Source organism: Eschrichtius robustus, chromosome 9, assembly GCF_028021215.1.
Source record: "Eschrichtius robustus isolate mEscRob2 chromosome 9, mEscRob2.pri, whole genome shotgun sequence".
NCBI lineage: Eukaryota > Metazoa > Chordata > Mammalia > Artiodactyla > Eschrichtiidae > Eschrichtius > Eschrichtius robustus.
Genome location: NC_090832.1, coordinates 94,896,478 through 94,968,566, shown reverse-complemented (window position 1 = coordinate 94,968,566; position 72,089 = coordinate 94,896,478).

Genomic DNA, 72,089 nt, shown 5'->3' with positions numbered 1-72,089 from the left:
GTAACAGCCAATAATGAGAAAAGAAAGGAGCTGTGTTTAAAAGTAAAAATGGAGGTACCATTCAATCCAGAAGGCGCACCATTGGACCTCTCACCTGAGAAGACAAGAATCGAGAAGACACAGGCCGCAAAAGCTGCAGTGCAGCCTTATTCACAATAGCCAAGACAGTGAAGCAATCAAAATATCCAACAAGAGGTGAATGGATAAAGCAGAAGTGGTCCACGTACACAATGGAATATTAGCCATGGAAAACAATGAACCAATGCTCTTGGAGGCACCACAAATGGGTCTGGAGATAATCACGAATCATGAGGTAGCTCGGAAACCAAAGACCTGTATTCTATGATATCACTTATAGGCGTTATGTAATAACTGACACAAATGAATATATTTCCACAGAGAAAGACACTCACAGACTTAGAAAACAAACTATGCTCATCTAAAAGGAAAGGTGGGGGGAATGGATAAGTTAAGATTAGTGTTGCTCTATGTATACAAACACATAGTATATACATATCTCAAAAAGACCGACCATGGAGCAAGGGAGGTCTGTGGAACCCTCTGTAACATTTTACATGGGAAGAGGATCTGTACTTGAATAGACATATATAATGTACAAATGAACCAGATTGTGTACACCTAGGACAGACAATATTCGAAGCTTTACCACAATTAAAAAAAATTTTAAAACCAAGAAGAAATAATGAGACATAAATTTATGGGGGTTTCTCCAGGCACATTCCAATTTAATTTACAACCTAGGAACACGACTTCCAGAAAGGCTCTGCTGCCCTAGTACCCAGATTTGGGAGTGGAGAAATGCTGCCTGCTTGAGGCCACTTCCCACAACAGCAGCTTTAAACCCATTGCTAAGGGTCGCTAAATATTCACCAAACTTGCAGTTCGGGAAATGACACCTGCTCTCTAAAAAAATTCTGGGGTGGAAAATCGACCAAAAATTTCAAAATAGGGCAACCTTCCAAGAAGAAAATTTCAAGAGATATATTGTACTCCCAACTGTTTCCTTTTTTTTAACAGAAAAGAAAACGGTGGAGAAACATGATGAGTTTTACGAATTTTCAAAGACATGCAAACCCAAATTACAAAACCCTATCAGCACACAGCAGCCAGTAGGGCCATTAGCATAAAGGCAGCAAACTATAAATGCTAAATCGATTGTGGAGAAATGCATATCCTCGATTCTGAGGGGGACGTGGTAAGAGCCAATAATGAAACCCAAAGAATGTGCTTTGAAAAGGGAAACACGATGCTACCAGTCAATCAATCACACCCACTGCTGGGCCTATCACCTGAGAAAATGAGAATCAAAAAGTCACAGGCTGGCAATCCTGCACTCCAACAATATTTACCATAGCCAACACTTGGAAGCAATGAAAATGTCCATCAACCGAGAAATGCGCAAAGTAGAAGTGATCCACGTGCACACTGGGGAATTACTCCAATAAAAACTAAAAATTAAATTTAAAAATCCAACAAAAGTAAGGAGACATCAGCTTGTGTGGGTTTGTCCGGGCACACTCCACTCTAATTTATAACCGAGAAACACCACAGGCCGCAAGGGCTTTTCCCTAGTTACCATGGTGGGGACATACAAAGGCTGCCGCCCTCTGGCATTTACCTGCAAAAGCAGCTTTAAAGCCTGTGCTAATGGTCATTTCATAGGAACAAGTACTGCAGAACTGTAAATGAAACCTGCCCTCAAAATGTCTTGAGGGAGGTAATGGCCAAAATATTTCAAAATGAGACACATACTTTAAGAGAACACTTTGAAGAACTAAGGGGTAATCACAGGTTGAAAAATAAAAAGGACATGCCTTAAAGCTCAATTTCAACGGATTATGAGGCACAGGCGAATTCAACCACAAAGAGGTATCAGCTCACACTTGTCAGAATAACTATCAGCAAGGAAACTACAAACAATAAATGCTGAAGGTGTTGTGGAGAAATGCATACCCTCAACTTCAAGTGGGACGTAACTTGAAAAGGGCCACGAATGAGAACAGAGTGGAGGTGCCTTAAAAAGGTAAACATTGAGCTACCGTATGATCCAGCAGGCCCACTCCTCGACCTATAATCTAAGAAGAAAGAATTGGAAAGACACAGGCAGGCAAATCTGCATGGCACAGTATTACAATAGCCAAGATATGGAAGTAACCAAAAAGTCCACCAACAGATGGGTGGACAAAGAAGAACTCCTCCATGTACAGATGGAATATTCGCTAGTGAAAAAAAATGAAACAATGCCATTGACAGCACCATACATGAGTCTAGACGTAATCACGCCACCTGTAGTAAGTGAGAAAGCAAAAGACACATATCCTATCATATCACTTTTAGGAGTTACTTAAAAATTGATACCAATGAAGATATTTCCACAGAGAAAGGCAATCACAGATTCATTAAAAAATCTGATAGTTCACCAAATAGAAAGGGATGAGGATTGGATACATTACCATATTGGGGTTAACAGAGATATACATACCATGTGAAATATATAATCACCAAAGACGTACGGAAGACCAGGAGAAGAGTACTCAACATTGTGTCATAACCTGCATGGGAAAAGAATGCGAGGAAGAATAGATACACGTATATGTGTGAAAGAACCACATCTTGCACACCTAGAACAAACAAACCAATGTAATCAAATTTGCTGGGATAAAAAATAAAAAGTAAATTACAATTATGAACAAGAAGTAAAGAGACATAAACATAAAGTGCTTTTTTCCTGGCACATTCCATTCGAATTTACAACCTAGAACACCACTTCCATTAAGCCTCTGTTTCCCCAGTTACCAAATTTGGTAAAGGAGAAATGCTGCCACCTTCTGGCCGTTTCCTGCAAGAGCAGCTTTAAACTCACAGCTAATGGTCACTTAACATTCACAAGGACTCAGGGCTGTAAAGGACACGTGCCCTAAAAAATTGTGCTGAAGTAGGGAATGGACAAAAAAATTCAAAACAGGCAAATGTTTCAAGAAGAGAGTATGAGGAGTTAAGTTTTACTCACGCTCTTTTAAAAAAAAAAAAGGAAAATGGATAAAAGCTCAACCTCAGGGAGTGTTAGACCCATGCAATCTAATCTACAAAAAGTTTCAACTTAGACCAGTCGACTGACCATCAGCAAAATGTCTACAAACAATAAATGCTGACGGGGTTTTTAAGAACTGTGTGCCCTCCACCTGCTGGTGAGACGTAAAGGGGTAACAGCCAATAATGAGAAGAGAAAGGAGCTGTGTTTAAAAGTAAAAATGGAGGTACCATTCAATCCAGCAGGCGCACCATTGGACCTCTCACCTGAGAAGACAAGAATCGAGAAGACACAGGCCGCAAAACTGCAGTGCAGCCTAATTCACATTAGCCAAGACAGTGAAGCAATCAAAATATCCAACAAGAGGTGAATGGATAAAGAAGAAGTGGTCCATGTACACAATGGAATATTAGCCATGGAAAACAATGAACCATTGCTCTTTGAGGCACCACAAATGAGTCTGGAGATAATCACGAAACATGAGGTAACTCGGAAACCAAAGACCTGTATTCTATGATATCACTTATAGGCGTTATCTAATAACTGACACAAATGAATATATTTCCACAGAGAAAGACACTCACAGACTTAGAAAACAAACTATGCTCATGTAAAAGGAAAGGTGGGGGGAATGGATAAGTTAAGATTAGTGTTGTTATATGTATACAAACACATAGTATATACATATCTCAAAAAGACCGACCATCTAGCAAGGGAGGTCTGTGGAACCCTCTGTAACATTTTACATGGGAAGAGGATCTGTACTTGAATAGACATATATAATGTACAAATGAACCAGATTGTGTACACCTAGGACAGACAATATTCGAAGCTTTACCCCAATTAAAAAAAATTTTAAAACCAAGAAGAAATAATGAGACATAAACTTATAGGGGTTTCTCCAGGCACATTCCAATTTAATTTACAACCTAGGAACACGACTTCCAGAAAGGCTCTGCTGCCCTAGTACCCAGATTTGGGAGTGGAGAAATGCTGCCTGCTTGAGGCCACTTCCCACAACAGCAGCTTTAAACCCATTGCTAAGGGTCACTATATATTCACCAAACTTGCAGTTCGGGAAATGACACCTGCTCTCTAAAAAAATTCTGGGGTGGAAAATCGACCAAAAATTTCAAAATAGGGCAACCTTCCAAGAAGAAAATTTCAAGAGATATATTGTACTCCCAATTGTTTCCTTTTTTTTAACAGAAAAGAAAACGGTGGAGAAAAATGATGAGTTTTACGAATTTTCAAAGACATGCAAACCCAAATTACAAAACCCTATCAGCACACAGCAGCCAGTAGGGCCATTAGCATAAAGGCAGCAAACAATAAATGCTAAATCGATTGTGGAGAAATGCATACACTCGATTCTAAGGGGGACGTGGTAAGAGCCACTAATGAAAACACAAAGAAGGTGCTTTGAAAAGGGAAACACGGTGCTACCAGTCAATAAATCACACCCACTGCTGGGCCTATCACCTGAGAAAATGAGAATCAAAAAGTCACAGGCTGGCAATCCTGCACTCCAACAATATTTACCATAGCCAACACTTGGAAGCAATGAAAATGTCCATCAACCGAGGAATGTGCAAAGTAGAAGTGGTCCACGTGCACACTGGGGAATTACTCCAATAAAAACTAAAAATTAAATTTAAAAATCCAACAAAAGTAAGGAGACATCAGCTTGTGTGGGTTTGTCCGGGCACACTCCACTCTAATTTATAACCGAGAAACACCACAGGCCGCAAGGGCTTTTCCCTAGTTACCATGGTGGGGACATAGAAAGGCTGCCGCCCTCTGGCATTTACCTGCAAAAGCAGCTTTAAAGCCTGTGCTAATGGTCATTTCATAGGAACAAGTACTGGAGAACTGTAAATGAAACCTGCCCTCAAAATGTCTTGAGGGAGGTAATGGCCAAAACATTTCAAAATGTGACACATACTTTAAGAGAACACTTTGAAGAACTAAGGGGCAATCAGAGGTTGAAAAATAAAAAGGACATGCCTTAAAGCTCAATTTCAACGGATTATGAGGCACAGGCGAATTCAACCACAAAGAGGTATCAGCTCACACTTGTCAGAATAACCATCAGCAAGGAAACTACAAACAATAAATGCTGAAGGTGTTGTGGAGAAATGCATACCCTCAACTTCAAGTGGGACGTAACTTGAAAAGGGCCACGAATGAGAACAGAATGGAGGTGCCTTAAAAAGGTAAACATTGAGCTACCGTATGATCCAGCAGGCCCACTCCTCGACCTATAATCTAAGAAGAAAGAATTGGAAAGACACAGGCAGGCAAATCTGCATGGCACAGTATTACAATAGCCAAGATATGGAAGTAACCAAAAAGTCCACTAACAGATGGGTGGAAAAAGAAGAACTCCTCCATGTACAGATGGAATATTCGCTAGTGAAAAAAATGAAACAATGCCATTTACAGCACCATACATGAGTGTAGACGTAATCACGCCACCTGTAGTAAGTGAGAAAGCAAAAGACACATATCCTATCATATCACTTTTAGGAGTTACTTAAAAATTGATACCAATGAAGATATTTCCACAGAGAAAGGCAATCACAGATTCATTAAAAAAACTGATGGTTCACCAAATAGAAAGGGATGAGGATTGGATACATTACCATATTGGGGTTAACAGAGCTATACATACCATGTGAAATATATAATCACCAAAGACGTACGGAAGACCAGGAGAAGACTACTCAACATTGTGTCATAACCTACATGGGAAAAGGATGCGAGGAAGAATAGATACACGTATATGTGTGAAAGAACCACATCTTGCACACCTAGAACAAACAAACCATTGTAATCAAATTTGCTGTGATAAAAAATAAAAAGTAAATTACAATTATGAACAAGAAGTAATGAGACATAAACATAAAGTGCTTTTTTCCTGGCACATTCCATTCGAATTTACAACCTAGAACACCACTTCCATTAAGGCTCTGTTTCCCCAGTTACCAAATTTGGTAAAGGAGAAATGCTGCCAACTTCTGGCCGTTTCCTGCAAGAGCAGCTTTAAACTCACAGCTAATGGTCACTTAACATTCACAAGGACTCAGGGCTGTAAAGGACACCTGCCCTAAAAAATTGTGCTGAAGTAGGGAATGGACAAAAAAATTCACAACAGGCAAATGTTTCAAGAAAAGAGTATGAGGAGTAAAGTTTTACTCACGCTCTTTTAAAAAAAAAGGAAAATGGATAAAAGCTCAACCTCAGGGAGTGTTAGACCCATGCAATCTAATCTACAAAAAGTTTCAACTTAGACCAGTCGACTGACCATCAGCAAAATGTCTACAAACAATAAATGCTGACGGGGTTTTTAAGAACTGTGTCCCCTCTACCTGCTGGTGAGACGTAAAGGGGTAACAGCCAATAATGAGAAGAGAAAGGAGCTGTGTTTAAAAGTAAAAATGGAGGTACCATTCAATCCAGCAGGCGCACCATTGGACCTCTCACCTGAGAAGACAAGAATCGAGAAGACACAGGCCGCAAAAGCTGCAGTGCAGCCTTATTCACAATAGCCAAGACAGTGAAGCAATCAAAATATCCAACAAGAGGTGAATGGATAAAGAAGAAGTGGTCCATGTACACAATGGAATATTAGCCATGGAAAACAATGAACCATTGCTCTTTGAGGCACCACAAATGAGTCTGGAGATAATCACGAAACATGAGGTAACTCGGAAACCAAAGACCTGTATTCTATGATATCACTTATAGGCGTTATCTAATAACTGACACGAATGAATATATTTCCACAGAGAAAGACACTCACAGACTTAGAAAACAAACTATGCTCATGTAAAAGGAAAGGTGGGGGGAATGGATAAGTTAAGATTAGTGTTGCTATATGTATACAAACACATAGTATATACATATCTCAAAAAGACCGACCATCTAGCAAGGGAGGTCTGTGGAACCCTCTGTAACATTTTACATGGGAAGAGGATCTGTACTTGAATAGACATATATAGTGTACAAATGAACCAGATTGTGTACACCTAGGACAGACAATATTCGAAGCTTTACCACAATTAAAAAAAAATTTAAAACCAAGAAGAAATAATGAGACATAAACTTATGGGGGTTTCTCCAGGCACATTCCAATTTAATTTACAACCTAGGAACACGACTTCCAGAAAGGCTCTGCTGCCCTAGTACCCAGATTTGGGAGTGGAGAAATGCTGCCTGCTTGAGGCCACTTCCCACAACAGCAGCTTTAAACCCATTGCTAAGGGTCACTATATATTCACCAAATTTGCAGTTCGGGAAATGACACCTGCTCTCTAAAAAAATTCTGGGGTGGAAAATCGACCAAAAATTTCAAAATAGGGCAACCTTCCAAGAAGAAAATTTCAAGAGATATATTGTACTCCCAATTGTTTCCTTTTTTTTAACAGAAAAGAAAACGGTGGAGAAAAATGATGAGTTTTACGAATTTTCAAAGACATGCAAACCCAAATTACAAAACCCTATCAGCACACAGCAGCCAGTAGGGCCATTAGCATAAAGGCAGCAAACAATAAATGCTAAATCGATTGTGGAGAAATGCATACACTCGATTCTAAGGGGGACGTGGTAAGAGCCACTAATGAAAACACAAAGAAGGTGCTTTGAAAAGGGAAACACGGTGCTACCAGTCAATCAATCACACCCACTGCTGGGCCTATCACCTGAGAAAATGAGAATCAAAAAGTCACAGGCTGGCAATCCTGCACTCCAACAATATTTACCATAGCCAACACTTGGAAGCAATGAAAATGTCCATCAACCGAGGAATGTGCAAAGTAGAAGTGGTCCACGTGCACACTGGGGAATTACTCCAATAAAAACTAAAAATTAAATTTAAAAATCCAACAAAAGTAAGGAGACATCAGCTTGTGTGGGTTTGTCCGGGCACACTCCACTCTAATTTATAACCGAGAAACACCACAGGCCGCAAGGGCTTTTCCCAAGTTACCATGGTGGGGACATAGAATGGCTGCCGCCCTCTGGCATTTACCTGCAAAAGCAGCTTTAAAGCCTGTGCTAATGGTCATTTCATAGGAACAAGTACTGCAGAACTGTAAATGAAACCTGCCCTCAAAATGTCTTGAGGGAGGTAATGGCCAAAACATTTCAAAATGTGACACATACTTTAAAAGAACACTTTGAAGAACTAAGGGGCAATCAGAGGTTGAAAAATAAAAAGGACATGCCTTAAAGCTCAATTTCAACGGATTATGAGGCACAGGCGAATTCAACCACAAAGAGGTATCAGCTCACACTTGTCAGAATAACCATCAGCAAGGAAACTACAAACAATAAATGCTGAAGGTGTTGTGGAGAAATGCATACCCTCAACTTCAAGTGGGACGTAACTTGAAAAGGGCCACGAATGAGAACAGAATGGAGGTGCCTTAAAATGGTAAACATTGAGGTACCGTATGATCCAGCAGGCCCACTCCTCGACCTATAATCTAAGAAGAAAGAATTGGAAAGACACAGGCAGGCAAATCTGCATGGCACAGTATTACAATAGCCAAGATATGGAAGTAACCAAAAAGTCCACCAACAGATGGGTGGAAAAAGAAGAACTCCTCCATGTACAGATGGAATATTCGCTAGTGAAAAAAATGAAACAATGCCATTTACAGCACCATACATGAGTCTAGACGTAATCACGCCACCTGTAGTAAGTGAGAAAACAAAAGACACATATCCTATCATATCACTTTTAGGAGTTACTTAAAAATTGATACGAAGGAAGATATTTCCACAGAGAAAGGCAATCACAGATTCATTAAAAAAACTTATGGTTCACCAAATAGAAAGGGATGAAGATTGGATACATTACCATATTGGGGTTAACAGAGATATACATACCATGTGAAATATATAATCACCAAAGACGTACGGAAGACCAGGAGAAGACTACTCAACATCGTGTCATAACCTATATGGGAAAAGGATGCGAGGAAGAATAGATACACGTATATGTGTGAAAGAACCACATCTTGCACACCTAGAACAAACAAACCATTGTAATCAAATTTGCTGGGATAAAAAATAAAAAGTAAATTACAATTATGAACAAGAAGTAATGAGACATAAACATAAAGTGCTTTTTTCCTGGCACATTCCATTCGAATTTACAACCTAGAACACCACTTCCATTAAGGCTCTGTTTCCCCGTTACCTAATTTGGTAAAGGAGAATTGCTGCCACCTTGTGGCCGTTTCCTGCAAGAGCAGCTTTTAACTCACAGCTAATGGTCACTTAACATTCACAAGGACTCAGGGCTGTGAAGGACACCTGCCCTAAAAAATTGTGCTGAAGTAGGAAATGGACAAAAAAATTCAAAACAGGCAAATGTTTCAAGAAGAGAGTATGAGGAGTTAAGTTTTACTCACGCTCTTTTAAAAAAAAAGGAAAATGGATAAAAGCTCAACCTCAGGGAGTGTTAGACCCATGCAATCTAATCTACAAAAAGTTTCAACTTAGACCAGTCGACTGACCATCAGCAAAATGTCTACAAACAATAAATGCTGACGGGGTTTTTAAGAACTGTGTCCCCTCTACCTGCTGGTGAGACGTAAAGGGGTAACAGCCAATAATGAGAAGAGAAAGGAGCTGTGTTTAAAAGTAAAAATGGAGGTACCATTCAATCCAGCAGGCGCACCATTGGACCTCTCACCTGAGAAGACAAGAATCGAGAAGACACAGGCCGCAAAAGCTGCAGTGCAGCCTTATTCACAATAGCCAAGACAGTGAAGCAATCAAAATATCCAACAAGAGGTGAATGGATAAAGAAGAAGTGGTCCATGTACACAATGGAATATTAGCCATGGAAAACAATGAACCATTGCTCTTTGAGGCACCACAAATGAGTCTGGAGATAATCACGAAACATGAGGTAACTCGGAAACCAAAGACCTGTATTCTATGATATCACTTATAGGCGTTATCTAATAACTGACACGAATGAATATATTTCCACAGAGAAAGACACTCACAGACTTAGAAAACAAACTATGCTCATCTAAAAGGAAAGGTGGGGGGAATGGATAAGTTAAGATTAGTGTTGCTATATGTATACAAACACATAGTATATACATATCTCAAAAAGACCGACCATCTAGCAAGGGAGGTCTGTGGAACCCTCTGTAACATTTTACATGGGAAGAGGATCTGTACTTGAATAGACATATATAATGTACAAATGAACCAGATTGTGTACACCTAGGACAGACAATATTCGAAGCTTTACCCCAATTAAAAAAAATTTTAAAACCAAGAAGAATTAATGAGACATAAACTTATGGGGGTTTCTCCAGGCACATTCCAATTTAATTTACAACCTAGGAACACGACTTCCAGAAAGGCTCTGCTGCCCTAGTACCCAGATTTGGGAGTGGAGAAATGCTCCCTACTTGAGGCCACTTCCCACAACAGCAGCTTTAAACCCATTGCTAATGGTCACTAAATATTCACCAAACTTGCAGTTCGGGAAATGACACCTGCTCTCTAAAAAAATTCTGAGGTGGAAAATCGACCAAAAATTTCAAAATAGGGCAACCTTCCAAGAAGACATTTTCAAGAGATATATTGTACTCCCAACTGTTTCCTTTTTTTTAACAGAAAAGAAAACGGTGGAGAAACATGATGAGTTTTACGAATTTTCAAAGACATGCAAACCCAAATTACAAAACCCTATCAGCACACAGCAGCCAGTAGGGCCATTAGCATAAAGGCAGCAAACAATAAATGCTAAATCGATTGTGGAGAAATGCATACCCTCGATTCTAAGGGGGACGTGGTAAGAGCCACTAATGAAAACACAAAGAAGGTGCTTTGAAAAGGGAAACACGGTGCTACCAGTCAATCAGTCACACCCACTGCTGGGCCTATCAACTGAGAAAATGAGAATCAAAAAGTCACAGGCTGGCAATCCTGCACTCCAACAATATTTACCAGAGCCAACACTTGGAAGCAATGAAAATGTCCATCAACTGAGGAATGCGCAAAGTAGAAGTGGTCCACGTGCACACTGGGGAATTACTCCAATAAAAACTAAAAATTAAATTTAAAAATCCAACAAAAGTAAGGAGACATCAGCTTGTGTGGGTTTGTCCGGGCACACTCCACTCTAATTTATAACCGAGAAACACCACAGGCCGCAAGGCCTTTTCCCTAGTTACCATGGTGGGGACATAGAAAGGCTGCCGCCCTCTGGCATTTACCTGCAAAAGCAGCTTTAAAGCCTGTGCTAATGGTCATTTCATAGGAACAAGTACTGCAGAACTGTAAATGAAAGCTACCCTCAAAATGTCTTGAGGGAGGTAATGGCCAAAACATTTCAAAATGTGACACATACTTTAAGAGAACACTTTGAAGAACTAAGGGGTAATCACAGGTTGAAAAATAAAAAGGACATGCCTTAAAGCTCAATTTCAACGGATTATGAGGCACAGGCGAATTCAACCACAAAGAGGTATCAGCTCACACTTGTCAGAATAACCATCAGCAAGGAAACTACAAACAATAAATGCTGAAGGTGTTGTGGAGAAATGCATACCCTCAACTTCAAGTGGGACGTAACTTGAAAAGGGCCACGAATGAGAACAGAATGGAGGTGCCTTAAAAAGGTAAACATTGAGCTACCGTATGATCCAGCAGGCCCACTCCTCGACCTATAATCTAAGAAGAAAGAATTGGAAAGACACAGGCAGGCAAATCTGCATGGCACAGTATTACAATAGCCAAGATATGGAAGTAACCAAAAAGTCCACCAACAGATGGGTGGACAAAGAAGAACTCCTCCATGTACAGATGGAATATTCGCTAGTGAAAAAAATGAAACAATGCCATTGACAGCACCATACATGAGTCTAGACGTAATCACGCCACCTGTAGTAAGTGAGAAAGCAAAAGACACATATCCTATCATATCACTTTTAGGAGTTACTTAAAAATTGATACCAATGAAGATATTTCCACAGAGAAAGGCAATCACAGATTCATTAAAAAAACTGATGGTTCACCAAATAGAAAGGGATGAGGATTGGATACATTACCATATTGGGGTTAACAGAGCTATACATACCATGTGAAATATATAATCACCAAAGACGTACGGAAGACCAGGAGAAGACTACTCAACATTGTGTCATAACCTACATGGGAAAAGGATGCGAGGAAGAATAGATACACGTATATGTGTGAAAGAACCACATCTTGCACACCTAGAACAAACAAACCATTGTAATCAAATTTGCTGTGATAAAAAATAAAAAGTAAATTACAATTATGAACAAGAAGTAATGAGACATAAACATAAAGTGCTTTTTTCCTGGCACATTCCATTCGAATTTACAACCTAGAACACCACTTCCATTAAGGCTCTGTTTCCCCAGTTACCAAATTTGGTAAAGGAGAAATGCTGCCAACTTCTGGCCGTTTCCTGCAAGAGCAGCTTTAAACTCACAGCTAATGGTCACTTAACATTCACAAGGACTCAGGGCTGTAAAGGACACCTGCCCTAAAAAATTGTGCTGAAGTAGGGAATGGACAAAAAAATTCACAACAGGCAAATGTTTCAAGAAAAGAGTATGAGGAGTAAAGTTTTACTCACGCTCTTTTAAAAAAAAAGGAAAATGGATAAAAGCTCAACCTCAGGGAGTGTTAGACCCATGCAATCTAATCTACAAAAAGTTTCAACTTAGACCAGTCGACTGACCATCAGCAAAATGTCTACAAACAATAAATGCTGACGGGGTTTTTAAGAACTGTGTCCCCTCTACCTGCTGGTGAGACGTAAAGGGGTAACAGCCAATAATGAGAAGAGAAAGGAGCTGTGTTTAAAAGTAAAAATGGAGGTACCATTCAATCCAGCAGGCGCACCATTGGACCTCTCACCTGAGAAGACAAGAATCGAGAAGACACAGGCCGCAAAAGCTGCAGTGCAGCCTTATTCACAATAGCCAAGACAGTGAAGCAATCAAAATATCCAACAAGAGGTGAATGGATAAAGAAGAAGTGGTCCATGTACACAATGGAATATTAGCCATGGAAAACAATGAACCATTGCTCTTTGAGGCACCACAAATGAGTCTGGAGATAATCACGAAACATGAGGTAACTCGGAAACCAAAGACCTGTATTCTATGATATCACTTATAGGCGTTATCTAATAACTGACACGAATGAATATATTTCCACAGAGAAAGACACTCACAGACTTAGAAAACAAACTATGCTCATGTAAAAGGAAAGGTGGGGGGAATGGATAAGTTAAGATTAGTGTTGCTATATGTATACAAACACATAGTATATACATATCTCAAAAAGACCGACCATCTAGCAAGGGAGGTCTGTGGAACCCTCTGTAACATTTTACATGGGAAGAGGATCTGTACTTGAATAGACATATATAGTGTACAAATGAACCAGATTGTGTACACCTAGGACAGACAATATTCGAAGCTTTACCACAATTAAAAAAAAATTTAAAACCAAGAAGAAATAATGAGACATAAACTTATGGGGGTTTCTCCAGGCACATTCCAATTTAATTTACAACCTAGGAACACGACTTCCAGAAAGGCTCTGCTGCCCTAGTACCCAGATTTGGGAGTGGAGAAATGCTGCCTGCTTGAGGCCACTTCCCACAACAGCAGCTTTAAACCCATTGCTAAGGGTCACTATATATTCACCAAATTTGCAGTTCGGGAAATGACACCTGCTCTCTAAAAAAATTCTGGGGTGGAAAATCGACCAAAAATTTCAAAATAGGGCAACCTTCCAAGAAGAAAATTTCAAGAGATATATTGTACTCCCAATTGTTTCCTTTTTTTTAACAGAAAAGAAAACGGTGGAGAAAAATGATGAGTTTTACGAATTTTCAAAGACATGCAAACCCAAATTACAAAACCCTATCAGCACACAGCAGCCAGTAGGGCCATTAGCATAAAGGCAGCAAACAATAAATGCTAAATCGATTGTGGAGAAATGCATACACTCGATTCTAAGGGGGACGTGGTAAGAGCCACTAATGAAAACACAAAGAAGGTGCTTTGAAAAGGGAAACACGGTGCTACCAGTCAATCAATCACACCCACTGCTGGGCCTATCACCTGAGAAAATGAGAATCAAAAAGTCACAGGCTGGCAATCCTGCACTCCAACAATATTTACCATAGCCAACACTTGGAAGCAATGAAAATGTCCATCAACCGAGGAATGTGCAAAGTAGAAGTGGTCCACGTGCACACTGGGGAATTACTCCAATAAAAACTAAAAATTAAATTTAAAAATCCAACAAAAGTAAGGAGACATCAGCTTGTGTGGGTTTGTCCGGGCACACTCCACTCTAATTTATAACCGAGAAACACCACAGGCCGCAAGGGCTTTTCCCAAGTTACCATGGTGGGGACATAGAATGGCTGCCGCCCTCTGGCATTTACCTGCAAAAGCAGCTTTAAAGCCTGTGCTAATGGTCATTTCATAGGAACAAGTACTGCAGAACTGTAAATGAAACCTGCCCTCAAAATGTCTTGAGGGAGGTAATGGCCAAAACATTTCAAAATGTGACACATACTTTAAAAGAACACTTTGAAGAACTAAGGGGCAATCAGAGGTTGAAAAATAAAAAGGACATGCCTTAAAGCTCAATTTCAACGGATTATGAGGCACAGGCGAATTCAACCACAAAGAGGTATCAGCTCACACTTGTCAGAATAACCATCAGCAAGGAAACTACAAACAATAAATGCTGAAGGTGTTGTGGAGAAATGCATACCCTCAACTTCAAGTGGGACGTAACTTGAAAAGGGCCACGAATGAGAACAGAATGGAGGTGCCTTAAAATGGTAAACATTGAGGTACCGTATGATCCAGCAGGCCCACTCCTCGACCTATAATCTAAGAAGAAAGAATTGGAAAGACACAGGCAGGCAAATCTGCATGGCACAGTATTACAATAGCCAAGATATGGAAGTAACCAAAAAGTCCACCAACAGATGGGTGGAAAAAGAAGAACTCCTCCATGTACAGATGGAATATTCGCTAGTGAAAAAAATGAAACAATGCCATTTACAGCACCATACATGAGTCTAGACGTAATCACGCCACCTGTAGTAAGTGAGAAAACAAAAGACACATATCCTATCATATCACTTTTAGGAGTTACTTAAAAATTGATACGAAGGAAGATATTTCCACAGAGAAAGGCAATCACAGATTCATTAAAAAAACTTATGGTTCACCAAATAGAAAGGGATGAAGATTGGATACATTACCATATTGGGGTTAACAGAGATATACATACCATGTGAAATATATAATCACCAAAGACGTACGGAAGACCAGGAGAAGACTACTCAACATCGTGTCATAACCTATATGGGAAAAGGATGCGAGGAAGAATAGATACACGTATATGTGTGAAAGAACCACATCTTGCACACCTAGAACAAACAAACCATTGTAATCAAATTTGCTGGGATAAAAAATAAAAAGTAAATTACAATTATGAACAAGAAGTAATGAGACATAAACATAAAGTGCTTTTTTCCTGGCACATTCCATTCGAATTTACAACCTAGAACACCACTTCCATTAAGGCTCTGTTTCCCCGTTACCTAATTTGGTAAAGGAGAATTGCTGCCACCTTGTGGCCGTTTCCTGCAAGAGCAGCTTTTAACTCACAGCTAATGGTCACTTAACATTCACAAGGACTCAGGGCTGTGAAGGACACCTGCCCTAAAAAATTGTGCTGAAGTAGGAAATGGACAAAAAAATTCAAAACAGGCAAATGTTTCAAGAAGAGAGTATGAGGAGTTAAGTTTTACTCACGCTCTTTTAAAAAAAAAGGAAAATGGATAAAAGCTCAACCTCAGGGAGTGTTAGACCCATGCAATCTAATCTACAAAAAGTTTCAACTTAGACCAGTCGACTGACCATCAGCAAAATGTCTACAAACAATAAATGCTGACGGGGTTTTTAAGAACTGTGTCCCCTCTACCTGCTGGTGAGACGTAAAGGGGTAACAGCCAATAATGAGAAGAGAAAGGAGCTGTGTTTAAAAGTAAAAATGGAGGTACCATTCAATCCAGCAGGCGCACCATTGGACCTCTCACCTGAGAAGACAAGAATCGAGAAGACACAGGCCGCAAAAGCTGCAGTGCAGCCTTATTCACAATAGCCAAGACAGTGAAGCAATCAAAATATCCAACAAGAGGTGAATGGATAAAGAAGAAGTGGTCCATGTACACAATGGAATATTAGCCATGGAAAACAATGAACCATTGCTCTTTGAGGCACCACAAATGAGTCTGGAGATAATCACGAAACATGAGGTAACTCGGAAACCAAAGACCTGTATTCTATGATATCACTTATAGGCGTTATCTAATAACTGACACGAATGAATATATTTCCACAGAGAAAGACACTCACAGACTTAGAAAACAAACTATGCTCATCTAAAAGGAAAGGTGGGGGGAATGGATAAGTTAAGATTAGTGTTGCTATATGTATACAAACACATAGTATATACATATCTCAAAAAGACCGACCATCTAGCAAGGGAGGTCTGTGGAACCCTCTGTAACATTTTACATGGGAAGAGGATCTGTACTTGAATAGACATATATAATGTACAAATGAACCAGATTGTGTACACCTAGGACAGACAATATTCGAAGCTTTACCCCAATTAAAAAAAATTTTAAAACCAAGAAGAATTAATGAGACATAAACTTATGGGGGTTTCTCCAGGCACATTCCAATTTAATTTACAACCTAGGAACACGACTTCCAGAAAGGCTCTGCTGCCCTAGTACCCAGATTTGGGAGTGGAGAAATGCTCCCTACTTGAGGCCACTTCCCACAACAGCAGCTTTAAACCCATTGCTAATGGTCACTAAATATTCACCAAACTTGCAGTTCGGGAAATGACACCTGCTCTCTAAAAAAATTCTGAGGTGGAAAATCGACCAAAAATTTCAAAATAGGGCAACCTTCCAAGAAGACATTTTCAAGAGATATATTGTACTCCCAACTGTTTCCTTTTTTTTAACAGAAAAGAAAACGGTGGAGAAACATGATGAGTTTTACGAATTTTCAAAGACATGCAAACCCAAATTACAAAACCCTATCAGCACACAGCAGCCAGTAGGGCCATTAGCATAAAGGCAGCAAACAATAAATGCTAAATCGATTGTGGAGAAATGCATACCCTCGATTCTAAGGGGGACGTGGTAAGAGCCACTAATGAAAACACAAAGAAGGTGCTTTGAAAAGGGAAACACGGTGCTACCAGTCAATCAGTCACACCCACTGCTGGGCCTATCAACTGAGAAAATGAGAATCAAAAAGTCACAGGCTGGCAATCCTGCACTCCAACAATATTTACCAGAGCCAACACTTGGAAGCAATGAAAATGTCCATCAACTGAGGAATGCGCAAAGTAGAAGTGGTCCACGTGCACACTGGGGAATTACTCCAATAAAAACTAAAAATTAAATTTAAAAATCCAACAAAAGTAAGGAGACATCAGCTTGTGTGGGTTTGTCCGGGCACACTCCACTCTAATTTATAACCGAGAAACACCACAGGCCGCAAGGCCTTTTCCCTAGTTACCATGGTGGGGACATAGAAAGGCTGCCGCCCTCTGGCATTTACCTGCAAAAGCAGCTTTAAAGCCTGTGCTAATGGTCATTTCATAGGAACAAGTACTGCAGAACTGTAAATGAAAGCTACCCTCAAAATGTCTTGAGGGAGGTAATGGCCAAAACATTTCAAAATGTGACACATACTTTAAGAGAACACTTTGAAGAACTAAGGGGTAATCACAGGTTGAAAAATAAAAAGGACATGCCTTAAAGCTCAATTTCAACGGATTATGAGGCACAGGCGAATTCAACCACAAAGAGGTATCAGCTCACACTTGTCAGAATAACCATCAGCAAGGAAACTACAAACAATAAATGCTGAAGGTGTTGTGGAGAAATGCATACCCTCAACTTCAAGTGGGACGTAACTTGAAAAGGGCCACGAATGAGAACAGAATGGAGGTGCCTTAAAAAGGTAAACATTGAGCTACCGTATGATCCAGCAGGCCCACTCCTCGACCTATAATCTAAGAAGAAAGAATTGGAAAGACACAGGCAGGCAAATCTGCATGGCACAGTATTACAATAGCCAAGATATGGAAGTAACCAAAAAGTCCACCAACAGATGGGTGGACAAAGAAGAACTCCTCCATGTACAGATGGAATATTCGCTAGTGAAAAAAATGAAACAATGCCATTGACAGCACCATACATGAGTCTAGACGTAATCACGCCACCTGTAGTAAGTGAGAAAGCAAAAGACACATATCCTATCATATCACTTTTAGGAGTTACTTAAAAATTGATACCAATGAAGATATTTCCACAGAGAAAGGCAATCACAGATTCATTAAAAAAACTGATGGTTCACCAAATAGAAAGGGATGAGGATTGGATACATTACCATATTGGGGTTAACAGAGCTATACATACCATGTGAAATATATAATCACCAAAGACGTACGGAAGACCAGGAGAAGACTACTCAACATTGTGTCATAACCTACATGGGAAAAGGATGCGAGGAAGAATAGATACACGTATATGTGTGAAAGAACCACATCTTGCACACCTAGAACAAACAAACCATTGTAATCAAATTTGCTGTGATAAAAAATAAAAAGTAAATTACAATTATGAACAAGAAGTAATGAGACATAAACATAAATTGCTTTTTTCCTGGCACATTCCATTCGAATTTACAACCTAGAACACCACTTCCATTAAGGCTCTGTTTCCCCAGTTACCAAATTTGGTAAAGGAGAAATGCTGCCAACTTCTGGCCGTTTCCTGCAAGAGCAGCTTTAAACTCACAGCTAATGGTCACTTAACATTCACAAGGACTCAGGGCTGTAAAGGACACCTGCCCTAAAAAATTGTGCTGAAGTAGGGAATGGACAAAAAAATTCACAACAGGCAAATGTTTCAAGAAGAGAGTATGAGGAGTAAAGTTTTACTCACGCTCTTTTAAAAAAAAAGGAAAATGGATAAAAGCTCAACCTCAGGGAGTGTTAGACCCATGCAATCTAATCTACAAAAAGTTTCAACTTAGACCAGTCGACTGACCATCAGCAAAATGTCTACAAATAATAAATGCTGACGGGGTTTTTAAGAACTGTGTCCCCTCTACCTGCTGGTGAGACGTAAAGGGGTAACAGCCAATAATGAGAAGAGAAAGGAGCTGTGTTTAAAAGTAAAAATGGAGGTACCATTCAATCCAGCAGGCGCACCATTGGACCTCTCACCTGAGAAGACAAGAATCGAGAAGACACAGGCCGCAAAAGCTGCAGTGCAGCCTTATTCACAATAGCCAAGACAGTGAAGCAATCAAAATATCCAACAAGAGGTGAATGGATAAAGAAGAAGTGGTCCATGTACACAATGGAATATTAGCCATGGAAAACAATGAACCATTGCTCTTTGAGGCACCACAAATGAGTCTGGAGATAATCACGAAACATGAGGTAACTCGGAAACCAAAGACCTGTATTCTATGATATCACTTATAGGCGTTATCTAATAACTGACAGAAATGAATATATTTCCACAGAGAAAGACACTCACAGACTTAGAAAACAAACTATGCTCATCTAAAAGGAAAGGTGGGGGGAATGGATAAGTTAAGATTAGTGTTGCTATATGTATACAAACACATAGTATATACATATCTCAAAAAGACCGACCATCTAGCAAGGGAGGTCTGTGGAACCCTCTGTAACATTTTACATGGGAAGAGGATCTGTACTTGAATAGACATATATAATGTACAAATGAACCAGATTGAGTACACCTAGGACAGACAATATTCGAAGCTTTACCCCAATTAAAAAAAATTTAAAACCAAGAAGAAATAATGAGACATAAACTTATGGGGGTTTCTCCAGGCACATTCCAATTTAATTTACAACCTAGGAACACGACTTCCAGAAAGGCTCTGCTGCCCTAGTACCCAGATTTGGGAGTGGAGAAATGCTGCCTACTTGAGGCCACTTCCCACAACAGCAGCTTTAAACCCATTGCTAATGGTCACTAAATATTCACCAAACTTGCAGTTCGGGAAATGACACCTGCTCTCTAAAAAAATTCTGAGGTGGAAAATCGACCAAAAATTTCAAAATAGGGCAACCTTCCAAGAAGACATTTTCAAGAGATATATTGTACTCCCAACTGTTTCCTTTTTTTTAACAGAAAAGAAAACGGTGGAGAAACATGATGAGTTTTACGAATTTTCAAAGACATGCAAACCCAAATTACAAAACCCTATCAGCATACAGCAGCCAGTAGGGCCATTAGCATAAAGGCAGCAAACAATAAATGCTAAATCGATTGTGGAGAAATGCATACACTCGATTCTAAGGGGGACGTGGTAAGAGCCACTAATGAAAACACAAAGAAGGTGCTTTGAAAAGGGAAACACGGTGCTACCAGTCAATAAATCACACCCACTGCTGGGCCTATCACCTGAGAAAATGAGAATCAAAAAGTCACAGGCTGGCAATCCTGCACTCCAACAATATTTACCATAGCCAACACTTGGAAGCAATGAAAATGTCCATCAACCGAGGAATGTGCAAAGTAGAAGTGGTCCACGTGCACACTGGGGAATTACTCCAATAAAAACTAAAAATTAAATTTAAAAATCCAACAAAAGTAAGGAGACATCAGCTTGTGTGGGTTTGTCCGGGCACACTCCACTCTAATTTATAACCGAGAAACACCACAGGCCGCAAGGGCTTTTCCCTAGTTACCATGGTGGGGACATAGAAAGGCTGCCGCCCTCTGGCATTTACCTGCAAAAGCAGCTTTAAAGCCTGTGCTAATGGTCATTTCATAGGAACAAGTACTGGAGAACTGTAAATGAAACCTGCCCTCAAAATGTCTTGAGGGAGGTAATGGCCAAAACATTTCAAAATGTGACACATACTTTAAGAGAACACTTTGAAGAACTAAGGGGCAATCAGAGGTTGAAAAATAAAAAGGACATGCCTTAAAGCTCAATTTCAACGGATTATGAGGCACAGGCGAATTCAACCACAAAGAGGTATCAGCTCACACTTGTCAGAATAACCATCAGCAAGGAAACTACAAACAATAAATGCTGAAGGTGTTGTGGAGAAATGCATACCCTCAACTTCAAGTGGGACGTAACTTGAAAAGGGCCACGAATGAGAACAGAATGGAGGTGCCTTAAAAAGGTAAACATTGAGCTACCGTATGATCCAGCAGGCCCACTCCTCGACCTATAATCTAAGAAGAAAGAATTGGAAAGACACAGGCAGGCAAATCTGCATGGCACAGTATTACAATAGCCAAGATATGGAAGTAACCAAAAAGTCCACCAACAGATGGGTGGAAAAAGAAGAACTCCTCCATGTACAGATGGAATATTCGCTAGTGAAAAAAATGAAACAATGCCATTTACAGCACCATACATGAGTGTAGACGTAATCACGCCACCTGTAGTAAGTGAGAAAGCAAAAGACACATATCCTATCATATCACTTTTAGGAGTTACTTAAAAATTGATACCAATGAAGATATTTCCACAGAGAAAGGCAATCACAGATTCATTAAAAAAACTGATGGTTCACCAAATAGAAAGGGATGAGGATTGGATACATTACCATATTGGGGTTAACAGAGCTATACATACCATGTGAAATATATAATCACCAAAGACGTACGGAAGACCAGGAGAAGACTACTCAACATTGTGTCATAACCTACATGGGAAAAGGATGCGAGGAAGAATAGATACACGTATATGTGTGAAAGAACCACATCTTGCACACCTAGAACAAACAAACCATTGTAATCAAATTTGCTGTGATAAAAAATAAAAAGTAAATTACAATTATGAACAAGAAGTAATGAGACATAAACATAAAGTGCTTTTTTCCTGGCACATTCCATTCGAATTTACAACCTAGAACACCACTTCCATTAAGGCTCTGTTTCCCCAGTTACCAAATTTGGTAAAGGAGAAATGCTGCCAACTTCTGGCCGTTTCCTGCAAGAGCAGCTTTAAACTCACAGCTAATGGTCACTTAACATTCACAAGGACTCAGGGCTGTAAAGGACACCTGCCCTAAAAAATTGTGCTGAAGTAGGGAATGGACAAAAAAATTCACAACAGGCAAATGTTTCAAGAAAAGAGTATGAGGAGTAAAGTTTTACTCACGCTCTTTTAAAAAAAAAGGAAAATGGATAAAAGCTCAACCTCAGGGAGTGTTAGACCCATGCAATCTAATCTACAAAAAGTTTCAACTTAGACCAGTCGACTGACCATCAGCAAAATGTCTACAAACAATAAATGCTGACGGGGTTTTTAAGAACTGTGTCCCCTCTACCTGCTGGTGAGACGTAAAGGGGTAACAGCCAATAATGAGAAGAGAAAGGAGCTGTGTTTAAAAGTAAAAATGGAGGTACCATTCAATCCAGCAGGCGCACCATTGGACCTCTCACCTGAGAAGACAAGAATCGAGAAGACACAGGCCGCAAAAGCTGCAGTGCAGCCTTATTCACAATAGCCAAGACAGTGAAGCAATCAAAATATCCAACAAGAGGTGAATGGATAAAGAAGAAGTGGTCCATGTACACAATGGAATATTAGCCATGGAAAACAATGAACCATTGCTCTTTGAGGCACCACAAATGAGTCTGGAGATAATCACGAAACATGAGGTAACTCGGAAACCAAAGACCTGTATTCTATGATATCACTTATAGGCGTTATCTAATAACTGACACGAATGAATATATTTCCACAGAGAAAGACACTCACAGACTTAGAAAACAAACTATGCTCATCTAAAAGGAAAGGTGGGGGGAATGGATAAGTTAAGATTAGTGTTGCTATATGTATACAAACACATAGTATATACATATCTCAAAAAGACCGACCATCTAGCAAGGGAGGTCTGTGGAACCCTCTGTAACATTTTACATGGGAAGAGGATCTGTACTTGAATAGACATATATAGTGTACAAATGAACCAGATTGTGTACACCTAGGACAGACAATATTCGAAGCTTTACCACAATTAAAAAAAAATTTAAAACCAAGAAGAAATAATGAGACATAAACTTATGGGGGTTTCTCCAGGCACATTCCAATTTAATTTACAACCTAGGAACACGACTTCCAGAAAGGCTCTGCTGCCCTAGTACCCAGATTTGGGAGTGGAGAAATGCTCCCTACTTGAGGCCACTTCCCACAACAGCAGCTTTAAACCCATTGCTAATGGTCACTAAATATTCACCAAACTTGCAGTTCGGGAAATGACACCTGCTCTCTAAAAAAATTCTGAGGTGGAAAATCGACCAAAAATTTCAAAATAGGGCAACCTTCCAAGAAGACATTTTCAAGAGATATATTGTACTCCCAACTGTTTCCTTTTTTTTAACAGAAAAGAAAACGGTGGAGAAACATGATGAGTTTTACGAATTTTCAAAGACATGCAAACCCAAATTACAAAACCCTATCAGCACACAGCAGCCAGTAGGGCCATTAGCATAAAGGCAGCAAACAATAAATGCTAAATCGATTGTGGAGAAATGCATACCCTCGATTCTAAGGGGGACGTGGTAAGAGCCACTAATGAAAACACAAAGAAGGTGCTTTGAAAAGGGAAACACTGTGCTACCAGTCAATCAGTCACACCCACTGCTGGGCCTATCAACTGAGAAAATGAGAATCAAAAAGTCACAGGCTGGCAATCCTGCACTCCAACAATATTTACCAGAGCCAACACTTGGAAGCAATGAAAATGTCCATCAACTGAGGAATGCGCAAAGTAGAAGTGGTCCACGTGCACACTGGGGAATTACTCCAATAAAAACTAAAAATTAAATTTAAAAATCCAACAAAAGTAAGGAGACATCAGCTTGTGTGGGTTTGTCCGGGCACACTCCACTCTAATTTATAACCGAGAAACACCACAGGCCGCAAGGCCTTTTCCCTAGTTACCATGGTGGGGACATAGAAAGGCTGCCGCCCTCTGGCATTTACCTGCAAAAGCAGCTTTAAAGCCTGTGCTAATGGTCATTTCATAGGAACAAGTACTGCAGAACTGTAAATGAAAGCTACCCTCAAAATGTCTTGAGGGAGGTAATGGCCAAAACATTTCAAAATGTGACACATACTTTAAGAGAACACTTTGAAGAACTAAGGGGTAATCACAGGTTGAAAAATAAAAAGGACATGCCTTAAAGCTCAATTTCAACGGATTATGAGGCACAGGCGAATTCAACCACAAAGAGGTATCAGCTCACACTTGTCAGAATAACCATCAGCAAGGAAACTACAAACAATAAATGCTGAAGGTGTTGTGGAGAAATGCATACCCTCAACTTCAAGTGGGACGTAACTTGAAAAGGGCCACGAATGAGAACAGAATGGAGGTGCCTTAAAAAGGTAAACATTGAGCTACCGTATGATCCAGCAGGCCCACTCCTCGACCTATAATCTAAGAAGAAAGAATTGGAAAGACACAGGCAGGCAAATCTGCATGGCACAGTATTACAATAGCCAAGATATGGAAGTAACCAAAAAGTCCACCAACAGATGGGTGGACAAAGAAGAACTCCTCCATGTACAGATGGAATATTCGCTAGTGAAAAAAATGAAACAATGCCATTGACAGCACCATACATGAGTCTAGACGTAATCACGCCACCTGTAGTAAGTGAGAAAGCAAAAGACACATATCCTATCATATCACTTTTAGGAGTTACTTAAAAATTGATACCAATGAAGATATTTCCACAGAGAAAGGCAATCACAGATTCATTAAAAAAACTGATGGTTCACCAAATAGAAAGGGATGAGGATTGGATACATTACCATATAGGGGTTAACAGAGCTATACATACCATGTGAAATATATAATCACCAAAGACGTACGGAAGACCAGGAGAAGACTACTCAACATTGTGTCATAACCTACATGGGAAAAGGATGCGAGGAAGAATAGATACACGTATATGTGTGAAAGAACCACATCTTGCACACCTAGAACAAACAAACCATTGTAATCAAATTTGCTGTGATAAAAAATAAAAAGTAAATTACAATTATGAACAAGAAGTAATGAGACATAAACATAAATTGCTTTTTTCCTGGCACATTCCATTCGAATTTACAACCTAGAACACCACTTCCATTAAGGCTCTGTTTCCCCAGTTACCAAATTTGGTAAAGGAGAAATGCTGCCAACTTCTGGCCGTTTCCTGCAAGAGCAGCTTTAAACTCACAGCTAATGGTCACTTAACATTCACAAGGACTCAGGGCTGTAAAGGACACCTGCCCTAAAAAATTGTGCTGAAGTAGGGAATGGACAAAAAAATTCACAACAGGCAAATGTTTCAAGAAGAGAGTATGAGGAGTAAAGTTTTACTCACGCTCTTTTAAAAAAAAAGGAAAATGGATAAAAGCTCAACCTCAGGGAGTGTTAGACCCATGCAATCTAATCTACAAAAAGTTTCAACTTAGACCAGTCGACTGACCATCAGCAAAATGTCTACAAACAATAAATGCTGACGGGGTTTTTAAGAACTGTGTCCCCTCTACCTGCTGGTGAGACGTAAAGGGGTAACAGCCAATAATGAGAAGAGAAAGGAGCTGTGTTTAAAAGTAAAAATGGAGGTACCATTCAATCCAGCAGGCGCACCATTGGACCTCTCACCTGAGAAGACAAGAATCGAGAAGACACAGGCCGCAAAAGCTGCAGTGCAGCCTTATTCACAATAGCCAAGACAGTGAAGCAATCAAAATATCCAACAAGAGGTGAATGGATAAAGAAGAAGTGGTCCATGTACACAATGGAATATTAGCCATGGAAAACAATGAACCATTGCTCTTTGAGGCACCACAAATGAGTCTGGAGATAATCACGAAACATGAGGTAACTCGGAAACCAAAGACCTGTATTCTATGATATCACTTATAGGCGTTATCTAATAACTGACAGAAATGAATATATTTCCACAGAGAAAGACACTCACAGACTTAGAAAACAAACTATGCTCATCTAAAAGGAAAGGTGGGGGGAATGGATAAGTTAAGATTAGTGTTGCTATATGTATACAAACACATAGTATATACATATCTCAAAAAGACCGACCATCTAGCAAGGGAGGTCTGTGGAACCCTCTGTAACATTTTACATGGGAAGAGGATCTGTACTTGAATAGACATATATAATGTACAAATGAACCAGATTGAGTACACCTAGGACAGACAATATTCGAAGCTTTACCCCAATTAAAAAAAATTTAAAACCAAGAAGAAATAATGAGACATAAACTTATGGGGGTTTCTCCAGGCACATTCCAATTTAATTTACAACCTAGGAACACGACTTCCAGAAAGGCTCTGCTGCCCTAGTACCCAGATTTGGGAGTGGAGAAATGCTGCCTACTTGAGGCCACTTCCCACAACAGCAGCTTTAAACCCATTGCTAATGGTCACTAAATATTCACCAAACTTGCAGTTCGGGAAATGACACCTGCTCTCTAAAAAAATTCTGAGGTGGAAAATCGACCAAAAATTTCAAAATAGGGCAACCTTCCAAGAAGACATTTTCAAGAGATATATTGTACTCCCAACTGTTTCCTTTTTTTTAACAGAAAAGAAAACGGTGGAGAAACATGATGAGTTTTACGAATTTTCAAAGACATGCAAACCCAAATTACAAAACCCTATCAGCATACAGCAGCCAGTAGGGCCATTAGCATAAAGGCAGCAAACAATAAATGCTAAATCGATTGTGGAGAAATGCATACCCTCGATTCTAAGGGGGACGTGGTAAGAGCCACTAATGAAAACACAAAGAAGGTGCTTTGAAAAGGGAAACACGGTGCTACCAGTCAATCAATCACACCCACTGCTGGGCCTATCAACTGAGAAAATGAGAATCAAAAAGTCACAGGCTGGCAATCCTGCACTCCAACAATATTTACCAGAGCCAACACTTGGAAGCAATGAAAATGTCCATCAACTGAGGAATGCGCAAAGTAGAAGTGGTCCACGTGCACACTGGGGAATTACTCCAATAAAAACTAAAAATTAAATTTAAAAATCCAACAAAAGTAAGGAGACATCAGCTTGTGTGGGTTTGTCCGGGCACACTCCACTCTAATTTATAAGCGAGAAACACCACAGGCCTCAAGGGCTTTTCCCTAGTTACCATGGTGGGGACATAGAAAGGCTGCCGCCCTCTGGCATTTACCTGCAAAAGCAGCTTTAAAGCCTGTGCTAATGGTCATTTCATAGGAACAAGTACTGCAGAACTGTAAATGAAACCTACCCTCAAAATGTCTTGAGGGAGGTAATGGCCAAAACATTTCAAAATGTGACACATACTTTAAGAGAACACTTTGAAGAACTAAGGGGTAATCACAGGTTGAAAAATAAAAAGGACATGCCTTAAAGCTCAATTTCAACGGATTATGAGGCACAGGCGAATTCAACCACAAAGAGGTATCAGCTCACACTTGTCAGAATAACCATCAGCAAGGAAACTACAAACAATAAATGCTGAAGGTGTTGTGGAGAAATGCATACCCTCAACTTCAAGTGGGACGTAACTTGAAAAGGGCCACGAATGAGAACAGAATGGAGGTGCCTTAAAAAGGTAAACATTGAGCTACCGTATGATCCAGCAGGCCCACTCCTCGACCTATAATCTAAGAAGAAAGAATTGGAAAGACACAGGCAGGCAAATCTGCATGGCACAGTATTACAATAGCCAAGATATGGAAGTAACCAAAAAGTCCACCAACAGATGGGTGGACAAAGAAGAACTCCTCCATGTACAGATGGAATATTCGCTAGTGAAAAAAATAAAACAATGCCATTTACAGCACCATACATGAGTCTAGACGTAATCACGCCACCTGTAGTAAGTGAGAAAGCAAAAGACACATATCCTATCATATCACTTTTAGGAGTTACTTAAAAATTGATACCAATGAAGATATTTCCACAGAGAAAGGCAATCACAGATTCATTAAAAAAACTGATGGTTCACCAAATAGAAAGGGATGAAGATTGGATACATTACCATATTGGGGTTAACAGAGATATACATACCATGTGAAATATATAATCACCAAAGACGTACGGAAGACCAGGAGAAGACTACTCAACATTGTGTCATAACCTACATGGGAAAAGGATGCGAGGAAGAATAGATACACGTATATGTGTGAAAGAACCACATCTTGCACACCTAGAACAAACAAACCATTGTAATCAAATTTGCTGGGATAAAAAATAAAAAGTAAATTACAATTATGAACAAGAAGTAATGAGACATAAACATAAAGTGCTTTTTTCCTGGCACATTCCATTCGAATTTACAACCTAGAACACCACTTCCATTAAGGCTCTGTTTCCCCAGTTACCAAATTTGGTAAAGGAGAAATGCTGCCACCTTGTGGCCATTTCCTGCAAGAGCAGCTTTAAACTCACAGCTAATGGTCACTTAACATTCACAAGGACTCAGGGCTGTAAAGGACACCTGCCCTAAAAAATTGTGCTGAAGTAGGGAATGGACAAAAAAATTCAAAACAGGCAAATGTTTCAAGAAGAGAGTATGAGGAGTAAAGTTTTACTCACGCTCTTTTAAAAAAAAAGGAAAATGGATAAAAGCTCAACCTCAGGGAGTGTTAGACCCATGCAATCTAATCTACAAAAAGTTTCAACTTAGACCAGTCGACTGACCATCAGCAAAATGTCTACAAATAATAAATGCTGACGGGGTTTTTAAGAACTGTGTCCCCTCTACCTGCTGGTGAGACGTAAAGGGGTAACAGCCAATAATGAGAAGAGAAAGGAGCTGTGTTTAAAAGTAAAAATGGAGGTACCATTCAATCCAGCAGGCGCACCATTGGACCTCTCACCTGAGAAGACAAGAATCGAGAAGACACAGGCCGCAAAAGCTGCAGTGCAGCCTTATTCACAATAGCCAAGACAGTGAAGCAATCAAAATATCCAACAAGAGGTGAATGGATAAAGAAGAAGTGGTCCATGTACACAATGGAATATTAGCCATGGAAAACAATGAACCATTGCTCTTTGAGGCACCACAAATGAGTCTGGAGATAATCACGAAACATGAGGTAACTCGGAAACCAAAGACCTGTATTCTATGATATCACTTATAGGCGTTATCTAATAACTGACAGAAATGAATATATTTCCACAGAGAAAGACACTCACAGACTTAGAAAACAAACTATGCTCATCTAAAAGGAAAGGTGGGGGGAATGGATAAGTTAAGATTAGTGTTGCTATATGTATACAAACACATAGTATATACATATCTCAAAAAGACCGACCATCTAGCAAGGGAGGTCTGTGGAACCCTCTGTAACATTTTACATGGGAAGAGGATCTGTACTTGAATAGACATATATAATGTACAAATGAACCAGATTGAGTACACCTAGGACAGACAATATTCGAAGCTTTACCCCAATTAAAAAAAATTTAAAACCAAGAAGAAATAATGAGACATAAACTTATGGGGGTTTCTCCAGGCACATTCCAATTTAATTTACAACCTAGGAACACGACTTCCAGAAAGGCTCTGCTGCCCTAGTACCCAGATTTGGGAGTGGAGAAATGCTGCCTACTTGAGGCCACTTCCCACAACAGCAGCTTTAAACCCATTGCTAATGGTCACTAAATATTCACCAAACTTGCAGTTCGGGAAATGACACCTGCTCTCTAAAAAAATTCTGAGGTGGAAAATCGACCAAAAATTTCAAAATAGGGCAACCTTCCAAGAAGACATTTTCAAGAGATATATTGTACTCCCAACTGTTTCCTTTTTTTTAACAGAAAAGAAAACGGTGGAGAAACATGATGAGTTTTACGAATTTTCAAAGACATGCAAACCCAAATTACAAAACCCTATCAGCATACAGCAGCCAGTAGGGCCATTAGCATAAAGGCAGCAAACAATAAATGCTAAATCGATTGTGGAGAAATGCATACCCTCGATTCTAAGGGGGACGTGGTAAGAGCCACTAATGAAAACACAAAGAAGGTGCTTTGAAAAGGGAAACACGGTGCTACCAGTCAATCAATCACACCCACTGCTGGGCCTATCAACTGAGAAAATGAGAATCAAAAAGTCACAGGCTGGCAATCCTGCACTCCAACAATATTTACCAGAGCCAACACTTGGAAGCAATGAAAATGTCCATCAACTGAGGAATGCGCAAAGTAGAAGTGGTCCACGTGCACACTGGGGAATTACTCCAATAAAAACTAAAAATTAAATTTAAAAATCCAACAAAAGTAAGGAGACATCAGCTTGTGTGGGTTTGTCCGGGCACACTCCACTCTAATTTATAAGCGAGAAACACCACAGGCCTCAAGGGCTTTTCCCTAGTTACCATGGTGGGGACATAGAAAGGCTGCCGCCCTCTGGCATTTACCTGCAAAAGCAGCTTTAAAGCCTGTGCTAATGGTCATTTCATAGGAACAAGTACTGCAGAACTGTAAATGAAACCTACCCTCAAAATGTCTTGAGGGAGGTAATGGCCAAAACATTTCAAAATGTGACACATACTTTAAGAGAACACTTTGAAGAACTAAGGGGTAATCACAGGTTGAAAAATAAAAAGGACATGCCTTAAAGCTCAATTTCAACGGATTATGAGGCACAGGCGAATTCAACCACAAAGAGGTATCAGCTCACACTTGTCAGAATAACCATCAGCAAGGAAACTACAAACAATAAATGCTGAAGGTGTTGTGGAGAAATGCATACCCTCAACTTCAAGTGGGACGTAACTTGAAAAGGGCCACGAATGAGAACAGAATGGAGGTGCCTTAAAAAGGTAAACATTGAGCTACCGTATGATCCAGCAGGCCCACTCCTCGACCTATAATCTAAGAAGAAAGAATTGGAAAGACACAGGCAGGCAAATCTGCATGGCACAGTATTACAATAGCCAAGATATGGAAGTAACCAAAAAGTCCACCAACAGATGGGTGGACAAAGAAGAACTCCTCCATGTACAGATGGAATATTCGCTAGTGAAAAAAATAAAACAATGCCATTTACAGCACCATACATGAGTCTAGACGTAATCACGCCACCTGTAGTAAGTGAGAAAGCAAAAGACACATATCCTATCATATCACTTTTAGGAGTTACTTAAAAATTGATACCAATGAAGATATTTCCACAGAGAAAGGCAATCACAGATTCATTAAAAAAATCCTATGGTTCACCAAATAGAAAGGGATGAAGATTGGATACATTACCATATTGGGGTTAACAGAGATATACATACCATGTGAAATATATAATCACCAAAGACGTACGGAAGACCAGGAGAAGACTACTCAACATTGTGTCATAACCTACATGGGAAAAGGATGCGAGGAAGAATAGATACACGTATATGTGTGAAAGAACCACATCTTGCACACCTAGAACAAACAAACCATTGTAATCAAATTTGCTGGGATAAAAAATAAAAAGTAAATTACAATTATGAACAAGAAGTAATGAGACATAAACATAAAGTGCTTTTTTCCTGGCACATTCCATTCGAATTTACAACCTAGAACACCACTTCCATTAAGGCTCTGTTTCCCCAGTTACCAAATTTGGTAAAGGAGAAATGCTGCCACCTTGTGGCCATTTCCTGCAAGAGCAGCTTTAAACTCACAGCTAATGGTCACTTAACATTCACAAGGACTCAGGGCTGTAAAGGACACCTGCCCTAAAAAATTGTGCTGAAGTAGGGAATGGACAAAAAAATTCAAAACAGGCAAATGTTTCAAGAAGAGAGTATGAGGAGTTAAGTTTTACTCAAGCTCTTTTAAAAAAAAAAAGGAAAATGGATAAAAGTTCAACCTCAGGGAGTGTTAGACCCATGCAATCTAATCTACAAAAAGTTTCAACTTAGACCAGTCGACTGACCATCAGCAAAATGTCTACAAACAATAAATGCTGACGGGGTTTTTAAGAACTGTGTCCCCTCTACCTGCTGGTGAGACGTAAAGGGGTAACAGCCAATAATGAGAAGAGAAAGGAGCTGTGTTTAAAAGTAAAAATGGAGGTACCATTCAATCCAGCAGGCGCACCATTGGACCTCTCACCTGAGAAGACAAGAATCGAGAAGACACAGGCCGCAAAAGCTGCAGTGCAGCCTTATTCACAATAGCCAAGACAGTGAAGCAATCAAAATATCCAACAAGAGGTGAATGGATAAAGAAGAAGTGGTCCATGTACACAATGGAATATTAGCCATGGAAAACAAAGAACCATTGCTCTTTGAGGCACCACAAATGAGTCTGGAGATAATCACGAAACATGAGGTAACTCGGAAACCAAAGACCTGTATTCTATGATATCACTTATAGGCGTTATCTAATAACTGACACGAATGAATATATTTCCACAGAGAAAGACACTCACAGACTTAGAAAACAAACTATGCTCATCTAAAAGGAAAGGTGGGGGGAATGGATAAGTTAAGATTAGTGTTGCTATATGGATACAAACACATAGTATATACATATCTCAAAAAGACCGACCATCTAGCAAGGGAGGTCTGTGGAACCCTCTGTAACATTTTACATGGGAAGAGGATCTGTACTTGAATAGACATATATAATGTACAAATGAACCAGATTGTGTACACCTAGGACAGACAATATTCGAAGCTTTACCCCAATTAAAAAAAAATTTAAAACCAAGAAGAAATAATGAGACATAAACTTATGGGGGTTTCTCCAGGCACATTCCAATTTAATTTACAACCTAGGAACACGACTTCCAGAAAGGCTCTGCTGCCCTAGTACCCAGATTTGGGAGTGGAGAAATGCTGCCTACTTGAGGCCACTTCCCACAACAGCAGCTTTAAACCCATTGCTAATGGTCACTAAATATTCACCAAACTTGCAGTTCGGGAAATGACACCTGCTCTCTAAAAAAATTCTGAGGTGGAAAAATCTACCAAAAATTTCAAAATAGGGCAACCTTCCAAGAAGACATTTTCAAGAGATATATTGTACTCCCAACTGTTTCCTTTTTTTTAACAGAAAAGAAAACGGTGGAGAAACATGATGAGTTTTACGAATTTTCAAAGACATGCAAACCCAAATTACAAAACCCTATCAGCATACAGCAGCCAGTAGGGCCATTAGCATAAAGGCAGCAAACAATAAATGCTAAATCGATTGTGGAGAAATGCATACCCTCGATTCTAAGGGGGACGTGGTAAGAGCCACTAATGAAAACACAAAGAAGGTGCTTTGAAAAGGGAAACACGGTGCTACCAGTCAATCAATCACACCCACTGCTGGGCCTATCAACTGAGAAAATGAGAATCAAAAAGTCACAGGCTGGCAATCCTGCACTCCAACAATATTTACCAGAGCCAACACTTGGAAGCAATGAAAATGTCCATCAACTGAGGAATGCGCAAAGTAGAAGTGGTCCACGTGCACACTGGGGAATTACTCCAATAAAAACTAAAAATTAAATTTAAAAATCCAACAAAAATAAGGAGACATCAGCTTGTGTGGGTTTGTCCGGGCACACTCCACTCTAATTTATAACCGAGAAACACCACAGGCCGCAAGGGCTTTTCCCTAGTTACCATGGTGGGGACATAGAAAGGCTGCCGCCCTCTGGCATTTACCTGCAAAAGCAGATTTAAAGCCTGTGCTAATGGTCATTTCATAGGAACAAGTACTGCAGAACTGTAAATGAAACCTACCCTCAAAATGTCTTGAGGGAGGTAATGGCCAAAACATTTCAAAATGTGACACATACTTTAAGAGAACACTTTGAAGAACTAAGGGGTAATCACAGGTTGAAAAATAAAAAGGACATGCCTTAAAGCTCAATTTCAACGGATTATGAGGCACAGGCGAATTCAACCACAAAGAGGTATCAGCTCACACTTGTCAGAATAACCATCAGCAAGGAAACTACAAACAATAAATGCTGAAGGTGTTGTGGAGAAATGCATACCCTCAACTTCAAGTGGGACGTAACTTGAAAAGGGCCACGAATGAGAACAGAATGGAGGTGCCTTAAAAAGGTAAACATTGAGCTACCGTATGATCCAGCAGGCCCACTCCTCGACCTATAATCTAAGAAGAAAGAATTGGAAAGACACAGGCAGGCAAATCTGCATGGCACAGTATTACAATAGCCAAGATATGGAAGTAACCAAAAAGTCCACCAACAGATGGGTGGACAAAGAAGAACTCCTCCATGTACAGATGGAATATTCGCTAGTGAAAAAAATTAAACAATGCCATTTACAGCACCATACATGAGTCTAGACGTAATCACGCCACCTGTTGTAAGTGAGAAAGCAAAAGACACATATCCTATCATATCACTTTTAGGAGTTACTTAAAAATTGATACCAATGAAGATATTTCCACAGAGAAAGGCAATCACAGATTCATTAAAAAAACTGATGGTTCACCAAATAGACAGGGATGAGGATTGGATACATTACCATATTGGGGTTAACAGAGATATACATACCATGTGAAATATATAATCACCAAAGACGTACGGAAGACCAGGAGAAGACTACTCAACATTGTGTCATAACCTACATGGGAAAAGGATGCGAGGAAGAATAGATACACGTATATGTGTGAAAGAACCACATCTTGCACACCTAGAACAAACAAACCATTGTAATCAAATTTGCTGGGATAAAAAATAAAAAGTAAATTACACTTATGAACAAGAAGTAATGAGACATAAACATAAAGTGCATTTTCCCTGGCACATTCCATTCGAATTTACAACCTAGAACACCACTTCCATTAAGGCTCTGATTCCCCAGTTACCAAATTTGGTAAAGGAGAAATGCTGCCACCTTGTGGCCGTTTCCTGCAAGAGCAGCTTTAAACTCACAGCTAATGGTCACTTAACATTCACAAGGACTCAGGGCTGTAAAGGACACCTGCCCTAAAAAATTGTGCTGAAGTAGGGAATGGACAAAAAAATTCAAAACAGGCAAATGTTTCAAGAAGAGAGTATGAGGAGTTAAGTTTTACTCACGCTCTTTTAAAAAAAAAAAGGAAAATGGATAAAAGCTCAAACTCAGGGAGTGTTAGACCCATGCAATCTAATCTACAAAAAGTTTCAACTTAGACCAGTCGACTGACCATCAGCAAAATGTCCAGAAACAATAAATGCTGACGGGGTTTTTAAGAACTGTGTCCCCTCTACCTGCTGGTGAGACGTAAAGGGGTAACAGCCAATAATGAGAAGAGAAAGGAGCTGTGTTTAAAAGTAAAAATGGAGGTACCATTCAGTGCAGCAGGCGCACCATTGGACCTCTCACCTGAGAAGACAAGAATCGAGAAGACACAGGCCGCAAAAGCTGCAGTGCAGCCTTATTCACATTAGCCAAGACAGTGAAGCAATCAAAATATCCAACAAGAGGTGAATGGATAAAGAAGAAGTGGTCCATGTACACAATGGAATATTAGCCATGGAAAGCAATGAACCATTGCTCTTTGAGGCACCACAAATGAGTCTGGAGATAATCACGAAACATGAGGTAACTCGGAAACCAAAGACCTGTATTCTATGATATCACTTATAGGCGTTATCTAATAACTGACACAAATGAATATATTTCCACAGAGAAAGACACTCACAGACTTAGAAAACAAACTATGCTCATCTAAAAGGAAAGGTGGGGGGAATGGATAATTTAAGATTAGTGTTGCTATATGTATACAAACACATAGTATATACATATCTCAAAAAGACCGACCATCTAGCAAGGGAGGTCTGTGGAACCCTCTGTAACATTTTACATGGGAAGAGGATCTGTACTTGAATAGACATATATAATGTACAAATGAACCAGATTGTGTACACCTAGGACAGACAATATTCGAAGCTTTACCCAATTAAAGAAAAATTTAAAACCAAGAAGAAATAATGAGACATAAACTTATGGGGGTTTCTCCAGGCACATTCCAATTTAATTTACAACCTAGGAACACGACTTCCAGAAAGGCTCTGCTGCCCTAGTACCCAGATTTGGGAGTGGAGAAATGCTGCCTACTTGAGGCCACTTCCCACAACAGCAGCTTTAAACCCATTGCTAATGGTCACTAAATATTCACCAAACTAGCAGTTCGGGAAATGACACCTGCTCTCTAAAAAAATTCTGAGGTGGAAAATCGACCAAAAATTTCAAAATAGGGCAACCTTCCAAGAAGACATTTTCAAGAGATATATTGTACTCCCAACTGTTTCCTTTTTTTTAACAGAAAAGAAAACGGTGGAGAAACATGATGAGTTTTACGAATTTTCAAAGACATGCAAACCCAAATTACAAAACCCTATCAGCATACAGCAGCCAGTAGGGCCATTAGCATAAAGGCAGCAAACAATAAATGCTAAATCGATTGTGGAGAAATGCATACCCTCGATTCTAAGGGGGACGTGGTAAGAGCCACTAATGAAAACACAAAGAAGGTGCTTTGAAAAGGGAAACACGGTGCTACCAGTCAATCAATCACACCCACTGCTGGGCCTATCAACTGAGAAAATGAGAATCAAAAAGTCACAGGCTGGCAATCCTGCACTCCAACAATATTTACCAGAGCCAACACTTGGAAGCAATGAAAATGTCCATCAACTGAGGAATGCGCAAAGTAGAAGTGGTCCACGTGCACACTGGGGAATTACTCCAATAAAAACTAAAAATTAAATTTAAAAATCCAACAAAAGTAAGGAGACATCAGCTTGTGTGGGTTTGTCCGGGCACACTCCACTCTAATTTATAACCGAGAAACACCACAGGCCTCAAGGGCTTTTACCTAGTTACCATGGTGGGGACATAGAAAGGCTGCCGCCCTCTGGCATTTACCTGCAAAAGCAGCTTTAAAGCCTGTGCTAATGGTCATTTCATAGGAACAAGTACTGCAGAACTGTAAATGAAACCTACCCTCAAAATGTCTTGAGGGAGGTAATGGCCAAAACATTTCAAAATGTGACACATACTTTAAGAGAACACTTTGAAGAACTAAGGGGTAATCACAGGTTGAAAAATAAAAAGGACATGCCTTAAAGCTCAATTTCAACGGATTATGAGGCACAGGCGAATTCAACCACAAAGAGGTATCAGCTCACACTTGTCAGAATAACCATCAGCAAGGAAACTACAAACAATAAATGCTGAAGGTGTTGTGGAGAAATGCATACCCTCAACTTCAAGTGGGACGTAACTTGAAAAGGGCCACGAATGAGAACAGAATGGAGGTGCCTTAAAAAGGTAAACATTGAGCTACCGTATGATGGAGCAGGCCCACTCCTCGACCTATAATCTAAGAAGAAAGAATTGGAAAGACACAGGCAGGCAAATCTGCATGGCACAGTATTACAATAGCCAAGATATGGAAGTAACCAAAAAGTCCACCAACAGATGGGTGGACAAAGAAGAACTCCTCCATGTACAGATGGAATATTCGCTAGTGAAAAAAATGAAACAATGCCATTTACAGCACCATACATGAGTCTAGACGTAATCACGCCACCTGTAGTAAGTGAGAAAGCAAAAGACACATATCCTATCATATCACTTTTAGGAGTTACTTAAAAATTGATACCAATGAAGATATTTCCACAGAGAAAGGCAATCACAGATTCATTAAAAAAACTGATGGTTCACCAAATAGACAGGGATGAGGATTGGATACATTACCATATTGGGGTTAACAGAGATATACATACCATGTGAAATATATAATCACCAAAGACGTACGGAAGACCAGGAGAAGACTACTCAACATTGTGTCATAACCTACATGGGAAAAGGATGCGAGGAAGAATAGATACATGTATATGTGTGAAAGAACCACATCTTGCACACCTAGAACAAACAAACCATTGTAATCAAATTTGCTGGGATAAAAAATAAAAAGTAAATTACAATTATGAACAAGAAGTAATGAGACATAAACATAAAGTGCTTTTTTCCTGGCACATTCCATTCGAATTTACAACCTAGAACACCACTTCCATTAAGGCTCTGTTTCCCCAGTTACTAAATTTGGTAAAGGAGAAATGCTGCCACCTTGTGGCCATTTCCTGCAAGAGCAGCTTTAAACTCACAGCTAATGGTCACTTAACATTCACAAGGACTCAGGGCTGTAAAGGACACCTGCCCTAAAAAATTGTGCTGAAGTAGGGAATGGACAAAAAAATTCAAAACAGGCAAATGTTTCAAGAAGAGAGTATGAGGAGTTAAGTTTTACTCAAGCTCTTTTAAAAAAAAAAAGGAAAATGGATAAAAGTTCAACCTCAGGGAGTGTTAGACCCATGCAATCTAATCTACAAAAAGTTTCAACTTAGACCAGTCGACTGACCATCAGCAAAATGTCTACAAACAATAAATGCTGACGGGGTTTTTAAGAACTGTGTCCCCTCTACCTGCTGGTGAGACGTAAAGGGGTAACAGCCAATAATGAGAAGAGAAAGGAGCTGTGTTTAAAAGTAAAAATGGAGGTACCATTCAATCCAGCAGGCGCACCATTGGACCTCTCACCTGAGAAGACAAGAATCGAGAAGACACAGGCCGCAAAAGCTGCAGTGCAGCCTTATTCACAATAGCCAAGACAGTGAAGCAATCAAAATATCCAACAAGAGGTGAATGGATAAAGAAGAAGTGGTCCATGTACACAATGGAATATTAGCCAAGGAAAACAAAGAACCATTGCTCTTTGAGGCACCACAAATGAGTCTGGAGATAATCACGAAACATGAGGTAACTCGGAAACCAAAGACCTGTATTCTATGATATCACTTATAGGCGTTATCTAATAACTGACACGAATGAATATATTTCCACAGAGAAAGACACTCACAGACTTAGAAAACAAACTATGCTCATCTAAAAGGAAAGGTGGGGGGAATGGATAAGTTAAGATTAGTGTTGCTATATGGATACAAACACATAGTATATACATATCTCAAAAAGACCGACCATCTAGCAAGGGAGGTCTGTGGAACCCTCTGTAACATTTTACATGGGAAGAGGATCTGTACTTGAATAGACATATATAATGTACAAATGAACCAGATTGTGTACACCTAGGACAGACAATATTCGAAGCTTTACCCCAATTAAAAAAAAATTTAAAACCAAGAAGAAATAATGAGACATAAACTTATGGGGGTTTCTCCAGGCACATTCCAATTTAATTTACAACCTAGGAACACGACTTCCAGAAAGGCTCTGCTGCCCTAGTACCCAGATTTGGGAGTGGAGAAATGCTGCCTACTTGAGGCCACTTCCCACAACAGCAGCTTTAAACCCATTGCTAATGGTCACTAAATATTCACCAAACTTGCAGTTCGGGAAATGACACCTGCTCTCTAAAAAAATTCTGAGGTGGAAAAATCTACCAAAAATTTCAAAATAGGGCAACCTTCCAAGAAGACATTTTCAAGAGATATATTGTACTCCCAACTGTTTCCTTTTTTTTAACAGAAAAGAAAACGGTGGAGAAACATGATGAGTTTTACGAATTTTCAAAGACATGCAAACCCAAATTACAAAACCCTATCAGCATACAGCAGCCAGTAGGGCCATTAGCATAAAGGCAGCAAACAATAAATGCTAAATCGATTGTGGAGAAATGCATACCCTCGATTCTAAGGGGGACGTGGTAAGAGCCACTAATGAAAACACAAAGAAGGTGCTTTGAAAAGGGAAACACGGTGCTACCAGTCAATCAATCACACCCACTGCTGGGCCTATCAACTGAGAAAATGAGAATCAAAAAGTCACAGGCTGGCAATCCTGCACTCCAACAATATTTACCAGAGCCAACACTTGGAAGCAATGAAAATGTCCATCAACTGAGGAATGCGCAAAGTAGAAGTGGTCCACGTGCACACTGGGGAATTACTCCAATAAAAACTAAAAATTAAATTTAAAAATCCAACAAAAATAAGGAGACATCAGCTTGTGTGGGTTTGTCCGGGCACACTCCACTCTAATTTATAACCGAGAAACACCACAGGCCGCAAGGGCTTTTCCCTAGTTACCATGGTGGGGACATAGAAAGGCTGCCGCCCTCTGGCATTTACCTGCAAAAGCAGATTTAAAGCCTGTGCTAATGGTCATTTCATAGGAACAAGTACTGCAGAACTGTAAATGAAACCTACCCTCAAAATGTCTTGAGGGAGGTAATGGCCAAAACATTTCAAAATGTGACACATACTTTAAGAGAACACTTTGAAGAACTAAGGGGTAATCACAGGTTGAAAAATAAAAAGGACATGCCTTAAAGCTCAATTTCAACGGATTATGAGGCACAGGCGAATTCAACCACAAAGAGGTATCAGCTCACACTTGTCAGAATAACCATCAGCAAGGAAACTACAAACAATAAATGCTGAAGGTGTTGTGGAGAAATGCATACCCTCAACTTCAAGTGGGACGTAACTTGAAAAGGGCCACGAATGAGAACAGAATGGAGGTGCCTTAAAAAGGTAAACATTGAGCTACCGTATGATCCAGCAGGCCCACTCCTCGACCTATAATCTAAGAAGAAAGAATTGGAAAGACACAGGCAGGCAAATCTGCATGGCACAGTATTACAATAGCCAAGATATGGAAGTAACCAAAAAGTCCACCAACAGATGGGTGGACAAAGAAGAACTCCTCCATGTACAGATGGAATATTCGCTAGTGAAAAAAATTAAACAATGCCATTTACAGCACCATACATGAGTCTAGACGTAATCACGCCACCTGTTGTAAGTGAGAAAGCAAAAGACACATATCCTATCATATCACTTTTAGGAGTTACTTAAAAATTGATACCAATGAAGATATTTCCACAGAGAAAGGCAATCACAGATTCATTAAAAAAACTGATGGTTCACCAAATAGACAGGGATGAGGATTGGATACATTACCATATTGGGGTTAACAGAGATATACATACCATGTGAAATATATAATCACCAAAGACGTACGGAAGACCAGGAGAAGACTACTCAACATTGTGTCATAACCTACATGGGAAAAGGATGCGAGGAAGAATAGATACACGTATATGTGTGAAAGAACCACATCTTGCACACCTAGAACAAACAAACCATTGTAATCAAATTTGCTGGGATAAAAAATAAAAAGTAAATTACACTTATGAACAAGAAGTAATGAGACATAAACATAAAGTGCATTTTCCCTGGCACATTCCATTCGAATTTACAACCTAGAACACCACTTCCATTAAGGCTCTGATTCCCCAGTTACCAAATTTGGTAAAGGAGAAATGCTGCCACCTTGTGGCCGTTTCCTGCAAGAGCAGCTTTAAACTCACAGCTAATGGTCACTTAACATTCACAAGGACTCAGGGCTGTAAAGGACACCTGCCCTAAAAAATTGTGCTGAAGTAGGGAATGGACAAAAAAATTCAAAACAGGCAAATGTTTCAAGAAGAGAGTATGAGGAGTTAAGTTTTACTCACGCTCTTTTAAAAAAAAAAAGGAAAATGGATAAAAGCTCAACCTCAGGGAGTGTTAGACCCATGCAATCTAATCTACAAAAAGTTTCAACTTAGACCAGTCGACTGACCATCAGCAAAATGTCCAGAAACAATAAATGCTGACGGGGTTTTTAAGAACTGTGTCCCCTCTACCTGCTGGTGAGACGTAAAGGGGTAACAGCCAATAATGAGAAGAGAAAGGAGCTGTGTTTAAAAGTAAAAATGGAGGTACCATTCAGTGCAGCAGGCGCACCATTGGACCTCTCACCTGAGAAGACAAGAATCGAGAAGACACAGGCCGCAAAAGCTGCAGTGCAGCCTTATTCACATTAGCCAAGACAGTGAAGCAATCAAAATATCCAACAAGAGGTGAATGGATAAAGAAGAAGTGGTCCATGTACACAATGGAATATTAGCCATGGAAAGCAATGAACCATTGCTCTTTGAGGCACCACAAATGAGTCTGGAGATAATCACGAAACATGAGGTAACTCGGAAACCAAAGACCTGTATTCTATGATATCACTTATAGGCGTTATCTAATAACTGACACAAATGAATATATTTCCACAGAGAAAGACACTCACAGACTTAGAAAACAAACTATGCTCATCTAAAAGGAAAGGTGGGGGGAATGGATAATTTAAGATTAGTGTTGCTATATGTATACAAACACATAGTATATACATATCTCAAAAAGACCGACCATCTAGCAAGGGAGGTCTGTGGAACCCTCTGTAACATTTTACATGGGAAGAGGATCTGTACTTGAATAGACATATATAATGTACAAATGAACCAGATTGTGTACACCTAGGACAGACAATATTCGAAGCTTTACCCAATTAAAGAAAAATTTAAAACCAAGAAGAAATAATGAGACATAAACTTATGGGGGTTTCTCCAGGCACATTCCAATTTAATTTACAACCTAGGAACACGACTTCCAGAAAGGCTCTGCTGCCCTAGTACCCAGATTTGGGAGTGGAGAAATGCTGCCTACTTGAGGCCACTTCCCACAACAGCAGCTTTAAACCCATTGCTAATGGTCACTAAATATTCACCAAACTTGCAGTTCGGGAAATGACACCTGCTCTCTAAAAAAATTCTGAGGTGGAAAATCGACCAAAAATTTCAAAATAGGGCAACCTTCCAAGAAGACATTTTCAAGAGATATATTGTACTCCCAACTGTTTCCTTTTTTTTAACAGAAAAGAAAACGGTGGAGAAACATGATGAGTTTTACGAATTTTCAAAGACATGCAAACCCAAATTACAAAACCCTATCAGCATACAGCAGCCAGTAGGGCCATTAGCATAAAGGCAGCAAACAATAAATGCTAAATCGATTGTGGAGAAATGCATACCCTCGATTCTAAGGGGGACGTGGTAAGAGCCACTAATGAAAACACAAAGAAGGTGCTTTGAAAAGGGAAACACGGTGCTACCAGTCAATCAATCACACCCACTGCTGGGCCTATCAACTGAGAAAATGAGAATCAAAAAGTCACAGGCTGGCAATCCTGCACTCCAACAATATTTACCAGAGCCAACACTTGGAAGCAATGAAAATGTCCATCAACTGAGGAATGCGCAAAGTAGAAGTGGTCCACGTGCACACTGGGGAATTACTCCAATAAAAACTAAAAATTAAATTTAAAAATCCAACAAAAGTAAGGAGACATCAGCTTGTGTGGGTTTGTCCGGGCACACTCCACTCTAATTTATAACCGAGAAACACCACAGGCCTCAAGGGCTTTTACCTAGTTACCATGGTGGGGACATAGAAAGGCTGCCGCCCTCTGGCATTTACCTGCAAAAGCAGCTTTAAAGCCTGTGCTAATGGTCATTTCATAGGAACAAGTACTGCAGAACTGTAAATGAAACCTACCCTCAAAATGTCTTGAGGGAGGTAATGGCCAAAACATTTCAAAATGTGACACATACTTTAAGAGAACACTTTGAAGAACTAAGGGGTAATCACAGGTTGAAAAATAAAAAGGACATGCCTTAAAGCTCAATTTCAACGGATTATGAGGCACAGGCGAATTCAACCACAAAGAGGTATCAGCTCACACTTGTCAGAATAACCATCAGCAAGGAAACTACAAACAATAAATGCTGAAGGTGTTGTGGAGAAATGCATACCCTCAACTTCAAGTGGGACGTAACTTGAAAAGGGCCACGAATGAGAACAGAATGGAGGTGCCTTAAAAAGGTAAACATTGAGCTACCGTATGATCCAGCAGGCCAACTCCTCGACCTATAATCTAAGAAGAAAGAATTGGAAAGACACAGGCAGGCAAATCTGCATGGCACAGTATTACAATAGCCAAGATATGGAAGTAACCAAAAAGTCCACCAACAGATGGGTGGACAAAGAAGAACTCCTCCATGTACAGATGGAATATTCGCTAGTGAAAAAAATGAAACAATGCCATTTACAGCACCATACATGAGTCTAGACGTAATCACGCCACCTGTAGTAAGTGAGAAAGCAAAAGACACATATCCTATCATATCACTTTTAGGAGTTACTTAAAAATTGATACCAATGAAGATATTTCCACAGAGAAAGGCAATCACAGATTCATTAAAAAAACTGATGGTTCACCAAATAGACAGGGATGAGGATTGGATACATTACCATATTGGGGTTAACAGAGATATACATACCATGTGAAATATATAATCACCAAAGACGTACGGAAGACCAGGAGAAGACTACTCAACATTGTGTCATAACCTACATGGGAAAAGGATGCGAGGAAGAATAGATACACGTATATGTGTGAAAGAACCACATCTTGCACACCTAGAACAAACAAACCATTGTAATCAAATTTGCTGGGATAAAAAATAAAAAGTAAATTACACTTATGAACAAGAAGTAATGAGACATAAACATAAAGTGCATTTTCCCTGGCACATTCCATTCGAATTTACAACCTAGAACACCACTTCCATTAAGGCTCTGATTCCCCAGTTACCAAATTTGGTAAAGGAGAAATGCTGCCAACTTCTGGCCGTTTCCTGCAAGAGCAGCTTTAAACTCACAGCTAATGGTCACTTAACATTCACAAGGACTCAGGGCTGTAAAGGACACCTGCCCTAAAAAATTGTGCTGAAGTAGGGAATGGACAAAAAAATTCAAAACAGGCAAATGTTTCAAGAAGAGAGTATGAGGAGTTAAGTTTTACTCACGCTCTTTAAAAAAAAAAAAAGGAAAATGGATAAAAGCTCAACCTCAGGGAGTGTTAGACCCATGCAATCTAATCTACAAAAAGTTTCAACTTAGACCAGTCGACTGACCATCAGCAAAATGTCTACAAACAATAAATGCTGACGGGGTTTTTAAGAACTGTGTCCCCTCTACCTGCTGGTGAGACCTAAAGGGGTAACAGCCAATAATGAGAAGAGAAAGGAGCTGTGTTTAAAAGTAAAAATGGAGGTACCATTCAATCCAGCAGGCGCACCATTGGACCTCTCACCTGAGAAGACAAGAATCGAGAATACACAGGCCGCAAAAGCTGCAGTGCAGCCTTATTCACAATAGCCAAGACAGTGAAGCAATCAAAATATCCAACAAGAGGTGAATGGATAAAGAAGAAGTGGTCCATGTACACAATGGAATATTAGCCATGGAAAACAATGAACCATTGCTCTTTGAGGCACCACAAATGAGTCTGGAGATAATCACGAAACATGAGGTAACTCGGAAACCAAAGACCTGTATTCTATGATATCACTTATAGGCGTTATCTAATAACTGACACAAATGAATATATTTCCACAGAGAAAGACACTCACAGACTTAGAAAAAAAACTATGCTCATCAAAAAGAAAGGTGAGGGGAATGGATAAGTTAAGATTAGTGTTGCTATAAGTATACAAACACATAGTATATACATATCTCAAAAAGACCGACCATCTAGCAAGGGAGGTCTGTGGAACCCTCTGTAACATTTTACATGGGAAGAGGATCTGTACTTGAATAGACATATATAATGTACAAATGAACCAGATTGTGTACACCTAGGACAGACAATATTCGAAGCTTTACCCCAATTAAAAAAAATTTTAAAACCAAGAAGAAATAATGAGACATAAACTTATGGGGGTTTCTCCATGCACATTCCAATTTAATTTACAACCTAGGAACACGACTTCCAGAAAGGCTCTGCTGCCCTAGTACCCAGATTTGGGAGTGGAGAAATGCTGCCTACTTGAGGCCACTTCCCACAACAGCAGCTTTAAACCCATTGCTAATGGTCACTAAATATTCACCAAACTAGCAGTTCGGGAAATGACACCTGCTCTCTAAAAAAATTCTGAGGTGGAAAATCGACCAAAAATTTCAAAATAGGGCAATCTTCCAAGAAGACATTTTCAAGAGATATATTGTACTCCCAACTGTTTCCTTTTTTTTAACAGAAAAGAAAACGGTGGAGAAACATGATGAGTTTTACGAATTTTCAAAGACATGCAAACCCAAATTACAAAACCCTATCAGCATACAGCAGCCAGTAGGGCCATTAGCATAAAGGCAGCAAACAATAAATGCTAAATCGATTGTGGAGAAATGCATACCCTCGATTCTAAGGGGGACGTGGTAAGAGCCACTAATGAAAACACAAAGAAGGTGCTTTGAAAAGGGAAACACGGTGCTACCAGTCAATCAATCACACCCACTGCTGGGCCTATCAACTGAGAAAATGAGAATCAAAAAGTCACAGGCTGGCAATCCTGCACTCCAACAATATTTACCAGAGCCAACACTTGGAAGCAATGAAAATGTCCATCAACTGAGGAATGCGCAAAGTAGAAGTGGTCCACGTGCACACTGGGGAATTACTCCAATAAAAACTAAAAATTAAATTTAAAAATCCAACAAAAGTAAGGAGACATCAGCTTGTGTGGGTTTGTCCGGGCACACTCCACTCTAATTTATAACCGAGAAACACCACAGGCCTCAAGGGCTTTTCCCTAGTTACCATGGTGGGGACATAGAAAGGCTGCCGCCCTCTGGCATTTACCTGCAAAAGCAGCTTTAAAGCCTGTGCTAATGGTCATTTCATAGGAACAAGTACTGCAGAACTGTAAATGAAACCTACCCTCAAAATGTCTTGAGGGAGGTAATGGCCAAAACATTTCAAAATGTGACACATACTTTAAGAGAACACTTTGAAGAACTAAGGGGTAATCACAGGTTGAAAAATAAAAAGGGCATGCCTTAAAGCTCAATTTCAACGGATTATGAGGCACAGGCGTATTCAACCACAAAGAGGTATCAGCTCACACTTGTCAGAATAACCATCAGCAAGGAAACTACAAACAATAAATGCTGAAGGTGTTGTGGAGAAATGCATACCCTCAACTTCAAGTGGGACGTAACTTGAAAAGGGCCACGAATGAGAACAGAATGGAGGTGCCTTAAAAAGGTAAACTTTGAGCTACCGTATGATCCAGCAGGCCCACTCCTCGACCTATAATCTAAGAAGAAAGAATTGGAAAGACACAGGCAGGCAAATCTGCATGGCACAGTATTACAATAGCCAAGATATGGAAGTAACCAAAAAGTCCACCAACAGATGGGTGGACAAAGAAGAACTCCTCCATGTACAGATGGAATATTCGCTAGTGAAAAAAATTAAACAATGCCATTTACAGCACCATACATGAGTCTAGACGTAATCACGCCACCTGTAGTAAGTGAGAAAGCAAAAGACACATATCCTATCATATCACTTTTAGGAGTTACTTAAAAATTGATACCAATGAAGATATTTCCACAGAGAAAGGCAATCACAGATTCATTAAAAAAACTGATGGTTCACCAAATAGACAGGGATGAGGATTGGATACATTACCATATTGGGGTTAACAGAGATATACATACCATGTGAAATATATAATCACCAAAGACGTACGGAAGACCAGGAGAAGACTACTCAACATTGTGTCATAACCTACATGGGAAAAGGATGCGAGGAAGAATAGATACACGTATATGTGTGAAAGAACCACATCTTGCACACCTAGAACAAACAAACCATTGTAATCAAATTTGCTGGGATAAAAAATAAAAAGTAAATTACAATTATGAACAAGAAGTAATGAGACCTAAACATAAAGTGCTTTTTTCCTGGCACATTCCATTCGAATTTACAACCTAGAACACCACTTCCATTAAGGCTCTGTTTCCCCAGTTACCAAATTTGGTAAAGGAGAAATGCTGCCAATTTGTGGCCGTTTCCTGCAAGAGCAGCTTTAAACTCACAGCTAATGGTCACTTAACATTCACAAGGACTCAGGGCTGTAAAGGACACCTGCCCTAAAAAATTGTGCTGAAGTAGGGAATGGACAAAAAAATTCAAAACAGGCAAATGTTTCAAGAAGAGAGTATGAGGAGTTAAGTTTTACTCACGCTCTTTTAAAAAAAAAAGGAAAATGGATAAAAGCTCAACCTCAGGGAGTGTTAGACCCATGCAATCTAATCTACAAAAAGTTTCAACTTAGACCAGTCGACTGACCATCAGCAACATGTCCAGAAACAATAAATGCTGACGGGGATTTTAAGAACTGTGTCCCCTCTACCTGCTGGTGAGACGTAAAGGGGTAACAGCCAATAATGAGAAGAGAAAGGAGCTGTGTTTAAAAGTAAAAATGGAGGTACCATTCAGTCCAGCAGGCGCACCATTGGACCTCTGACCTGAGAAGACAAGAATCGTGAAGACACAGGCCGCAAAAGCTGCAGTGCAGCCTTATTCACATTAGCCAAGACAGTGAAGCAATCAAAATATCCAACAAGAGGTGAATGGATAAAGAAGAAGTGGTCCATGTACACAATGGAATATTAGCCATGGAAAACAATGAACCATTGTTCTTTGAGGCACCACAAATGAGTCTGGAGATAATCACGAAACATGAGGTAACTCGGAAACCAAAGACCTGTATTCTATGATATCACTTATAGGCGTTATCTAATAACTGACACAAATGAATATATTTCCACAGAGAAAGACACTCACAGACTTAGAAAACAAACTATGCTCATCTAAAAGGAAAGGTGGGGGGAATGGATAAGTTAAGATTAGTGTTGCTATATGTATACAAACACATAGTATATACATATCTCAAAAAGACCGACCATCTAGCAAGGGAGGTCTGTGGAACCCTCTGTAACATTTTACATGGGAAGAGGATCTGTACTTGAATAGACATATATAATGTACAAATGAACCAGATTGTGTACACCTAGGACAGACAATATTCGAAGCTTTACCCCAATTAAAAAAAAATTTAAAACCAAGAAGAAATAATGAGACATAAACTTATGGGGGTTTCTCCAGGCACATTCCAATTTAATTTACAACCTAGGAACACGACTTCCAGAAAGGCTCTGCTGCCCTAGTACCCAGATTTGGGAGTGGAGAAATGCTGCCTACTTGAGGCCACTTCCCACAACAGCAGCTTTAAACCCATTGCTAATGGTCACTAAATATTCACCAAACTAGCAGTTCGGGAAATGACACCTGCTCTCTAAAAAAATTCTGAGGTGGAAAATCGACCAAAAATTTCAAAATAGGGCAACCTTCCAAGAAGACATTTTCAAGAGATATATTGTACTCCCAACTGTTTCCTTTTTTTTAACAGAAAAGAAAACGGTGGAGAAACATGATGAGTTTTACGAATTTTCAAAGACATGCAAACCCAAATTACAAAACCCTATCAGCATACAGCAGCCAGTAGGGCCATTAGCATAAAGGCAGCAAACAATAAATGCTAAATCGATTGTGGAGAAATGCATACCCTCGATTCTAAGGGGGACGTGGTAAGAGCCACTAATGAAAACACAAAGAAGGTGCTTTGAAAAGGGAAACACGGTGCTACCAGTCAATCAATCACACCCACTGCTGGGCCTATCAACTGAGAAAATGAGAATCAAAAAGTCACAGGCTGGCAATCCTGCACTCCAACAATATTTACCAGAGCCAACACTTGGAAGCAATGAAAATGTCCATCAACTGAGGAATGCGCAAAGTAGAAGTGGTCCACGTGCACACTGGGGAATTACTCCAATAAAAACTAAAAATTAAATTTAAAAATCCAACAAAAGTAAGGAGACATCAGCTTGTGTGGGTTTGTCCGGGCACACTCCACTCTAATTTATAACCGAGAAACACCACAGGCCGCAAGGGCTTTTCCCTAGTTACCATGGTGGGGACATAGAAAGGCTGCCGCCCTCTGGCATTTACCTGCAAAAGCAGCTTTAAAGCCTGTGCTAATGGTCATTTCATAGGAACAAGTACTGCAGAACTGTAAATGAAACCTACCCTCAAAATGTCTTGAGGGAGGTAATGGCCAAAACATTTCAAAATGTGACACATACTTTAAGAGAACACATTGAAGAACTAAGGGGTAATCACAGGTTGAAAAATAAAAAGGACATGCCTTAAAGCTCAATTTCAACGGATTATGAGGCACAGGCGAATTCAACCACAAAGAGGTATCAGCTCACACTTGTCAGAATAACCATCAGCAAGGAAACTACAAACAATAAATGCTGAAGGTGTTGTGGAGAAATGCATACCCTCAACTTCAAGTGGGACGTAACTTGAAAAGGGCCACGAATGAGAACAGAATGGAGGTGCCTTAAAAAGGTAAACATTGAGCTACCGTATGATCCAGCAGGCCCACTCCTCGACCTATAATCTAAGAAGAAAGAATTGGAAAGACACAGGCAGGCAAATCTGCATGGCACAGTATTACAATAGCCAAGATATGGAAGTAACCAAAAAGTCCACCAACAGATGGGTGGACAAAGAAGAACTCCTCCATGTACAGATGGAATATTTGCTAGTGAAAAAAATTAAACAATGCCATTTACAGCACCATACATGAGTCCAGACGTAATCACGCCACCTGTAGTAAGTGAGAAAGCAAAAGACACATATCCTATCATATCACTTTTAGGAGTTACTTAAAAATTGATACCAATGAAGATATTTCCACAGAGAAAGGCAATCACAGATTCATTAAAAAAACTGATGGTTCACCAAATAGAAACGGATGAGGATTGCATACATTACCATATTGGGGTTAACAGAGATATACATACCATGTGAAATATATAATCACCAAAGACGTACGGAAGACCAGGAGAAGACTACTCAACAGTGTGTCATAACCTACATGGGAAAAGGATGCGAGGAAGAATAGATACACGTATATGTGTGAAAGAACCACATCTTGCACACCTAGAACAAACAAACCATTGTAATCAAATTTGCTGGGATAAAAAATAAAAAGTAAATTTCAATTATGAACAAGAAGTAATGAGACATAAACATAAAGTGCTTTTTTCCTGGCACATTCCATTCGAATTTACAACCTAGAACACCACTTCCATTAAGGCTCTGTTTCCCCAGTTACCAAATTTGGTAAAGGAGAATTGCTGCCACCTTGTGGCCGTTTCCTGCAAGAGCAGCTTTAAACTCACAGCTAATGGTCACTTAACATTCACAAGGACTCAGGGCTGTAAAGGACACCTGCCCTAAAAAATTGTGCTGAAGTAGGAAATGGACAAAAAAATTCAAAACAGGCAAATGTTTCAAGAAGAGAGTATGAGGAGTTAAGTTTTACTCACGCTCTTTTAAAAAAAAAGGAAAATGGATAAAAGCTCAACCTCAGGGAGTGTTAGACCCATGCAATCTAATCTACAAAAAGTTTCAACTTAGACCAGTCGACTGACCATCAGCAAAATGTCTACAAACAATAAATGCTGACGGGGTTTTTAAGAACTGTGTCCCCTCTACCTGCTGGTGAGACGTAAAGGGGTAACAGCCAATAATGAGAACAGAAAGGAGCTGTGTTTAAAAGTAAAAATGGAGGTACCATTCAATCCAGCAGGCGCACCATTGGACCTCTCACCTGAGAAGACAGGAATCGAGAAGACACATGCCGCAAAAGTTGCAGTGCAGCATTTTTCACAATAGCCAAGAGAGTGAAGCAATCAAAATATCCAACAAGAGGTGAATGGATAAAGAAGTGGTCCATGTACACAATGGAATATTAGCCATGGAAAACAATGAACCATTGCTCTTTGAGGCACCACAAATGAGTCTGGAGATAATCACAAAACATGAGGTAACTCGGAAACCAAAGACCTGTATTCTATGATATCACTTATAGGCGTTATCTAATAACTGACACAAATGAATATATTTCCACAGAGAAAGACACTCACAGACTTAGAAAACAAACTATGCTCATCTAAAAGGAAAGGAGGGGGAATGGATAAGTTAAGATTAGTGTTGCTCTATGTATACAAACACATAGTATATACATATCTCAAAAAGACCGACCATGTAGCAAGGGAGGTCTGTGGAACCCTTTGTAACATTTTACATGGGAAGAGGATCTGTACTTGAATAGACATATATAATGTACAAATGAACCAGATTGTGTACACCTAGGACAGACAATATTCGAAGCTTTACCCCAATTAAAAAAAAAATTTAAAACCAAGAAGAAATAATGAGACATAAACTTATGGGGGTTTCTCCATGCACATTCCAATTTAATTTACAACCTAGGAACACGACTTCCAGAAAGGCTCTGCTGCCCTAGTACCCAGATTTGGGAGTGGAGAAATGCTGCCTGCTTAAGGTCACTTCCCACAACAGCAGCTTTAAACCCATTGCTAAAGGTCACTAAATATTCACCAAACTTGCAGTTCGGGAAATGACACCTGCTCTCTAAAAAAATTCTGGGGTGGAAAATAGACCAAAAATTTCAAAATAGGGCAACCTTCCAAGAAGAAAATTTCAAGAGATATATTGTACTCCCAACTCTTTCCTTTTTTTTAACAGAAAAGTAAACGGTGGAGAAAAATGATGAGTTTGACGAATTTTCAAAGACATGCAAACCCAAATTACACAACCCTATCAGCACACAGCAGCCAGTAGGGCCATTAGCATACATGCTGCAAACAATAAATGCTAAATCGATTGTGGAGAAATGCATACCCTCGATTCTAAGGGGGACGAGGTAAGAGCCACTAATGAAAACACAAAGAAGGTGTTTTGAAAATGGAAACACGGTACTACCAGTCAATCAGTCACACCCACTGCTGGGCCTATCACCTGAGAAAATGAGAATCAAAAAGTCACAGGCTGGCAATCCTGCACTCCAACAATATTTACCATAGCCAACACTTGGAAGCAATGAAAATGTCCATCAACTGAGGAATGCGCAAAGTAGAAGTGGTCCACGTGCACACTGGGGAATTACTCCAATAAAAACTAAAAATTAAATTTAAAAATCCAACAAAAGTAAGGAGACATCAGCTTGTGTGGGTTTGTCCGGGCAAACTCCACTCTAATTTATAACCGAGAAACACCACAGGCCGCAAGGGCTTTTCCCTAGTTACCATGGTGGGGACATAGAAAGGCTGCCACCCTCTGGCATTTACCTGCAAAAGCAGCTTTAAAGCCTGTGCTAATGGTCATTTCATAGGAACAAGTACTGCAGAAGTGTAAATGAAACCTACCCTCAAAATGTCTTGAGGGAGGTAATGGCCAAAACATTTCAAAATGTGACACATACTTTAAGAGAACACTTTGAAGAACTAAGGGGTAATCACAGGTTGAAAAATAAAAAGGACATGCCTTAAAGCTCAATTTCACCGGATTATGAGGCACATGCGAATTCAACCACATAGAGGTATCAGCTCACACTTGTCAGAATAACGATCAGCAAGGAAACTACAAACAATAAATGCTGAAGGTGTTGTGGAGAAATGCATACCCTCAACTTCAAGTGGGACGTAACTTGAAAAGGGCCACGAATGAGAACAGAATGGAGGTGCCTTAAAAAGGTAAACATTGAGCTACCATATGATCCAGCAGGCCCACTCCTCGACCTATAATCTAAGAAGAGAGAATTGGAAAGACACAGGAAGGCAAATCTGCATGGCACAGTATTACGATAGCCAAGATATGGAAGTAACCAAAAAGTCCACCAACATATGGGTGGACAAAGAAGAACTCCTCCATGTACAGATGAAATATTCGCTAGTGAAAAAAATGAAACAATGCCATTTGCAGCACCATACATGAGTCTAGACGTAATCACGCCACCTGTAGTAAGTGAGAAAGGAAAAGACACATATCCTATCATATCACTTTTAGGAGTTACTTAAAAATTGATACCAATGAAGATATTTCCACAGAGAAATACAATCACAGTTTCATTAAAAAAATCTTATGGTTCACCAAATAGAAAGGGATGAGGATTGGATACATTACCATATTGGGGTTAACAGAGATATACAAACCATGTGAAATATATAATCACCAAAGACGTACGGAAGACCAGGAGAAGACTACTCAACAGTGTGTCATAACCTACATGGGAAAAGGATGCGAGGAAGAATAGATACACGTATATGTGTGAAAGAACCACATCTTGCACACCTAGAACAAACAAACCATTGTAATCAAATTTGCTGTGATAAAAAATAAAAAGTAAATTACAATTATGAACAAGAAGTAATGAGACATAAACATAAAGTGCTTTTTCCCTGGCACATTCCATTCGAATTTACAACCTAGAACACCACATCCATTAAGGCTCTGTTTCCCCAGTTACCAAATTTGGTAAAGGAGAAATGCTGCCACCTTGTGGCCGTTTCCTGCAAGAGCAGCTTTAAACTCACAGCTAATGGTCACTTAACATTCACAAGGACTCAGGGCTGTAAAGGACACCTGCCCTAAAAAATTGTGCTGAAGTAGGGAATGGACAAAAAAATTCAAAACAGGCAAATGTTTCAAGATGAGAGTATGAAGAGTTAAGTTTTATTCACGCTCTTTTAAAAAAAAAGGAAAATGCATAAAAGCTCAACCTCAGGGAGTGTTAGACCCAGGCAATCTAATCTACAAAAAGTTTCAACTTAGACCAGTCGACTGACCATCAGCAAAATGTCTACAAACAATAAATGCTGACGGGGTTTTTAAGAACTGTGTCCCCTCTACCTGCTGGTGAGACGTAAAGGGGTAACAGCCAATAATGAGAACAGAAAGGAGCTGTGTTTAAAAGTAAAAATGGAGGTACCATTCAATCCAGCAGGCGCACCATTGGACCTCTCACCTGAGAAGACAAGAATCGAGAAGACACAGGCCGCAAAAGCTGCAGTGCAGCCTTATTCACAATAGCCAAGACAGTGAAGCAATCAAAATATCCAACAAGAGGTGAATGGATAAAGAAGAAGTGGTCCATGTACACAATGGAATATTAGCCATGGAAAACAATGAACCATTGCTCTTTGAGGCACCACAAATGAGTCTGGAGATAATCACGAAACATGAGGTAACTCGGAAACCAAAGACCTGTATTCTATGATATCACTTATAGGTGTTATCTAATAACTGACACAAATGAATATATTTCCACAGAGAAAGACACTCACAGACTTAGAAAACAAACTATGCTCATCTAAAAGGAAAGGTGGGGGGAATGGATAAGTTAAGATTAGTGTTGCTCTATGTATACAAACACATAGTATATACATATCACAAAAAGACCGACCATGTAGCAAGGGAGGTCTGTGGAACCCTCTGTAACATTTTACATGGGAAGAGGATCTGTACTTGAATAGACATATATAATGTACAAATGAACTAGATTGTGTACACCTAGGACAAACCATATTCTAAGCTTTACCCCAATTAAAAAAAAATTAAAACCAAGAAGAAATAATGAGACATAAACTTATGGGGGTTTCTCCATGCACATTCCAATTTAATTTACAACCTAGGAACACGACTTCCAGAAAGGCTCTGCTGCCCTAGTACCCAGATTTGGGAGTGGAGAAATGCTGCCTGCTTGAGGTCACTTCCCACAACAGCAGCTTTAAACCCATTGCCAAAGGTCACTAAATATTCACCAAACTTGCAGTTCGGGAAATGACACCTGCTCTCTAAAAAAATTCTGGGGTGGAAAATCGACCAAAAATTTCAAAATAGGGCAACCTTCCAAGAAGAAAATTTCAAGAGATATATTGTACTCCCAACTGTTTCCTTTTTTTTAACAGAAAAGTAAACGGTGGAGAAAAATGATGAGTTCTACGAATTTTCAAAGACATGCAAACCCAAATTACACAACCCTATCAGCACACAGCAGCCAGTAGGGCCATTAGCATACATGCTGCAAACAATAAATGCTAAATCGATTGTGGAGAAATGCATACCCTCGATTCTAAGGGGGACGAGGTAAGAGCCACTAATGAAAACACAAAGATGCTGTTTTGAAAATGGAAACACGGTACTACCAGTCAATCAGTCACACCCACTGCTGGGCCTATCACCTGAGAAAATGAGAATCAAAAAGTCACAGGCTGGCAATCCTGCACTCCAACAATATTTACCATAGCCAACACTTGGAAGCAATGAAAATGTCCATCAACTGAGGAATGCGCAAAGTAGAAGTGGTCCACGTGCACACTGGGGAATTACTCCAATAAAAACTAAAAATTAAATTTAAAAATCCAACAAAAGTAAGGAGACATCAGCTTGTGTGGGTTTGTCCGGGCAAACTCCACTCTAATTTATAACCGAGAAACACCACAGGCCGCAAGGGCTTTTCCCTAGTTACCATGGTGGGGACATAGAAAGGCTGCCACCCTCTGGCATTTACCTGCAAAAGCAGCTTTAAAGCCTGTGCTAATGGTCATTTCATAGGAACAAGTACTGCAGAAGTGTAAATGAAACCTACCCTCAAAATGTCTTGAGGGAGGTAATGGCCAAAACTTTTCAAAATGTGACACATACTTTAAGAGAACACTTTGAAGAACTAAGGGGTAATCACAGGTTGAAAAATAAAAAGGACATGCCTTAAAGCTCAATTTCAACGGATTATGAGGCACAGGCGAATTCAACCACAAAGAGGTATCAGCTCACACTTGTCAGAATAACCATCAGCAAGGAAACTACAAACAATAAATGCTGAAGGTGTTGTGGAGAAATGCATACCCTCAACTTCAAGTGGGACGTAACTTGAAAAGGGCCACGAATGAGAACAGAATGGAGGTGCCTTAAAAAGGTAAACATTGAGCTACCGTATGATCCAGCAGGCCCACTCCTCGACCTATAATCTAAGAAGAAAGAATTGGAAAGACACAGGCAGGCAAATCTGCATGGCACAGTATTACAATAGCCAAGATATGGAAGTAACCAAAAAGTCCACCAACAGATGGGTGGACAAAGAAGAACTCCTCCATGTACAGATGGAATATTCGCTAGTGAAAAAAATGAAACAATGCCATTTACAGCACCATACATGAGTCTAGACGTAATCACGCCACCTGTAGTAAGTGAGAAAGCAAAAGACACATATCCTATCATATCACTTTTAGGAGTTACTTAAAAATTGATACCAATGAAGATATTTCCACAGAGAAAGGCAATCACAGATTCATTAAAAAAACTGATGGTTCACCAAATAGACAGGGATGAGGATTGGATACATTACCATATTGGGGTTAACAGAGATATACATACCATGTGAAATATATAATCACCAAAGACGTACGGAAGACCAGGAGAAGACTACTCAACATTGTGTCATAACCTACATGGGAAAAGGATGCGAGGAAGAATAGATACACGTATATGTGTGAAAGAACCACATCTTGCACACCTAGAACAAACAAACCATTGTAATCAAATTTGCTGGGATAAAAAATAAAAAGTAAATTACACTTATGAACAAGAAGTAATGAGACATAAACATAAAGTGCATTTTCCCTGGCACATTCCATTCGAATTTACAACCTAGAACACCACTTCCATTAAGGCTCTGATTCCCCAGTTACCAAATTTGGTAAAGGAGAAATGCTGCCACCTTGTGGCCGTTTCCTGCAAGAGCAGCTTTAAACTCACAGCTAATGGTCACTTAACATTCACAAGGACTCAGGGCTGTAAAGGACACCTGCCCTAAAAAATTGTGCTGAAGTAGGGAATGGACAAAAAAATTCAAAACAGGCAAATGTTTCAAGAAGAGAGTATGAGGAGTTAAGTTTTACTCACGCTCTTTTAAAAAAAAAAAGGAAAATGGATAAAAGCTCAACCTCAGGGAGTGTTAGACCCATGCAATCTAATCTACAAAAAGTTTCAACTTAGACCAGTCGACTGACCATCAGCAAAATGTCCAGAAACAATAAATGCTGACGGGGTTTTTAAGAACTGTGTCCCCTCTACCTGCTGGTGAGACGTAAAGGGGTAACAGCCAATAATGAGAAGAGAAAGGAGCTGTGTTTAAAAGTAAAAATGGAGGTACCATTCAGTGCAGCAGGCGCACCATTGGACCTCTCACCTGAGAAGACAAGAATCGAGAAGACACAGGCCGCAAAAGCTGCAGTGCAGCCTTATTCACATTAGCCAAGACAGTGAAGCAATCAAAATATCCAACAAGAGGTGAATGGATAAAGAAGAAGTGGTCCATGTACACAATGGAATATTAGCCATGGAAAGCAATGAACCATTGCTCTTTGAGGCACCACAAATGAGTCTGGAGATAATCACGAAACATGAGGTAACTCGGAAACCAAAGACCTGTATTCTATGATATCACTTATAGGCGTTATCTAATAACTGACACAAATGAATATATTTCCACAGAGAAAGACACTCACAGACTTAGAAAACAAACTATGCTCATCTAAAAGGAAAGGTGGGGGGAATGGATAAGTTAAGATTAGTGTTGCTATATGTATACAAACACATAGTATATACATATCTCAAAAAGACCGACCATCTAGCAAGGGAGGTCTGTGGAACCCTCTGTAACATTTTACATGGGAAGAGGATCTGTACTTGAATAGACATATATAATGTACAAATGAACCAGATTGTGTACACCTAGGACAGACAATATTCGAAGCTTTACCCCAATTAAAAAAAATTTTAAAACCAAGAAGAAATAATGAGACATAAACTTATGGGGGTTTCTCCAGGCACATTCCAATTTAATTTACAACCTAGGAACACGACTTCCAGAAAGGCTCTGCTGCCCTAGTACCCAGATTTGGGAGTGGAGAAATGCTGCCTACTTGAGGCCACTTCCCACAACAGCAGCTTTAAACCCATTGCTAATGGTCACTAAATATTCACCAAACTTGCAGTTCGGGAAATGACACCTGCTCTCTAAAAAAATTCTGAGGTGGAAAATCTACCAAAAATTTCAAAATAGGGCAACCTTCCAAGAAGACATTTTCAAGAGATATATTGTACTCCCAACTGTTTCCTTTTTTTTAACAGAAAAGAAAACGGTGGAGAAACATGATGAGTTTTACGAATTTTCAAAGACATGCAAACCCAAATTACAAAACCCTATCAGCATACAGCAGCCAGTAGGGCCATTAGCATAAAGGCAGCAAACAATAAATGCTAAATCGATTGTGGAGAAATGCATACCCTCGATTCTAAGGGGGACGAGGTAAGAGCCACTAATGAAAACACAAAGAAGGTGCTTTGAAAAGGGAAACACGGTGCTACCAGTCAATCAATCACACCCTCTGCTGGGCCTATCAACTGAGAAAATGAGAATCAAAAAGTCACAGGCTGGCAATCCTGCACTCCAACAATATTTACCAGAGCCAACACTTGGAAGCAATGAAAATGTCCATCAACTGAGGAATGCGCAAAGTAGAAGTGGTCCACGTGCACACTGGGGAATTACTCCAATAAAAACTAAAAATTAAATTTAAAAATCCAACAAAAATAAGGAGACATCAGCTTGTGTGGGTTTGTCCGGGCACACTCCACTCTAATTTATAACCGGGAAACACCACAGGCCTCAAGGGCTTTTCCCTAGTTACCATGGTGGGGACATAGAAAGGCTGCCGCCCTCTGGCATTTACCTGCAAAAGCAGCTTTAAAGCCTGTGCTAATGGTCATTTCATAGGAACAAGTACTGCAGAACTGTAAATGAAACCTACCCTCAAAATGTCTTGAGGGAGGTAATGGCCAAAACATTTCAAAATGTGACACATACTTTAAGAGAACACTTTGAAGAACTAAGGGGTAATCACAGGTTGAAAAATAAAAAGGACATGCCTTAAAGCTCAATTTCAACGGATTATGAGGCACAGGCGAATTCAACCACAAAGAGGTATCAGCTCACACTTGTCAGAATAACCATCAGCAAGGAAACTACAAACAATAAATGCTGAAGGTGTTGTGGAGAAATGCATACCCTCAACTTCAAGTGGGACGTAACTTGAAAAGGGCCACGAATGAGAACAGAATGGAGGTGCCTTAAAAAGGTAAACATTGAGCTACCGTATGATCCAGCAGGCCCACTCCTCGACCTATAATCTAAGAAGAAAGAATTGGAAAGACACAGGCAGGCAAATCTGCATGGCACAGTATTACAATAGCCAAGATATGGAAGTAACCAAAAAGTCCACCAACAGATGGGTGGACAAAGAAGAACTCCTCCATGTACAGATGGAATATTCGCTAGTGAAAAAAATGAAACAATGCCATTTACAGCACCATACATGAGTCTAGACGTAATCACGCCACCTGTAGTAAGTGAGAAAGCAAAAGACACATATCCTATCATATCACTTTTAGGAGTTACTTAAAAATTGATACCAATGAAGATATTTCCACAGAGAAAGGCAATCACAGATTCATTAAAAAAACTGATGGTTCACCAAATAGACAGGGATGAGGATTGGATACATTACCATATTGGGGTTAACAGAGATATACATACCATGTGAAATATATAATCACCAAAGACGTACGGAAGACCAGGAGAAGACTACTCAACATTGTGTCATAACCTACATGGGAAAAGGATGCGAGGAAGAATAGATACACGTATATGTGTGAAAGAACCACATCTTGCACACCTAGAACAAACAAACCATTGTAATCAAATTTGCTGGGATAAAAAATAAAAAGTAAATTACACTTATGAACAAGAAGTAATGAGACATAAACATAAAGTGCATTTTCCCTGGCACATTCCATTCGAATTTACAACCTAGAACACCACTTCCATTAAGGCTCTGATTCCCCAGTTACCAAATTTGGTAAAGGAGAAATGCTGCCACCTTGTGGCCGTTTCCTGCAAGAGCAGCTTTAAACTCACAGCTAATGGTCACTTAACATTCACAAGGACTCAGGGCTGTAAAGGACACCTGCCCTAAAAAATTGTGCTGAAGTAGGGAATGGACAAAAAAATTCAAAACAGGCAAATGTTTCAAGAAGAGAGTATGAGGAGTTAAGTTTTACTCACGCTCTTTTAAAAAAAAAAAGGAAAATGGATAAAAGCTCAACCTCAGGGAGTGTTAGACCCATGCAATCTAATCTACAAAAAGTTTCAACTTAGACCAGTCGACTGACCATCAGCAAAATGTCCAGAAACAATAAATGCTGACGGGGTTTTTAAGAACTGTGTCCCCTCTACCTGCTGGTGAGACGTAAAGGGGTAACAGCCAATAATGAGAAGAGAAAGGAGCTGTGTTTAAAAGTAAAAATGGAGGTACCATTCAGTGCAGCAGGCGCACCATTGGACCTCTCACCTGAGAAGACAAGAATCGAGAAGACACAGGCCGCAAAAGCTGCAGTGCAGCCTTATTCACATTAGCCAAGACAGTGAAGCAATCAAAATATCCAACAAGAGGTGAATGGATAAAGAAGAAGTGGTCCATGTACACAATGGAATATTAGCCATGGAAAGCAATGAACCATTGCTCTTTGAGGCACCACAAATGAGTCTGGAGATAATCACGAAACATGAGGTAACTCGGAAACCAAAGACCTGTATTCTATGATATCACTTATAGGCGTTATCTAATAACTGACACAAATGAATATATTTCCACAGAGAAAGACACTCACAGACTTAGAAAACAAACTATGCTCATCTAAAAGGAAAGGTGGGGGGAATGGATAAGTTAAGATTAGTGTTGCTATATGTATACAAACACATAGTATATACATATCTCAAAAAGACCGACCATCTAGCAAGGGAGGTCTGTGGAACCCTCTGTAACATTTTACATGGGAAGAGGATCTGTACTTGAATAGACATATATAATGTACAAATGAACCAGATTGTGTACACCTAGGACAGACAATATTCGAAGCTTTACCCCAATTAAAGAAAAATTTAAAACCAAGAAGAAATAATGAGACATAAACTTATGGGGGTTTCTCCAGGCACATTCCAATTTAATTTACAACCTAGGAACACGACTTCCAGAAAGGCTCTGCTGCCCTAGTACCCAGATTTGGGAGTGGAGAAATGCTGCCTACTTGAGGCCACTTCCCACAACAGCAGCTTTAAACCCATTGCTAATGGTCACTAAATATTCACCAAACTTGCAGTTCGGGAAATGACACCTGCTCTCTAAAAAAATTCTGAGGTGGAAAATCGACCAAAAATTTCAAAATAGGGCAACCTTCCAAGAAGACATTTTCAAGAGATATATTGTACTCCCAACTGTTTCCTTTTTTTTAACAGAAAAGAAAACGGTGGAGAAACATGATGAGTTTTACGAATTTTCAAAGACATGCAAACCCAAATTACAAAACCCTATCAGCATACAGCAGCCAGTAGGGCCATTAGCATAAAGGCAGCAAACAATAAATGCTAAATCGACTGTGGAGAAATGCATACCCTCGATTCTAAGGGGGACGTGGTAAGAGCCACTAATGAAAACACAAAGAAGGTGCTTTGAAAAGGGAAACACGGTGCTACCAGTCAATCAATCACACCCACTGCTGGGCCTATCAACTGAGAAAATGAGAATCAAAAAGTCACAGGCTGGCAATCCTGCACTCCAACAATATTTACCAGAGCCAACACTTGGAAGCAATGAAAATGTCCATCAACTGAGGAATGCGCAAAGTAGAAGTGGTCCACGTGCACACTGGGGAATTACTCCAATAAAAACTAAAAATTAAATTTAAAAATCCAACAAAAGTAAGGAGACATCAGCTTGTGTGCGTTTGTCCGGGCACACTCCACTCTAATTTATAACCGAGAAACACCACAGGCCTCAAGGGCTTTTCCCTAGTTACCATGGTGGGGACATAGAAAGGCTGCCGCCCTCTGGCATTTACCTGCAAAAGCAGCTTTAAAGCCTGTGCTAATGGTCATTTCATAGGAACAAGTACTGCAGAACTGTAAATGAAACCTACCCTCAAAATGTCTTGAGGGAGGTAATGGCCAAAACATTTCAAAATGTGACACATACTTTAAGAGAACACTTTGAAGAACTAAGGGGTAATCACAGGTTGAAAAATAAAAAGGACATGCCTTAAAGCTCAATTTCAACGGATTATGAGGCACAGGCGAATTCAACCACAAAGAGGTATCAGCTCACACTTGTCAGAATAACCATCAGCAAGGAAACTACAAACAATAAATGCTGAAGGTGTTGTGGAGAAATGCATACCCTCAACTTCAAGTGGGACGTAACTTGAAAAGGGCCACGAATGAGAACAGAATGGAGGTGCCTTAAAAAGGTAAACATTGAGCTACCGTATGATCCAGCAGGCCCACTCCTCGACCTATAATCTAAGAAGAAAGAATTGGAAAGACACAGGCAGGCAAATCTGCATGGCACAGTATTACAATAGCCAAGATATGGAAGTAACCAAAAAGTCCACCAACAGATGGGTGGACAAAGAAGAACTCCTCCATGTACAGATGGAATATTCGCTAGTGAAAAAAATGAAACAATGCCATTTACAGCACCATACATGAGTCTAGATGTAATCACGCCACCTGTAGTAAGTGAGAAAGCAAAAGACACATATCCTATCATATCACTTTTAGGAGTTACTTAAAAATTGATACCAATGAAGATATTTCCACAGAGAAAGGCAATCACAGATTCATTAAAAAAACTGATGGTTCACCAAATAGACAGGGATGAGGATTGGATACATTACCATATTGGGGTTAACAGAGATATACATACCATGTGAAATATATAATCACCAAAGACGTACGGAAGACCAGGAGAAGACTACTCAACATTGTGTCATAACCTACATGGGAAAAGGATGCGAGGAAGAATAGATACACGTATATGTGTGAAAGAACCACATCTTGCACACCTAGAACAAACAAACCATTGTAATCAAATTTGCTGGGATAAAAAATAAAAAGTAAATTACACTTATGAACAAGAAGTAATGAGACATAAACATAAAGTGCATTTTCCCTGGCACATTCCATTCGAATTTACAACCTAGAACACCACTTCCATTAAGGCTCTGATTCCCCAGTTACCAAATTTGGTAAAGGAGAAATGCTGCCACCTTGTGGCCGTTTCCTGCAAGAGCAGCTTTAAACTCACAGCTAATTGTCACTTAACATTCACAAGGACTCAGGGCTGTAAAGGACACCTGCCCTAAAAAATTGTGCTGAAGTAGGGAATGGACAAAAAAATTCAAAACAGGCAAATGTTTCAAGAAGAGAGTATGAGGAGTTAAGTTTTACTCACGCTCTTTAAAAAAAAAAAAAGGAAAATGGATAAAAGCTCAACCTCAGGGAGTGTTAGACCCATGCAATCTAATCTACAAAAAGTTTCAACTTAGACCAGTCAACTGACCATCAGCAAAATGTCTACAAACAATAAATGCTGACGGGGTTTTTAAGAACTGTGTCCCCTCTACCTGCTGGTGAGACGTAAAGGGGTAACAGCCAATAATGAGAAGAGAAAGGAGCTGTGTTTAAAAGTAAAAATGGAGGTACCATTCAATCCAGCAGGCGCACCATTGGACCTCTCACCTGAGAAGACAAGAATCGAGAAGACACAGGCCGCAAAAGCTGCAGTGCAGCCTTATTCACAATAGCCAAGACAGTGAAGCAATCAAAATATCCAACAAGAGGTGAATGGATAAAGAAGAAGTGGTCCATGTACACAATGGAATATTAGCCATGGAAAACAATGAACCATTGCTCTTTGAGGCACCACAAATGAGTCTGGAGATAATCACAAAACATGAGGTAACTCGGAAACCAAAGACCTGTATTCTATGATATCACTTATAGGCGTTATCTAATAACTGACACAAATGAATATATTTCCACAGAGAAAGACACTCACAGACTTAGAAAAAAAACTATGCTCATCTAAAAGGAAAGGTGAGGGGAATGGATAAGTTAAGATTAGTGTTGCTATAAGTATACAAACACATAGTATATACATATCTCAAAAAGACCGACCATCTAGCAAGGGAGGTCTGTGGAACCCTCTGTAACATTTTACATGGGAAGAGGATCTGTACTTGAATAGACATATATAATGTACAAATGAACCAGATTGTGTACACCTAGGACAGACAATATTCGAAGCTTTACCCCAATTAAAAAAAATTTTAAAACCAAGAAGAAATAATGAGACATAAACTTATGGGGGTTTCTCCATGCACATTCCAATTTAATTTACAACCTAGGAACACGACTTCCAGAAAGGCTCTGCTGCCCTAGTACCCAGATTTGGGAGTGGAGAAATGCTGCCTACTTGAGGCCACTTCCCACAACAGCAGCTTTAAACCCATTGCTAATGGTCACTAAATATTCACCAAACTAGCAGTTCGGGAAATGACACCTGCTCTCTAAAAAAATTCTGAGGTGGAAAATCGACCAAAAATTTCAAAATAGGGCAACCTTCCAAGAAGACATTTTCAAGAGATATATTGTACTCCCAACTGTTTCCTTTTTTTTAACAGAAAAGAAAACGGTGGAGAAACATGATGAGTTTTACGAATTTTCAAAGACATGCAAACCCAAATTACAAAACCCTATCAGCATACAGCAGCCAGTAGGGCCATTAGCATAAAGGCAGCAAACAATAAATGCTAAATCGATTGTGGAGAAATGCATAACCTCGATTCTAAGGGGGACGTGGTAAGAGCCACTAATGAAAACACAAAGAAGGTGCTTTGAAAAGGGAAACACGGTGCTACCAGTCAATCAATCACACCCACTGTTGGGCCTATCAACTGAGAAAATGAGAATCAAAAAGTCACAGGCTGGCAATCCTGCACTCCAACAATATTTACCAGAGCCAACACTTGGAAGCAATGAAAATGTCCATCAACTGAGGAATGCGCAAAGTAGAAGTGGTCCACGTGCACACTGGGGAATTACTCCAATAAAAACTAAAAATTAAATTTAAAAATCCAACAAAAGTAAGGAGACATCAGCTTGTGTGGGTTTGTCCGGGCACACTCCACTCTAATTTATAACCGAGAAACACCACAGGCCTCAAGGGCTTTTCCCTAGTTACCATGGTGGGGACATAGAAAGGCTGCCGCCCTCTGGCATTTACCTGCAAAAGCAGCTTTAAAGCCTGTGCTAATGGTCATTTCATAGGAACAAGTACTGCAGAACTGTAAATGAAACCTACCCTCAAAATGTCTTGAGGGAGGTAATGGCCAAAACATTTCAAAATGTGACACATACTTTAAGAGAACACTTTGAAGAACTAAGGGGTAATCACAGGTTGAAAAATAAAAAGGGCATGCCTTAAAGCTCAATTTCAACGGATTATGAGGCACAGGCGTATTCAACCACAAAGAGGTATCAGCTCACACTTGTCAGAATAACCATCAGCAAGGAAACTACAAACAATAAATGCTGAAGGTGTTGTGGAGAAATGCATACCCTCAACTTCAAGTGGGACGTAACTTGAAAAGGGCCACGAATGAGAACAGAATGGAGGTGCCTTAAAAAGGTAAACATTGAGCTACCGTATGATCCAGCAGGCCCACTCCTCGACCTATAATCTAAGAAGAAAGAATTGGAAAGACACAGGCAGGCAAATCTGCATGGCACAGTATTACAATAGCCAAGATATGGAAGTAACCAAAAAGTCCACCAACAGATGGGTGGACAAAGAAGAACTCCTCCATGTACAGATGGAATATTCGCTAGTGAAAAAAATGAAACAATGCCATTTACAGCACCATACATGAGTCTAGACGTAATCACGCCACCTGTAGTAAGTGAGAAAGCAAAAGACACATATCCTATCATATCACTTTTAGGAGTTACTTAAAAATTGATACCAATGAAGATATTTCCACAGAGAAAGGCAATCACAGATTCATTAAAAAAACTGATGGTTCACCAAATAGACAGGGATGAGGATTGGATACATTACCATATTGGGGTTAACAGAGATATACATACCATGTGAAATATATAATCACCAAAGACGTACGGAAGACCAGGAGAAGACTACTCAACATTGTGTCATAACCTACATGGGAAAAGGATGCGAGGAAGAATAGATACACGTATATGTGTGAAAGAACCACATCTTGCACACCTAGAACAAACAAACCATTGTAATCAAATTTGCTGGGATAAAAAATAAAAAGTAAATTACAATTATGAACAAGAAGTAATGAGACATAAACATAAAGTGCTTTTTTCCTGGCACATTCCATTCGAATTTACAACCTAGAACACCACTTCCATTAAGGCTCTGTTTCCCCAGTTACCAAATTTGGTAAAGGAGAAATGCTGCCACTTTGTGGCCGTTTCCTGCAAGAGCAGCTTTAAACTCACAGCTAATGGTCACTTAACATTCACAAGGACTCAGGGCTGTAAAGGACACCTGCCCTAAAAAATTGTGCTGAAGTAGGGAATGGACAAAAATATTCAAAACAGGCAAATGTTTCAAGAAGAGAGTATGAGGAGTTAAGTTTTACTCACACTCTTTTAAAAAAAAAAGGAAAATGGATAAAAGCTCAACCTCAGGGAGTGTTAGACCCATGCAATCTAATCTACAAAAAGTTTCAACTTAGACCAGTCGACTGACCATCAGCAACATGTCCAGAAACAATAAATGCTGACGGGGTTTTTAAGAACTGTGTCCCCTCTACCTGCTGGTGAGACGTAAAGGGGTAACAGCCAATAATGAGAAGAGAAAGGAGCTGTGTTTAAAAGTAAAAATGGAGGTACCATTCAGTTCAGCAGGCGCACCATTGGACCTCTGACCTGAGAAGACAAGAATCGTGAAGACACAGGCCGCAAAAGCTGCAGTGCAGCCTTATTCACATTAGCCAAGACAGTGAAGCAATCAAAATATCCAACAAGAGGTGAATGGATAAAGAAGAAGTGGTCCATGTACACAATGGAATATTAGCCATGGAAAACAATGAACCATTGTTCTTTGAAGCACCACAAATGAGTCTGGAGATAATCACGAAACATGAGGTAACTCGGAAACCAAAGACCTGTATTCTATGATATCACTTATAGGCGTTATCTAATAACTGACACAAATGAATATATTTCCACAGAGAAAGACACTCACAGACTTAGAAAACAAACTATGCTCATCTAAAAGGAAAGGTGGGGGGAATGGATAAGTTAAGATTAGTGTTGCTATATGTATACAAACACATAGTATATACATATCTCAAAAAGACCGACCATCTAGCAAGGGAGGTCTGTGGAACCCTCTGTAACATTTTACATGGGAAGAGGATCTGTACTTGAATAGACATATATAATGTACAAATGAACCAGATTGTGTACACCTAGGACAGACAATATTCGAAGCTTTACCCCAATTAAAAAAAATTTTAAAAGCAAGAAGAAATAATGAGACATAAACTTATGGGGGTTTCTCCAGGCACATTCCAAATTAATTTACAACCTAGGAACACGACTTCCAGAAAGGCTCTGCTGCCCTAGTACCCAGATTTGGGAGTGGAGAAATGCTGCCTACTTGAGGCCACTTCCCACAACAGCAGCTTTAAACCCATTGCTAATGGTCACTAAATATTCACCAAACTAGCAGTTCGGGAAATGACACCTGCTCTCTAAAAAAATTCTGAGGTGGAAAATCGACCAAAAATTTCAAAATAGGGCAACCTTCCAAGAAGACATTTTCAAGAGATATATTGTACTCCCAACTGTTTCCTTTTTTTTAACAGAAAAGAAAACGGTGGAGAAACATGATGAGTTTTACGAATTTTCAAAGACATGCAAACCCAAATTACAAAACCCTATCAGCATACAGCAGCCAGTAGGGCCATTAGCATAAAGGCAGCAAACAATAAATGCTAAATCGATTGTGGAGAAATGCATACCCTCGATTCTAAGGGGGACGTGGTAAGAGCCACTAATGAAAACACAAAGAAGGTGCTTTGAAAAGGGAAACACGGTGCTACCAGTCAATCAATCACACCCACTGCTGGGCCTATCAACTAAGAAAATGAGAATCAAAAAGTCACAGGCTGGCAATCCTGCACTCCAACAATATTTACCAGAGCCAACACTTGGAAGCAATGAAAATGTCCATCAACTGAGGAATGCGCAAAGTAGAAGTGGTCCACGTGCACACTGGGGAATTACTCCAATAAAAACTAAAAATTAAATTTAAAAATCCAACAAAAGTAAGGAGACATCAGCTTGTGTGGGTTTGTCCGGGCACACTCCACTCTAATTTATAACCGAGAAACACCACAGGCCGCAAGGGCTTTTCCCTAGTTACCATGGTGGGGACATAGAAAGGCTGCCGCCCTCTGGCATTTACCTGCAAAAGCAGCTTTAAAGCCTGTGCTAATGGTCATTTCATAGGAACAAGTACTGCAGAACTGTAAATGAAACCTACCCTCAAAATGTCTTGAGGGAGGTAATGGCCAAAACATTTCAAAATGTGACACATACTTTAAGAGAACACTTTGAAGAACTAAGGGGTAATCACAGGTTGAAAAATAAAAAGGACATGCCTTAAAGCTCAATTTCAACGGATTATGAGGCACAGGCGAATTCAACCACAAAGAGGTATCACCTCACACTTGTCAGAATAACCATCAGCAAGGAAACTACAAACAATAAATGCTGAAGGTGTTGTGGAGAAATGCATACCCTCAACTTCATTTGGGACGTAACTTGAAAAGGGCCACGAATGAGAACAGAATGGAGGTGCCTTAAAAAGGTAAACATTGAGCTACCGTATGATCCAGCAGGCCCACTCCTCGACCTATAATCTAAGAAGAAAGAATTGGAAAGACACAGGCAGGCAAATCTGCATGGCACAGTATTACAATAGCCAAGATATGGAAGTAACCAAAAAGTCCACCAACAGATGGGTGGACAAAGAAGAACTCCTCCATGTACAGATGGAATATTCGCTAGTGAAAAAAATTAAACAATGCCATTTACAGCACCATACATGAGTCTAGACGTAATCATGCCACCTGTAGTAAGTGAGAAAGCAAAAGACACATATCCTATCATATCACTTTTAGGAGTTACTTAAAAATTGATACCAATGAAGATATTTCCACAGAGAAAGGCAATCACAGATTCATTAAAAAAACTGATGGTTCACCAAATAGAAACGGATGAGGATTGCATACATTACCATATTGGGGTTAACAGAGATATACATACCATGTGAAATATATAATCACCAAAGACGTACGGAAGACCAGGAGAAGACTACTCAACAGTGTGTCATAACCTACATGGGAAAAGGATGCGAGGAAGAATAGATACACGTATATGTGTGAAAGAACCACATCTTGCACACCTAGAACAAACAAACCATTGTAATCAAATTTGCTGGGATAAAAAATAAAAAGTAAATTTCAATTATGAACAAGAAGTAATGAGACATAAACATAAAGTGCTTTTTTCCTGGCACATTCCATTCGAATTTACAACCTAGAACACCACTTCCATTAAGGCTCTGTTTCCCCAGTTACCAAATTTGGTAAAGGAGAATTGCTACCACCTTGTGGCCGTTTCCTGCAAGAGCAGCTTTAAACTCACAGCTAATGGTCACTTAACATTCACAAGGACTCAGGGCTGTAAAGGACACCTGCCCTAAAAAATTGTGCTGAAGTAGGAAATGGACAAAAAAATTCAAAACAGGCAAATGTTTCAAGAAGAGAGTATGAGGAGTTAAGTTTTACTCACGCTCTTTTAAAAAAAAAGGAAAATGGATAAAAGCTCAACCTCAGGGAGTGTTAGACCCATGCAATCTAATCTACAAAAAGTTTCAACTTAGACCAGTCGACTGACCATCAGCAAAATGTCTACAAACAATAAATGCTGACGGGGTTTTTAAGAACTGTGTCCCCTCTACCTGCTGGTGAGACGTAAAGGGGTAACAGCCAATAATGAGAACAGAAAGGAGCTGTGTTTAAAAGTAAAAATGGAGGTACCATTCAATCCAGCAGGCGCACCATTGGACCTCTCACCTGAGAAGACAGGAATCGAGAAGACACATGCCGCAAAAGTTGCAGTGCAGCATTTTTCACAATAGCCAAGAGAGTGAAGCAATCAAAATATCCAACAAGAGGTGAATGGATAAAGAAGAAGTGGTCCATGTACACAATGGAATATTAGCCATGGAAAACAATGAACCATTGCTCTTTGAGGCACCACAAATGAGTCTGGAGATAATCACAAAACATGAGGTAACTCGGAAACCAAAGACCTGTATTCTATGATATCACTTATAGGCGTTATCTAATAACTGACACAAATGAATATATTTCCACAGAGAAAGACACTCACAGACTTAGAAAACAAACTATGCTCATCTAAAAGGAAAGGAGGGGGAATGGATAAGTTAAGATTAGTGTTGCTCTATGTATACAAACACATAGTATATACATATCTCAAAAAGTACGACCATGTAGCAAGGGAGGTCTGTGGAACCCTCTGTAACATTTTACATGGGAAGAGGATCTGTACTTGAATAGACATATATAATGTACAAATGAACCAGATTGTGTACACCTAGGACAGACAATATTCGAAGCTTTACCCCAATTAAAAAAAAAAATTTAAAACCAAGAAGAAATAATGAGACATAAACTTATGGGGGTTTCTCCATGCACATTCCAATTTAATTTACAACCTAGGAACACGACTTCCAGAAAGGCTCTGCTGCCCTAGTACCCAGATTTGGGAGTGGAGAAATGCTGCCTGCTTAAGGTCACTTCCCACAACAGCAGCTTTAAACCCATTGCTAAAGGTCACTAAATATTCACCAAACTTGCAGTTCGGGAAATGACACCTGCTCTCTAAAAAAATTCTGGGGTGGAAAATAGACCAAAAATTTCAAAATAGGGCAACCTTCCAAGAAGAAAATTTCAAGAGATATATTGTACTCCCAGCTGTTTCCTTTTTTTTAACAGAAAAGTAAACGGTGGAGAAAAATGATGAGTTCTACGAATTTTCAAAGACATGCAAACCCAAATTACACAACCCTATCAGCACACAGCAGACAGTAGGGCCATTAGCATACATGCTGCAAACAATAAATGCTAAATCGATTGTGGAGAAATGCATACCCTCGATTCTAAGGGGGA